This window comes from Agelaius tricolor, unplaced genomic scaffold (genome assembly GCF_023055355.1).
Source record: "Agelaius tricolor isolate 1412-34295 unplaced genomic scaffold, bAgeTri1.0.p SCAF_3, whole genome shotgun sequence".
Lineage (NCBI taxonomy): Eukaryota > Metazoa > Chordata > Aves > Passeriformes > Icteridae > Agelaius > Agelaius tricolor.
In genome coordinates, this window is record NW_027269263.1 from 20,047,191 (window position 1) to 20,116,401 (window position 69,211).

The 69,211-nt window shown below is 50.7% G+C and overlaps 4 protein-coding genes across 5 annotated transcripts in view; 3 read left to right on the forward strand and 1 right to left on the reverse strand.

Annotated features, from left to right (window-relative positions):
- The window catches only part of RPL3 (ribosomal protein L3), a 7,089-nt gene extending 7,042 nt beyond the window's left edge, over positions 1–47 (reverse strand). The window contains exon 1 of the mRNA XM_071422906.1: positions 1–47. This exon is cut by the window's left edge and continues 38 nt beyond it. The gene's annotated coding sequence lies outside the window, so the exon portion shown is untranslated.
- A 2,273-nt stretch (positions 48–2,320) lies between these two features.
- SYNGR1 (synaptogyrin 1) lies at positions 2,321–21,332 on the forward strand. 2 transcript variants are annotated; one of them, XM_071422909.1, is made up of 4 exons: positions 2,321–2,582; positions 13,196–13,433; positions 14,287–14,432; positions 15,756–16,972. In XM_071422909.1, exons 1-4 carry the CDS (start codon positions 2,484–2,486, stop codon positions 15,852–15,854), a joined length of 582 nt encoding a protein of 193 aa, XP_071279010.1. In that variant the 5' UTR covers positions 2,321–2,483; the 3' UTR covers positions 15,855–16,972. The 2 variants fall into 2 exon arrangements, with proteins under 2 accessions (XP_071279010.1, XP_071279009.1); XM_071422908.1 differs by lacking the exon at positions 15,756–16,972 and adding an exon at positions 16,979–21,332 and having other exon boundaries at positions 2,327–2,582.
- A 5,282-nt stretch (positions 21,333–26,614) lies between these two features.
- TAB1 (TGF-beta activated kinase 1 (MAP3K7) binding protein 1) lies at positions 26,615–35,524 on the forward strand. Its single transcript, XM_071422907.1, has 11 exons — positions 26,615–26,720; positions 27,502–27,638; positions 27,830–27,983; positions 28,610–28,696; positions 29,251–29,389; positions 29,857–29,970; positions 32,392–32,503; positions 32,601–32,745; positions 33,142–33,364; positions 33,653–33,809; positions 34,833–35,524. Exons 1-11 carry the CDS (start codon positions 26,688–26,690, stop codon positions 35,038–35,040), a joined length of 1,509 nt encoding a protein of 502 aa, XP_071279008.1. The 5' UTR covers positions 26,615–26,687; the 3' UTR covers positions 35,041–35,524.
- Positions 35,525–56,981: 21,457 nt separating this feature from the next.
- Positions 56,982–69,211, forward strand: part of MGAT3 (beta-1,4-mannosyl-glycoprotein 4-beta-N-acetylglucosaminyltransferase) — a 23,680-nt gene continuing 11,450 nt past the window's right edge. Inside the window, exon 1 of the mRNA XM_071422910.1 lies at positions 56,982–57,298. The gene's annotated coding sequence lies outside the window, so the exon portion shown is untranslated. The remainder of the gene's footprint in view (positions 57,299–69,211) is intronic.

The window sequence follows — 69,211 nt, forward strand, 5'->3', positions numbered from 1 at the left end:
CCGCGCGCAGCCTTTATAAGCGCACCGCCCTCGGTCTCGCGAGAGGGTGCGCGGCGCTACGGGTGGCGAGCGCATCCAAAAAGGTGCGCGGGCACCGATGCGCAGAAAAACAACACCGCATAAACCATCTAGTGGGGCTTGTGGGGAACTTCGGTCATAACAGATAATGTTTATTTCACTTCATCCCATTTCATTCAACTACATTTCATTTAATGTCATGAAAACTTGACGTGTCGTTTCGTTTCATTTCATCAAACTTCATTTCATTTTTCTATTTCATTTCATTTAATTAAATTTTATTTCATAATGTTAATTTCATTTCATGAAATTTCAAAATGTCACTCAGTTTCATGAAATTTTGAAATTTCATTCCATGAATTTTCATTTTTTTTTTTTTCTTGAAATGGAGTTTCAAAATTTAATTTATTTTAATTTTGTGAAATTTCATCTGTGTTATTATAATGAACACGGGCCTTAATCCACTATTGCTCGTGGTACAGAAGAGGATGCAAACCCAAGACAATGGTATCAGTGGAAGCCAGAGCTGGGTGGTTTGGAGCCTCCCACACATGGGGCACCCTCAGGACCTCCTGGGGCTGACAAATAAGGATGTGTTTGACACAACACAGAGGGGAGATTCCTGCACCCGGAATGAACTGGAGAGCTAAGGATCCAGCTGTGCTGGCACTGCAGCTCATCTTCCTAAAACAGAGATGGCCCATCTCTGGAAAGATCCAAATTCAGGTGGGACAGAGCTCTGAGCAGACTGATCTAGTTGAAGATGTCCCTGCTCCTTGCAGGGAGTTTTGGACCAGATAACCTTTAAGGCCCCTTCCAGCCCAAACCATTCTAGAATTCTGTAGCTGGATGTGATGGAGGAATGTCCATCTTCTACCACCAACCCGCCCCTCAAAAGGAGCCCCACAAAAGGTGAGGAATGGCTGCTCACTCTTTGGAACTCCCAATGGGAGCTCATGGCTTGGCTATAAATGCTCCTCCATCTCCCTTGTACATTCGTCTTTCACTCTTGTACATTTTTGGCTTCCACTGCTGAGCTTAGGGAACCATGTCACAACCCAAGGGCTTGCTTTCCATTTCAGATTATTAGGGACTCTGCAGCAGCCAGCAGACCACTGGTGTGCAGCTACTCTGCCCAACAGGCACAGGTCAAGGAGCTGGAATTGCCCCTAAGGCTGGAGGGCTTCTCCCCACACATCCCTTTCGGGCTGTGCCAGTGGCCGCGGTGGTAATGTGAGAAATGGAGAAGTCCAAGTTACTGTCAAGGCTGCAGCCTCTGGAGTGCAAGGTGTGTATCTTGCAGTCTCTGTCTCCTAGAGTCAGTGAGTCTCCCCAAAATCTGGACACCCCATGTTCACAGAGGGCCTTTTCCCACCCTCTCCTAGGACGCAGTGTGGGTGGGGTGGTGGATGCTGGAAATGAGAGCCCCAGGCTTTGCTGCAGAGTGATCCTGAGGCTCACCGAGCATCTTTGTCCAGGGCAGGCACCTGGTGAGGGATAATGGGTTGTGCCCAAGGGCCCAGCCTTATCCCTCTGTGGGGCAGCATCCCAGAATGACAGGACTAACTGCTAAAAAGTCCCTTTTAGAAGTCCCTAAAGAGGTCCCTTTTCTCCAGGGACCTCTGGAGATCACCTCGTCCTGAGGCAGGGACACCTAGGGCAGGTGACATGGGAAGAAGGCACGAGGTGTCTCCAGAGAGGGAGGCTCCATGACCTCCCTGGGCAGCCTGTTCCAGTTGCCTCTGCCACCTCGAACGTAAAGAAGTTCTTCCTCCTGTTGAAGTGAAATTTGTCGTGTTTTAGCTTATTGCTCTGCTGGGCACCACTGAAAAGTGTCTGGCACATCCACCCACCTTTGAGATATTTATATGCATTAATGAGATCCCTCTCAGTGTTCTGTTCTCCAGAATAAAAAGGCCCAGCTCCTGCAGTCTCTCCTCCTAAGAGACGCTCCAGACCCCAAATCATCTTTGCGGCCTCTGCGGGACCCCCTCCGGCGGCTCCCTGTCCCCTACTTGGGAGTCCAGAACTGGGCACAGCTCCCTGAGGCCGAGCAGAGGCTGTGGGCGGGCGGGGGGCTGGCCCTGCTGGGCCCCACAGCAGAACCCAGGGGTGGCATCGCCCCCATCCCTGCCCCGGGGTCTGGGTGTCCTGCCCTGGTACCGGAGGTGTTCCCCGCCCCGCAGTGCCCGCACCCCGGGCACTCGGCACCCTGCGGCCCCAGGACCCCGCGTTTGTTCCCGCAATGTGCCGCGGGCGGCCGCGGCGGCGGCGGGGCGGGGGAAGGGGAGGCTGCGCGCTCCCGGCGCGGCGCGTCCCCGTGGGCGGGCGCGCGCGGCTCGTCGCCGCCGGGCTGCCAGGCACGGCTCGGCTCGGCGCGGCTCGGCGCAGCCCGGCTCGGCTCGGCGCAGCCCGGCACCGCCCGCCGAGCCCCCCGCCTGCCTCCCGCCCACCCCCGCGCCGCCATGGACGGGGGCGCCTTCGGAGCGGGGAAAGCCGGCGGCGCCTTCGACCCGCAGGCCTTCATCCGGCAGCCGCAGACCATCCTGCGGTTCGTCTCCTGGGTAAGGCCCCGCCGCCCCCACGGGCAGCACCGACACCGGCACCGGGGCGGGGGGCGGCCCGCCGGGCTGCGGGGGTCGCGGGGCTCCCTCACGGGCGGGCGGCCGCCACCGACCCTGACCTTCCCGCACACCTGCATACACACTCACACACTCACATACTCACACACATAAAATCATTACGCTGTATGTTATATAGCATTATATGTTATTATATGGTATCATCATATGCTGTTATGTATTACATATTTATTGTTATGTGCTTTATATATGCATGTGTATGCGCATGTATCCACATATATATATAATATGCATGTGTCCATCAATATGTCTCCACACAGCCTAGGTCTGTACACAGAGATATGTACATACATGCTTCCATAGCATTTATGGCTATGCCTCTGTTATAGATATGTTTGTAGGGATCTGTCTCTGGGTTTATATATATATATATATCTGTATGTATAAATGTCCAGGCATATCCACACGTATGCATGCACACAGATGTACAGCTGTATGCACATGTATCTGTGTGTGTGAGTACAGGCCCATATAGGGTGAGAGCAGGCGGGTTTGGGGTTTCTCCCGTGGGGAGGGACAGGGTGAGTCAGGTTGGACCATGACCCTGTCTCCGTCTCTGGTGCTTTCCAGGGTGGGCTGTCTTCTCACTCTTGTATGCCTATCTGTTTATGGTAGACGCAGGGAGAAGGCAGGATGTGGGGTGACAGGGGGAGCCTGGGAGGGGGATGCTGCAGTCCTGGAATTGCTTCCCTGTGGGTCAGAGGGTGCTGGGCTCAGGCCGTGCTGGGGGAGTTGAAGGGGCTGTGGGGGCTGGATGTTGCTCTGCCTTTTACCCCTATCCTCTCAGCCCCCCAGCCTGCTTCCCTGTAGCGTTTTCCTCTTGGTAATTCGCGGGGAAGGGGGCAGGGGGAAAGAGGAGCCTAACGGGGGTGTCACGGGAAGGTTTCTCTCTCTTCCCGTGACGCTGATCCATGGCTGCCCATGGGGCTGGCGCGTTTGTTCAAGAAGGTCATTGGGATTAAGGGAGCAGAGCTGCAGCAGCGAGCTGGCGGGGGAGAGATTGAGGTCTGAGCCGGGAGAGGAGAAGGGAGGGCAGGCAGAGCGCCGGGGAGACACATGCGCACGGGAGCTGGGAGGCAAAGCGGCAGGCTGGCTTTGGGAAAATAAAATAAAATAAAAGCAGTGCCAGGTGCAATCAAGGAGGGAAAGGGAAGGTGGCCTGGCTTGCTGGTGGTGGTGGAGAGGCAGCCCTTGCCTTCCCAACCGGGTGGGTGTGTGATATCTCCTCCGGGCGACTTGGAGGGTGGCTGGAGAGTGCCAGGACAGCTGAGGACTTGATTAATGCGGGCATTCTGTCTGTCTGTCCATCTGCCTGAGCTTGTTTACAGTACAGCACATCACACTGGCAGGGGAGAGCTGCTGCTGGGCGCCAGGCAAGGGGGTACACGTGCCCCCCGCCCCTGGGAGGCTGGACTGGAGCCAGCCTGTGTGCCCAGGGATGATGGACGTGATGTGACCTACAAAGGCTCTCCCGTTGCTAATCTCTGTGGCAGAATTTTATGTTTTCTCTATCTGCCTCTCAGTCTGGTGGGTTTTTTTCATCCAAGCACTGCAGGATTTTGGCTTCCCAGAGGCGCCAGGTGAGGGAGAGAGAACAAGAAATACATTTGTTTTTTAATTAGGCACCTAATCTGCTTCAGAGTATCTCAGACACTGTTGGCTTGATTGCCGAGCTCATTTCTGTGCCCTGCAAGGTCTCCCCTGGCAAGAGGCACTTTCTACAGAGCAGCATCTCCTTGGGACCTCATGCTATTTCTCCCTGCCCATCTGACCTTGACAGAGGACAGGATGGGATTTACCCCAGGCACTTCACTTGGCCCTGGAAATTGAGGTTCTTTTGCAGAAGCTGGAGGTCCAGGTCAGCAGTTCAGCAAGGGAGGATGGCATGGCCATCATGGTGCAAGGCTATGCCTTCCTTCTCCTGCTTTTCCACTGGCTTGGTCTTGTGTGTTGTCCTGAGCATCTCTCCTTTAACAAAGCAGGGAAACCGAAAGCTCACCCCAAATATTTAGTTGTAGTTTTGGTCTTTTCTTTAAACTTGAGACCAAGAGAGTTCCCTGTGGGCAGTGAAACCCTCTCTCAGGCTGTCGCAAGCATCAGACCCTTTATGGCCCCTTCCATAAATTGCATGAGCTTTTCTGAAAAAAGACTAGTTTGTGGTTTTCTTCCCTTCTCACTTCCTCTGAGAGAGGCTTCCATGGCTCCAGTGGTCAGAGGTTTTCCATTGTAAATCTGTTTGGTATCTGTTTACTTTTGTGATCTTTTGCCCTTCACTTTAAATGGTGCTTTTCCGTCCCTGGTGTTTTCCCCTGGGTATTTATAAACTGATTGCATCCATACTTAGACTTTGCAGTGCCAGGCTCTATGAACCAAACTCTTCTGGTGGCCAAGGGCTCTCCCTCCTCGTGGTCTCCCTGAGAATCCTTCCTCTCACATGCTTTTGCATGCACTGAAAGTATTTTGCCTGCCATCTCCGAGATCTCATTTGCCTTTATCCTGCTCACGGTATGAATGGTGCATTGTCCCTCCAGGGCAAGCTGGAGGCTCCTTTTGCCCTGTTTCACGTGATGAGCTTTCACTGAGCAGAAATTCTCATGATTGCTTCCTTAGGCAGTGACCTTGTGCTTGGGTCAGGCTGCCTTTTAGGACACTTCATGATGGCACAGAGGTGCACATGACTTTTTACTAAGAGATAGCAAAACTGGCTCCTACCCACGGAGTTTGCAGCCCAATTGAGGCAGCAGCAAATCTCCAGGGAGAACTTCAGGATCAGGAACAGATGGGATGACCAAAGATTATTTCTGTTGCTCCTTGCTGCAGAGGAGATAGGATAAATTTGACAAGGGGAATGCTAAACTGTGGAAAGAGTTTAGCAATTCTGGAACATCTGTCCACCACGACAGTGTTGTGAGACAGCTCAGGTTTCATGGGTGCTTTGGAGAGGTCAGCAGGCACAGCAGAGTGAGTGTCTCCTTCCAGAAAGGTTGCCTGGTGTGTGTGCTGGTGATAGTGGTGGCTCTGTGGGGTTCCTGTGTCAGGTTTGGATGTTTAGGTGACCCAGAAGCTGCAGCTATTGGTGCTACAGCTGGAGCCAGTGGCGTTGGGTGACCCACACCGAGCTGGGGCTGCACAGCTCCAGGATTCTTCTTGAAATAAAGCAGGCAAGTGTGAGCACATCCCTACATATTCCCACTGTGTCCTGACCCACAGGGCAGTGCAGCAGTGCTCTCCACAGCTGGTGCAGGGGAGCTGGTGGCTCTTCTGCAACCCACAGGCGTTGGATATAGCGCTGGCGCCATAAATAAGTAAAATGCTAATTGAAACAGGTTGTTCCAGGTGCTCCTGTCTGCTTGGAAACCTGCTTGCTGGAGAAACTGAAGTGCTGCTTGATGTAAAAGCCTAACAAGGCAAAAGTAACTCAGTTTTTGGAAGCAGGCCCAGCTTGTTTTGACGTGGGCTTGAGTAAGAGTATTTCTAACCAGAGCTGCACAGACAAAGCAGCCCGTTAAAACTTGTCACATAGGTTGAGGTGCCAAGTCCCCCTCTGACACCAAGGACACTGCCTCTCTGAAGGGAGGTTCAGTGAGGAGAGGCACTCAGTCTCCTTTTCCATCACTTGCTGCTGTTGCCACCATGTCCTTTGGCTGATAGGAGCATCCAGAACATTTGAACTGGTACAGGAAGGGCTGTCCCCTGTGTCTACAGGCACAGCACATCCCAAGCAGCTCCAGCTGAGCAGACAAGGCAGGTGAAGGACAGGAACCACATTCCTGGCTTCTCCCTGAGAGGCTGGCACCTGAAAGCTGGAGGATGGGAGCTAGTCACAGCATGGCAGAGAGCCCCATCTCCTGCCTCGCCAGCAGGTCCCTGGCTTGCCACACTCATGCTTGGCTTACAACACCACTAGTCTCTTCCCAAGGACATATAGGATGGGCTTGCAATGGCAGTTAAACTGAGCCTTAGAGCCTGGAGGCCTTGTTAGTCTAAAACCAGCTGCAGCTGGGCTCCCACCTTCCTTCTGTCCCCAGCTAATTTAGCTGAGACCTTGCTCATGTTCCTGACCCATGGCTCATGCTTTCTGCCTCTGCTCCTCCACTCCATTTTGCTGCAGCCCCCATGCTCGCTGGCTGCGTGCTTGTGAGATAAATTGGTGCAGATGAAAGGAACATGGAGGTTCAAAGCATGTGCTCTCAGTCAAGCCCTAGGGACAGTTCTTCATGGGATGCCCTTGCCTAGGTCAGCTTCAAAAGGATTTTTGGGGTTTTGCTGTCATTAAGATTGGGTGAAAGGCTGTGTCACAAGATGAACAACAGATATGCACAGTTGCTCAGTGATTCAGGTTTAATATAGCAGGTTGTGTTGTTTCCAGCACAGCATTTCCAGGAAGGATCTTGGAGCAGAAACAAATCTCTCATTAATGATATTTCCAGATAAAAATCTGAGAAGTAGCAATAGGGACCAAAGACAGTCAGAAACATGAGCAAAAAATAACCATATGTAGTCTGCTGTTTGAAAACATGAGAGGCATACAGGGGAGAAGCAGAGGAGCTGCGTGGTGATGGGACATGGCTAATGCAAATATTTGTGTGAAACAAGGCAGCAGAGAGGACCTGTGTGGCTGCAAGAGGAGCAGGCACTGCAGGTGGCACGGCATGCCGTTCTCTGCCTATGCTGGCACAGCCAAGCCAAGGAGGGGGAGATGTGCCAGAAAGAAAACTGAGCTTTTCATCAGGGAAAAAAAAGCAACTTTTGGGCAGCCACTTTGCTGACCAGTGGCACAGCAATGTAGGGACCATCTAGAAAGTACAGAAGAACTTGGATACCACCATGGATATGGAATTGTGGAGGGCTGTCACCAGCAGTGGTGGGACAGAAGATGCTGTTTAACCATGGGAAGTGCATGAGACATGAGCACAGATCTGGTGGGAGGCAGAAGGGTTAATGGCCAGGCAGTCAGCTGCCAAACCATGTGTAAAAAAAAGGCTGGCTGGCCAGGAAAGTGTGTCCCAGATCCCATGGCAGGAATTAGGGATGCGGAGCCTTTCTGCCTTTAGTCACCTGCTCCGGCTCAGCCCTGGCTGGGGAGCTGGTGCCACATGGCTGATGGCCAGGGAGGGTGAGCTGGGAGGGAAGTACTGGCACACCCGTGCTTTTCCCCTGTGCCATGTTCAGGGAAATGGGGTCCAGGGAGACTGGCCTCCTTCAGTAGCTGCACAAGGCTCAGACTGTCGAGACTGTGGGCAGGAGTTGTTTGCTGCCTGCGTGGTGCTGGCTGGGGGGAATAAATGGAGGCCGCCTGTTTCCAAGCTGCCAGCCCCATGCATCTCAAAAGCTGCATGTGTTTTCTTCAAAATGAACTAAATACCAGTAGATTTAATGACAATAATAATAATAATAATTATATTCCATGTCTGTGCAGGGCACTCCAAAGCTTTCCAGAGACTCCATTTGCAAGTGGCTGAATGAAAATGAAAGCCAGATCATCTCTGGCAGTTTATCATTTGCACCGTCTCCTGCTCTTGCTTTCTTTTTAAACAGAAAAATTTCATTCCTGGTCATTACCAGATCAAACTCAGAAGAGGTTATGGCTTCGTTCTGCCGGAGGGGGATTTGATTTAAAGTCCCACGAGGAATATTATGTCATTAAACTATTTCCTCTCTATAACAGAATAAAAAAGGGGGTATGTGAGAGGGAGAGGCAGCACGCAGTGCGACAGAGGCTCTGACTGGAGGGCATTGCAGCCAGCCCAAGCAGGCAGCTCGGCAGAAACCCTCTTCAGCCTCATCCCAACCACAGCCACCATGGGGATCTTGGGGATGAAGTCAGGAAGGCAGCCTGACAAAGTGCTGGGATGAGGTACAGGAAAATCCTAATGCACTGCCAGAGGCTGGCCGTGCTTTGCATCCATCACATGATGCTCAGGAGCGTCTGATGCACGGCTGGGGATGGGCAGCATGGTGGAAAGCACCTCACATGATGCTCAGGAGGTTTTGCCTGGCTTTCTGCAGGGTTGAGCCTGCAGTGGGGAGGGACTGGAGAGCCTCTCTTCTCATGTCTCACCTTTGCCTTTGGCAAAACCAGATCACCTAGTTTACCAAGGGGGAAAAAAAAAAGGTGTTTTATGACAAGAGGCAGAATTTTGCCTGGTTGGCACTTTTCTCACTGTAATGAGCCTTTACATGCTTGTAATGGCCAGCATGAGCCCCTTGAGAAACAAGGAAAGGAAAACTCTCAGCTTCTCTGTCTCCTCCCTGCAGTGCTAAGCATTAAGTTCATTTTGCTGCGTCTCTTGGCACAGTGCTCTGCCTGTGTCAGCTTTGCAATGCACCTGGCTCTGGCTGCACTTGGTGTCCTCAAAACTCTTGGATGGAAACAGGAATCGAGGAAAATGATTGCAACAACCTATATGGACATGGTGTGTAAGGAGCAGTGAAGTGGAGCAAAGCCCAGTCCCAGTAGCAGGGCTGAGTTGGTCAGATCTTTTCCACGTGCTCTTTTCTGTCCCTTTTTTGAGTGTAGCCAAATATATTACTGCTTATTAAATGAGTACCTCCAGACAGGCCACACATCTGCCCAATTGATGTTGTTCTTGGAGGCTTAAAGAAACCCTCTCAACCTAAAAATCTAGTTAGTTCAAGTCTGTTAACTGACTTAAGTAGCCTTGCTGAAGAAATGAGGCCGCTTAAGAGCACAAAGCTGGAGATGGTTGGCTGGTTTTCATTACCAAGCATAGGAAAGTGGCCAGTGATCTCCCTCTGCAGAGTGGAAGTATGGGCTGCATTCGGGAGCCTCAGGAGACCTCCTGTTGGCTTGCAGACAAGCCACTTGTCTGCATCTCACTTCTCAGTCAGGAGAAGACTTCTGCCATCTTCTCCTTGCCTCCTCTTTGCAGTTGGATGTGTATTTTGGGCCACTTTATCAATGGCTGTAGGCAAGGCTTTGTGCAGCAAGTGTCAAATGGGGCGAGAAGACACAAGCAGCAGTAACACAGAGCAGTAAGAGGCTTGTGCCAGTGCTGTTGGTCACTGGTGTTTCCTTACAAGTCCTGCAGATGTGCCAGGAACAGGAACGTAAACACTTCATCCTTGAAACTTGGTGCTTTGTTTATAATCTAAGCAGTCATTCATTCTGCATCTGCTGCTTAGATCATCTTTCAGGGCATGGATTGTGAAATCAAGGAAATAAAATATATTTGCTCTTTCTAAGATGACTTGCCACATCAGTGAGCTTCCACCCAGCTGCTCCCTTACCAACAAGGAATAGCTGCCATGGATGAAGTGTGCAACTGCTTCTCCTAAAGGCTGCAAGATCTAAGCTCATAACTATGATTTTTTTTAGAAAATTGTTTGTCACAACAGTTTCCAGGGATGGACATCATGGCAATGAAAGAGGTGATGTTGCCTGGCAGCAGCAGCAGCAGCAGCAGTTGGTTCTTTTGCTGTCCAGGTCTGCCTGGAATCTCTGGTTTGAGCCTGCCCATTCTTGCCCAGTCAGTGTAACCCAGCCCAGCTCAAGGCTTCTGTGCACAGTGGGCATTTTGCTGTGCCACCAGGGTGGTGACAGGCTGGCAAAGGGAGCACACCCTCTCTTTGCCCTCTCTGCAGTGCCAGGGAGTGGAGCATGGATCAGAGCTGATGCCAATGGTGTGGAAAACACAGAGAGAAGGAGACATCTTGTAAGCTAGTGTGCTTTGGTCCATAGAAAGCTTTCCTAAGGACAAAGAGTACTTTGGGATGGCTGTTTCAGGACAGAGGGGATAAGCATCCACAGTGTCTTATTCTGCTCACAAGTGAGAACATGCTTAGTGAAGAAGAATCTCCCTAGAAAACTCCTAAGATCATCTGAACCCAGATGCTTGCCTGTAAATATCCCTTGGGCATCTCCAGGCTAGGAAACAGGTTTCTCTTCATAGGAGAGAAGTCTGGCATCTTGGCTGACTGCAGGTGGAGAAAGGAAGTTAGAAATGCCACCTCTGCTTGAAAATTAGGGAGAGGGAGATGTTCCTCTAGTCTTGTGACTCTAAGCTGTGCCTTTATGATGTGCCAGCATAAAAAGATATGAAAGAGCAAATGCAAAAAGAAATTATTCTGTCCAGCCCAGCAGCAAACCCAAAGGTAGGAGCAGAGAGGAGATGTGTATCAGGATGTATCTCCACAAATGTGTCTCTGGGGAGAGACCATTGCAAAGGTTCATTCATCCCAAATGATTAAGCAGAGACTCGCAATAAATCTCATTGCAAAGGTTTGTCTGACTCAGGGAGTCAACATTTTACTAGTTTTGAGTCCTAAACCAAAACTGAACAGCAGACTATGCTACTTTAGAGGCTGTTCCTCATCTTCCAAAGAGAAGATAGGCCTTCTGTGTGATGCTGCAGAAAACAGGGCACCCACTTTGTAAGCTCAATATATGGAGATTGGTACTTCAGGTGTCAGCATCAGTGCTGGTCACAGCCTCACATTGGGATGTCACTTCAGGAGTCTGTCAGCTCTCCCTTGGGTCAGAAGAGCAGGGTGTTATATTCAATGACCCTAGCAGACCTGCCAGCCCAGCCTGTTGTGAAGGTGTGTGAGACATCCTACTGAAAGAGCCTAGCTGTAATTTTCTGCAATTTTGCTGCTTTCCAAACCATTCTGGCTGAAATTTTGAGGACTAAATCTTTGCTTCTAACAGAATAGATTCTTATTTAATTTTCACAGGCAAGTTCTGCAAAATATGATCAATCTTGATTTGCAAGAAGAAGGAGGAGGAGGAGGAGGAGGAGAAATCAGTTATTTTACTTCTAAACTTAAAAAGCTCTTATGATTTTCAGAGAACCCATATAGCTCCTACGCTTAGGAACACCAGCTTCCAGCTTTTTTTAGTTTGCTCTAGTGTGATACACCCAGTTTCAACAACCCAAGTGTGACCCAATTACAAGACTTGAGGTGAAAAACTAATATTGGTTGTCAGTGGATATTTGTTGGAGTTTTGCAGGTGAAACGTGGTTGATGTTGAGTGTCTGCCCAAGGGCTGTAGAGGGACTCTGAGTAAGGCTTTTCCTCTGGATCTTGATGGCACAGGCCAAGCAGCAGAGGTCTGTGCTTTGGATCTCAGGTATCTGACCTCACTGATAATAGGTGGTGTATTGGGTTGGCATTAATCAGCCATTTTCCCTGCAGTCACAAAGCTGCTTCTCTGCTTTCTGGGTTGTCTTCTGGTGCTTGGTTGGGTTAAGTGGAACTGGGGTCCTGACCAGGCAAACACTCAGACCAAGCTCCACTTCTTACAGGAGACTTGACCTCCTCATCTTCTTGTGTGCTGCTTTTCCTTGGGGATGGGAGGGTGGTTTCAAAGGTGCCAAGTCTTGTTGTGCAGACATCTCCCAGGCTGGCAGAGTACCCTGGTGATGCCCTAGTGCACTTCATATGTAATTTCATCCCATGCTTGAGGTCCCATTCCCATTTCCCTGAGGCTCTTCTTGCAGGCAGCATCCAGTCAGCTGTTCCTAGTGAGGGTCTCCAGATGACTCGCAAGGAAAAATCTGTACATGCTGCCTTAATATTCCCCTCTTTCTTCTGTGGGGAAGGGGAAGCTGTTTATTTGAGATGCAAGGTGCAGGACTGGGGCTGCTGTAAATAGCTCTGTGCTTTGGTGAACCCGCTGTGTCAAAGAGGGACAGCCTTGTGGCAGGCGGTGAAGGCTAAGCCCATGAGCAAAGATTAGACCAGCAACTGCGGATTAGGGCATTTCTACCTGGACTCATCCTTAATTCTGCCTGATTTAAAATAACATGCAGTGGCAGTGGTGGTGACAGGTAGGGAGGACTCAAAGTGGCCCCTTACAAGTGGACCTGGAGTGGGGATGTTTGGCCCCTGAAATCTATGGGGAGGGTTGGAGGGTGTTGGCATATGGGTGAGTGGACAGGATAGGTGGTGTCATGGAGTGGGCTGATGGAAAACTGGTGGAGAGAGGTGTGTAGTGTGGGGAAATGGGGAGAACAGAAGCCCAGCAGAATGGAGCTGCAGAGCAAGCAGGGCTGTGGATTGTGGGAAGGTGGATGGGGTAAAGAGCGTAGTAGCTTGATAGATAAAATCAGTGAACAGATGCCTGGTAGAAACAATTAATCTCTTGAAGAGAAAGGAGTGAGTGGGAGAGTAAGTGCAAACTAAGAGGATTTCCACTACTAGAAGCCATTGTATGCAGGCACCCACACCAAAACCATATCCCAATTTACATTCCATGTCACCTCCCTGTGTGTCTGTGGGAAGCCACCCTTATTCCAGATTGCAACTGCTTTGCATCGCTTTAGGTCAGATGGATAAAAAGGTTCAATCTAAAAATGTCCTATTATAAGTTAATCCTCAGAAATAAAATGAGACCATGTTCCCAGTAAATTCCCTGTGGCTACAACCCAAGCAAGTCAGCCGGGCAGGAGCTCAGCAGAGCAGAAAGGTGCTGGTGAAGGGTGTCTGTCCCCTGCAGAGCTCTGCTCCTTTCTGCTGGTGCAGAGAGATGGGGCTTGCCCTGATGTGTCTCTGGCCTCCCTCCCCTCCAGGTGTTCTCCATTGTGGTGTTCGGCTCCATTGTCAATGAAGGGTACGTGAACCGTGTGGATGAGGTGGAAGAGCACTGCATCTTCAACCGCAATCACAATGCCTGCAACTATGGCATTACCGTGGGTGTCCTCGCCTTCCTCAGCTGCCTTCTTTACCTGGCCCTGGATGCCTACTTCCCGCAGATCAGCAGCGTCAAGGACCGCAAGAAGGCAGTGCTCTCGGACATCGGCGTCTCAGGTGAGCTTCCCAGCCCTTTGGCCCTGCTGGCTTATTGCAGCCCTCAGGCAAACTGCTCAGTGTCAGGCTCCCCATGGAGTATGTCAGAGGGACCAGGAATGGAGTGAGGGCAGGAGCAGGTGAAGCACCTGGATTTGCTAAGGACTTTGGGCTTGCAAGTTCTTTCACAGTTAGTCCCTTGCCTAGCGATCCTATGTACAGCTGACAAGAGAAGGGGAGGGATTGTGCCCTGCTTTTCTGTTGCTTTGGACTGCCCATTTCCCTCACTGCCAGGTGTCTGCCTGTGCTTGGCAGAGGGTGAGTACCTTCTACCTTCACCCTTTCCTGGGGGCACAGGTGTTAGTGATCTTTCAGCACCTTTCCTTGATGTGAGTTCCTGAGCTGTTCTGTCCTGAGCACAAGCTGGTCTCCGTGTAACTGCAGACCAGCTGCTTCCCACTCTTTTGCAGCTCCCGTGGAAGGAATTGCTCTTTGCTTGTCCTTGCAGGACAGGATTGTGAAGCAGTGGCTGTTTCATAGAGCCCAGGTGATTGCTCTAGTACTGGAAGCCCTTCAGGCTCCCTCCCAAGGCCAAATGCAAGTCCTATGATCAATCCAAACACAAGCAAATACACTCTCCTGAGGTGCTCTCTGCAGACACCTCTTGGTCACCTTGACAGTTTGCTGTCAGGGAGCCTGCCAGCTCACTTGGGCTCAGACTGGCTGAGCAGTCAGTTTGGCCCAGTCTGCAACACAGTGGTGAGTCTCAGAGTTGAAATTTCCAGAGAAATGTAATATGTATATGTTATGCTCATGCATATCTTCTTGTTGTCTTTGTCCTTCCCTTTGGCACACCGGTGGTGGTCCATCCCAGCCTTTTGGGCATTCCTCTGGTTCGTTGGCTTCTGCTTTCTGACCAACCAGTGGCAAGCTTCGAAACCAGAGGACAACCCCCTGAATGAGGGAGGAGATGCAGCCCGAGCAGCCATCACATTCTCGTTCTTCTCCATCTTTACCTGGGTGAGTAGAGTAGCCATGACATGGGATCAAATGTCCTCTGTGCTGTATTATCTTGTGAGGAAGGAAAGGAGACTGGCTAAGAGTGGGGCCCCTGGGATCTCAGTTCACATGGCTTCTGAGAAGGAAATGCAGGAGAGGAAGCGGTTGAGAAGTAAACTTGGGACTCAAAAACTTGCATGGAAAAAAGTTTTAGAGCACTAATAAGTACAGTGAGCAAGAGAGTTTCATATCCCTGTAAGGAGCATTCTCAACAGACCTTTAATAAGACCTTGGACAAGCCAGCTCCCCAGCCACCATTGTCATAGAATCATACAAAAATTTGGGTTGGAAGGGACTTTTAAAAGGCCATCTAGTCCAACCCCCTGCAAAGACCAGGGACATGGTCAACGAGATCAGATGGCTCAGAGCCCAGTTCAATCTGACTTTGAATGTTTGCAGGGATGGGGCATCCACTACCTCTCTGGACAACCTGTTACTGTTTTCTCTGTGTGTCAGAGGACTTCAACATCATGTTCACCTTACAGACACTAAACAGAGAAGGGAGCTGCAGGCCAGGGGTTGCACCCATCTCCCTCCCACCTTTGCTCCCATCATGCAAGATGTCATCATTGTTCTTCTGGATTCTGCACCCACCACTGGAGTGCCACCTCACTGGGTTGCCTTTAGGAAGGTGATAGTCCTGTCTTAAGACTGCCCTTTCCTCAGAAGTTCTTTATTGCCAGTTTCCTGGAAAAACTGTTGGGTGAAAGATAAATATCTCTGATGACTTCCTCCTGCCTCTGACTGCACCAAGCACAAGTGATTTTTTTCTGAAGTGACAGGATAGTGCCAAGCAGGAAAGCATTTTACCCTTGTCTCCATGCATAAGCCCTTGTGGCTTTATCTTCTCCTCTTCCTACAGGCCCTGATGTTGGGCAGGGGCCAGATAGGAAAGGTGCCATAAAACCAAGGAGCTGTCAAAGAGGAAGGGGGGCTGCAAAGGGTTGTGCTGTCAGCACCCTCACCACGGTGACACCAGGCAGGATTGAGGGACAGCAGTGTGTGTTCCCTTCATGAGCTGTGTCCTGCACTCGAGAGCTGCCAAAAGCTCCTTGTGAGCTCCAGCAGAAAGTGAGACAAGCAGCAGGGTTTTTGCAAGGGGTCCCTCAGGACACTTTTGGAGGTGCCATCACCTGCAGTGATCCTCTCCCATGCACAGGCTTGCAAGTGGCCAAAACGGCATCCTCTTCCCTTAATTCCTCAGTTTTTTTTTATTTCAGTCAAACACTCTGGTTTGCTCTACCTTACTGATTCTCCTTCCCACAACCCTCTCTCTCCTCACAGGGCTGCCTCGCATTTCTGGCTTTCCGGAGACTCGGAGACATTAATTTTCAGGAGGAATACAATACCCTGTTCCCTAACTCCCCATCCTTGCTGCCTTAGTGCCCCTTGCTGATGGGAGAATTTGGGGGAAGGGGTGGAGGGATGCAGCTGGAGGAGGTCACTGAGCAGAGCTGGTTCCAATGCCCTGACTATGAATGTGTGCTCACTGCAGGGCATGGGATGGGAAGATATGGGCCATTGAATTGGAGTGGGGTTGTCCATTAAATGGGGAATCTCCCTCTGGAGAGTTGGAACTGGCAATTTCTTCTCCTCTTCTGCTCCCTTCTCTCCCTCACCCATACCTTAACTAATGCTGTGTAACACCACTGTGCCTTTTTTTGATGACTGCTCAGACCTAATACTTCAGCCAGGAGATGCCCTCTGCCCCGACTATTTTATCTCTTCCATTTCTTCCCAGACCTCATTCCCCAAAAACCTCTCCCCTGTCACTTGCTAGACTCCTCACCTCTCTCAGGGATGCTCTGGGACAATTAGCCATGCCTGCTGAACCCCGTGCCCAGGCTCCTGCAGTCCTCCAAAAGGTGCTTGAGGCAGGAGACAGCAGTTTGCTTGCTAACTGTCCCCTGGTCTGGGAAGCAGCTGCCTTGCTTCCTGCTGCTCCTTCCCAAGGTCTGTGCTACACCTTGCAGATGTTGACTGGTGAAGGTGTTTCAGGGGGTGACCTCTACCTCAGTACATTGTGTCAAATCCTGCTCTCATTACTGGCCTTTTCAAGTCAAATGGCCTCATGGATGCAGCCCAGCAGCCAAGCCCTCTGGTGTTGCCAAGGCAGATTGCCTTCCCACAGCCAGGAGGGGCTGACTGGGATAACTAGTGCCAACTGAGCCTCTGCCACCTGTGCAATGTTGGTGAAACCCCACTGGCGGACAGGAGGTGCCCTGAACATCCCAGAGAAAGCAGGGAGCCTTGGCAGGCTGCACACAGCCAGCTGGTCTTGCAGCCATCCCTGCTCTCTCTCCTTGTGGGCTCATGTTTTCTGTGGGAGAGTGTGGACTTCCACGCTCGTGGGGCGTTTCACCGGCAATCTGCCAGGCGGGCCTCGCACACTAATCCGTAACCACTACTAACCCACTTTTGTTTGTTTCTCTTTTTCGGTACGTTCCTCCTCTTTTTCCTCTTCCCTCTCTGCTTCCCATGTCTTCCCTCCACCTCCTCCCTTAAAGGTGGGCCAGGCGTTCCTGGCGTATCAGCGTTTCCAGTTGGGTGCCGATTCGGCCCTCTTCTCCCAGGACTACATGGACCCAAGCCAGGACTCCGGCATGCCTTATGCTCCCTACACGAACGAGGAGGATGCTCCAGATGCGGTGGGGACGTACCAGCAGCCCCCTCCAGCAGATGCTTTCGACACCGAGACACAGGGGTACCAAACGCAGAACTACTGAGCCACCGATGCCCCTTGCCCTTCCCCTTTCCCTTCTGCCCCCGTTCCCACTGCCGGCAGAAAGCCGAGGCACAAACAAGACACGTGCATAGTGGTACAAGAGGTGGCTCTCAGCTATGCTCCAGCCTTCTGGGTCATCTGTTTTTATTTATTGTTTTTAAAAAAGGCAAAAAAAAAAAGGAAAAAAAGGTTTCCCCATCACCTATTCCTTCTCCTCTCCCACCAAGCTACCTGCCAGAACCAAATTCTTCCAAAATCTGCACTTCGATAGGAAAGTCCCTCCTTTCTTCCTCTCCCTCTGCCTTGTTACAGAGGGCAGAGTCTGTCTTGTGGACAGGAGAGGAGCTATGGCACTGGCAGGGCAGGGGAAAGGGTGTTGGAGGCAGAACAGAAGAAATGAGAGGGACCGGGGACCTTCCTAGAAGTGAGGGTATTGCTAAAGGCTGGAGTAGATGTGGGAGCATCCACATTGGTTTGGAGCACCTGGTGGTTCAGGGAGGAGAATGGTGTTGGAGTCAGCATTCAAGAGTGTGAGGAGGGGCCTAGAGGACAGAAGGAATAGCATTCTCCATGTAAAGACAAGGGACCTTTTCCCTGCAACATGCTAGTGAGGGAGAGGGCCTTTATTTTTAGAGGGCTTGGGAGAAGTGTTATTGGAGAGGAGGAGAGTACAAGAAGAAAAAATGGGAAGGGAAAACGGAAGATTTGCAGGTACAATCAGAAATCGCAGGCATGTCTGTAGGGTACAGCAAGAGACTGAGCAGAGCAGAGGGGTGGTGCCCTGAGATTCAGTCCTTCCTCAGCCCCCTTGGATTGAGGTGGGATGATTCCCCTCGGCTGTACATCCTGCTAGTCACTGCTCTTCCCAGTCCAGTGTTTGATGAAGCAGGAGGGGAGCCATGCCCAGCCTCTGGGCCCAGACACAGTGCCTGTGGGAGGAAGGATGGAGGAGATGGGCTTTCTTGAAGAGAGCCTTCAATCCCAGCTGGGCTGGTTCGAGGGGGAGAGGGGAGCTTTGTCATTTCACCCAGACCAGGAGGAAAAGAAAGACAGTTTTGCTCCTCAGGTCCTGTTGAACCTTCCTCTGTTTCTCTGTTCCTTTACAACAGTGCAAAGCCTCTTGCTGACACCATCTTTGTAGCACACAGGAATGGAGGAGGACCCCACTTAGGAAGAAATACTGCTGCTGGGATAGCCAGCATGTGTCTGGCTCTTGCACAGAGTGCAGCCAAGCAGGAGGGGTCCTGCCCTCTACAGCTGCGCTTTGCCTCCCACTCAGATAGGGAAGAGGTCTTGGTGTGCAGAGAATTGGTTGGGGCCAGACCGAGCTGTCTGAAAACTGGTCTTTCTGTACTTGCCATAGACCATACCTCAGTGCTCTTCTGCAGCGTCTCAGATCCTGGCTGACTTTAAAGCCTCGCCTAGGTGGCAGCAGTGACTGTTAGATAGAGCTCTTATGGGTGTCATTCCACACTCCTCATGACTTTGCTCCAAGTAAAGACACAACTGTGGAAGCCCACTCTTTGTCCCAAGTTAAAAGTTAGGTCTGTGCATGAAGACAGATTCCAGGTTTCCTCTAAATGGAAATAATTCAGCAATAGCTACCTAGACAATTCTCCTGGGCACAGACATCTCTCAGAGCACAAGAAGCAGGCTTGCAGAAGTGAGGAGCTCCATCCCCCAGACAGCCACCCTGCTTGATGCAACACTGGTCCCAGTAGCAGAGATCAGCAGCAGATCCAAAATCTGTCAGTGCCTGCACTGCACATCCAGCCTATTCCTCATAGCCCCCTTAGGAGTGGGGAGAATGGGACACAGGTCTGGGCTGTGGTTGTGTGACTATCTCATCTGGAGGACACCAAGGTTACCAGTACTTCCCTCCTCCCAGTGCCCCACAAAGATAAGGAAGGGGTAGAAACTGTAGAGCAGCAGGGGGAAGTGGAGCAGTGTTCTCCCCTGTATATACAGGCACCATTTCTCCCTGTTCTTCCAGCACATTTGTGCTGCTGCTGGTGGCTGTCCCCATGGCTTGTCCTCCCCAGGCTTGGCCCATCTCACTGGTTGTTACCCACTGGTGAGGACAGGAGAGGGGATCAGGTAGCCCTAAGGACACAGCAGGAATGACTGGGCACAGGCACACATCCCTTGCTCTGTGCCTATGAGTGAATGCAATACTGTAAATAAGAGGGGTGCCTTTTGGAAGGAAGCCCCTTGAGCTTCATTTTCTGTGGGTTCAGCCTAATATTTAGGCTTGGGACGGGTTTACTTTATTGAGAGAGGTTTGTTGTGACTGGATGTGGGGGAGCACCCTCCTGTTTGTCTCCCACCAGGGAAGAAGAATGAATGATGAGGTGGAGCAGGAGAGAAGTGAGTTGTACTCACCTAGATTCATCTGTGTCATCCTTCATGCTTTCCTTTGGGGTGTGGGGAGGGAACCGAGAGGAGGTGGAGGCTATAAGGAACCATCCCTCAGCACAAAAATATGTTGTACCTTTTGGGATGTCCCTCCTCTGTGAGTGACTGGGCACATAAGGAGAGGTACAGGCAGTATGTAGGGGATCTACCTGGGGCTCTGTTTTGGGGTGTGGTGCAGGAGCATCTTGCATGCCCCTTCTCCCATCAGAGTTACGTAGGTGGCTAAACACCATTTGGGGCTGACTAATGAGCAAGCTTTTCTTTATCCTCTTGGGCTTGCTTCCCTCATGTAACCAGCTGATGGCTCAGGTGGGCTTGAGGCGGAATGAGCCACCCGCTCAGAACCAGCACTTCAGTGGGACTTGAGCCAAGTGACTTCATCTTGGGTGACTTCCCATCTCTCAGTTGTTCTCCTTGCTTTGTGTCATAAGAAAAGAATTGATGTGACACTACAGCAGTAGATACTCAGACAGCTTCTTGCTTTTGCTCATGGGAGAAGACATACTCTGCTTGGGTTTGTGTGCTTTCAGCCTTTGCAGTGGAGGGTTGGTGGTGGCAGACCTGGGAGTGGTCTGCCACTCTGGGGACTCTACTTGTTTGCATGTAGCCCTTTAAAATGCAGAATGCAGTTTCTAGTGGCATTTGGCTGGTTCTGTAGCTGATGAGACATACAGACCTACCAAAAGGGCTGGTTATCTTATCTTAGGTGCTTCTGATAAGGTGCTGCCTATTTCTGGTGATCATAGGCGAGACCTGAGCAGCTGACTGGAACATGTCCCTTTTACATTCTAAGTGTGGGTGAGATCAGCCCTGCTCTAGAGATTAGGAGATCAGAGGGAAGGCTGTATAAGCAAAATGATAAGGCAGCTTTCTTCCCCCTCTGCCATTTGTTCCGATAACAGGGATTACACATCCCTTGTTGGAAGCAATGGCCCCTTAATGTCTTCTTATTTTATGAAGCCCCCAAGTAAGGGACTGTTTTGTGGAAGCAGAGGCTGTGAAGGGCAAAGAGATGATGAAATGTTGCCCCAGTTCTGTCTGTGCATTCAGCCTCCTGATGTGTCCCCATCCCTGGATCACCCATGTCCCCACCACCCCGTTCATCACCTCATCACATGCCCTTCCTCTCTGCGTTATTCCTGGCAGTTCCCACAGGGGAGGAGGTGTCTTTGTCCCTGTACCCTTGCAAGCACTTGGGAGGACCCAGGAAGGCAGCATTGCAGGGTGATTCCCACAGGAGTCTCAGCTCCCATCCCCAGAGCAGGTACAAGGTAAGGAACCCAGTGAGGCCACCTCATGCAGCAAGTTCAAACCATCCATCCAGACAACTCCCTGCTGCCTGTGTGGCATTTGTAACATCACCTGGGCTGCCCTGCCCCTTCCCCTGCCACATTACTGCCTGTGTATAGTATATATATTATATATATATATTTAAAGAGATGTATAATATAAAGCTATACATATATACGTATACCCGATGACTCATGGATGGCCTGCCGCATACAGGATCCTCTGAGTGGTCTTGTCTAAGCCCGAGTGTCCCTTCAGCCCTCCTCCTCCTCCTCCTCCTCCCCCTGCCCCCGTCCCTTCCAAAATTCAACTACAGCAAACCCCGCCACCTCGGCACCTGTGTTTACAATGTCCTATATATTTGTGGTTAACAAAGTGAAGGTGGTAACTACTGGTGTCTCAATAAAGTTATGACGTTCAAAATAACCATACTATATGGAAAAAAGAAATGGTCTGGATTTTCTTCTTTGGGGAGGGACGGCTTTTTTAGCTTGGTTGACTGCAAGAGCGTTGGCTCCTGTGCTCCTGCATGGCCAAGCTGGCAAGTTTAGTGACAATCAGTGGCTTGGATGGAGGAAGGAAACCTAAAGAGCTGCCCTTACTAAGATGTTTCGGTGGAAACTAATGGTTGTATGTTTTACTTGGCCTAAGTTTCAAATCACACACACCATCAAGTGTCTCTCACCTAATCAGTAGGAAAACTTGAGGAATCTGACATGCCATGTTAGAAGTGGACTCTCACTGTGAAAAGGATGTGGCAATAGGAGGTGTGGATGGGGGACTTACAGGAATATAGGATACAAATCCATATGGAAAGAAACACCTGTATTTCCACACCCAGGAAAGCAGAAGTGTTTAGTCCTTTGATGTGTCTTTATCTTTAGTCATCTATGTGTTACCATTGCTCAGGTGTCTGGTGTACTGCAGGTGTTCAAAACATAATCAAATCCTGGGAAATGAGCTCTCAGGACCATTGTCCACAGTGAGTGTCAGTGATTGGCAGCCCATCACTAAAAAGATCTTGTTCCAACAGGCTTTGCAATAAAAATGAAATTCAAAATCCCATCCTGTGCTGATGCTTAGCTAAAGCTTCCCTCTCGTCCCCTTTTAATGAGTCTGTCACCCGAGTACCTGAGTATCACATCTCCCAACCTTTGTAGGTTTGAGGACAGTAAACAGAGGCACATGATGGTAAACAGGCTCCAGCCAGTCCTCCAAACTGTCTCCTCTCTTTGAACCACTACTGAGCACACGCTGCAGCTGCACATCAGATTATGTGCAAAAGTGTTGGTGGACCGACCCATCTGTTTCATGATTAATCTTTGTTTGGACAAAGACCCTTCCTACGGTCACAGCTTTTGGGGTGGATATTTTGTGGAGATACCAAGCCCACAGAAAGGCAAATATCTGTGTTGGCAGCAGGCGGTGTTAAGAACTGGTGAGACAAGATGTTGCCAAAAGCAAGCATTTCAGATGAGTAGGACTCCAACATTACTAGTTTGTTTGTGTTTTCTAATCACTTGAAATCTCTTTAGTTTTGCTCTCTGGTATTTCACATGCTTATGAGTCATGTTTTGAAGCTTCTCCCTGCAGCCATGACATCTAGAAACAATTCTGTTATAAAGTTGTTTTCTTTTTTTTTTTTTCAAGTTCATATAATCCCAGGACTCAGGGAGATAAAACTCTGGTTAGTGTATCAAGGAGATCAATAAAATTATATGAAACAACCCATTTCCCTCCCTCATAAATCCATCTGCCCTAAACCAGTACAAACTCTGTTTTGCAGAGGTGTTTGACTCTCTCTTGGGGGGATCAGCACACTCTCATCATTCCCCCCTTCTCTGGCAGTAGCTCTCCACATTGGCTCTCCAACTCTCATAGAGGGTGCTGGGGGAAGGAATCTGTTGTTTCCAACTTTCCTTCCTTAACACTTGTTCTTTTTATTGCCCCATCTTATTTCTCTGCCCTTCCAGCATGCCTGGAAACAGTGGCCTGAGAAGAAATGAGGAGCATTGTGGGAAGCATCAGGCTGAAGCTGGTGAAGGCAGATGAGGTGACCTCGGGGTGGAGCTGTGAGGCCTCACAACGCCACCCCCCACCATCCCTGTCTGTCTGAGCAGAAGCGAGCACAGCGAGTATGGCAAGCTGGCTCTGTCAGAGAGACCCTTCCTTCTTTCCATGTCACCTCCTGCAAGCTTTGCCAAAAATCATGGCTTTCCTTTCCAGCCCCAGCCTCTGTTAGCATCAAAACAGAAAAAAAATCTCCCTACAAATATCTCACACATCATCAGTAGAGAGAAACGATGTGATGGCTTCTGCCAGCAATCTGGTAAATGCTTCCCAGTTCCTGAGCACCTACAAGAGCATTGTGCAGGGGCTGCCCCCAGCTCCCTGCTCCCCGTGGCACATTCCTCAGTCATGCTATTCATCTTTCATCCAGCAGAGTAGTGACCGTGTTTCTTCCTTTCCTGCAGAGAAAGCTTCCATAAAACCAAGAAGGCAGCAGTATAGCTTGGAACCAGGAATACTGTGTGTATAATCCCTAGCACTGGGGACAGAGAAAATGGGAGAGTAATTACAAAAAGAGAGAGAGAGGGAGGAATGAGAAATGTGGGAATTCAACATGAGAGGGGGAGCTGTATATCTGGTAACCACTGAATCATATAATTCATTTATTTGTGCATGGATGGTGAGGCTCAGTGACCAACATCCTGCATTCCTGAGGAGCTCTTGGCTGCATGGGAATACAGCACAGCAATTTCTGAGAGGATTTGCAGAAAGTAAGAAGCATAAACAGAGGTTAAAATAAGTTTGATCAATACAGCCAACAGAAACTCGGTGCACTATTTCATCTTCTAAGTGCTGCATAAAGCTTTCAATGAACAGACATTAATGGAGCAGCTCACCAGCTTCTGTAGCACTTTCCTTTGGAGGACTGTGAAATGCTGGACAAACATGCATTTAATGCTGCAAATGGCCTCATTTGCTAAATCCTACTATCCACTTTTTTCCAGGTCAAGTAGTTAATTGACTGACTCAAGGTTAGGGCAGAAGCTCAATGACAGAACCACAGGAGTATCCAGGCAGAATCTGGCACAAGTATTTTCACCAAGAAAAAAATGCTTTGCACCAGGTCTGCATTCCAGCACAAACTGGCAGAAAAAAGATAAACCCAAATGACAAAGATTAATGACTACGAGCTGAAGCCAGATATTTAAATTAGGAATAGGGCACATTTTGAACTGCAAGAGGTGACAAGCCATTGTACAAACAAGGAAAGTGGCAGATTTTCTATCTTGTATCTTTAGGAAAGTTGTTTTGCTCTCTCATTGACTTCACATTCTGCCTTATCACACTCTCACACAGACTCTGCTCTTGTTAGTTTCAAAAGGACTCACTTATGGATAGAAGAAGACAGAAATGACTCCTAAATTCCCAGCCCTGCAATGCAATACGTGCTGACAGTCTCTAGACACACCCAAAGCCTTGCTGATTTCAGTGTCGCTCTGAGCAAGGATGGAGTCTGACTGTGCTCATCAAGGTGCATGACTGCAACCTTCAGTGGCATTAAATAACCATAAGCTGCTGCTGCAATGCTGAAAAAGTGTCACCCTGTTTTAAAGCAAAGGCACTTGCCTGTAGCTTTTTAATGACACGGACAATGCTGTGCTATGCGTTTTTCTGCAGGACTGGGAATTCTTTTGATATTGGCAAGAAAACAAATCTTTGTCAGTACTAAACCTGTCCATCCTACTTCTAATGCAGACTTCAGACCTATTCCTATAATTTATTTGTACCTATTCACAGCTTTACCCACAGGAATACTCTGAATGACATCACTGAGACCAAGCTCATACAGAAGCCTAAACCTGAGGAAACTTGTTTGTAGACCCAGGTTCTAAATCTAGCATTTTCTTCTATCTTTGTGTAATATAAAAATAAATACTTTTTAAAAAGTATTTCTGCCTATCTAATTCTAGTTGAATGTTTGTAATTGTCTACCTAATTCTAGTTGAATGTTTGTAAGCCTTGCATGAAGGGGAAAGATCTCTAATTTTGGTACATTTTGAAGAAAGAAATGTAACAAAACAATAGACAGAGGATTTACAGGAAAGGAAGCTGGAATCCTCTGGCAGAAAAACCCTGCAGCAAAAGCTATCATTCCATAGAATGAGGTTAATTAACTGGCAATTATTTCTGAAGTGCATCTGAATCGAATACATCTGCCACAAAGATGTCATTATGAGTGTATCAAGCCACTGCTGGAAGTCAAGACTATTTAACACGCCCACCCTCACCACAACTGTGCTGCTGCCCATGACTGAAACTGCATGTCTCTCATGTTGGAGCCCCTGCAGCCACAATACACACAGGGAAACACACAGGGCTCTTCCTGAAGCCTTGCTGCCACAGCCTGACTGCTGGCCATCACACACATTAAGATATGCCATTCACGCTCCTGGAGGGCTCTTCTGCTGACTTATAATATTGAGAAAGCAGTGAGATTGAATCTTGTGTCTTCCCTCCTCCCCAGCTGAGCTGATTCAATGGAAACAGCCTATGTCTGCCAATAAAGGATCTTAAATAAGAGCAAAATCAGTGCTCTCTGATTTTGTCTGCATTGCTCAAGCAGGCACGCAAGTGATTTTACTGTTGTCCCTGACTTGAGACTAGCAAGAACTGCTCCAAACAGCGGTGAGGATTAAGAACCACTTGTCATTTGTCCTAGACACCTTCCTACTGCTTCTCTGATGACGTGGTCCAACTGCATCCTTGTTATGGCCTGCAAAAGAGAGAGGGACAGGGCAGGACACAGACTGCAAGTTGAGATACATGGATGCCATGCATGTGGTGCCTATGGAGCAGGGTGCAGCTGAGAGCTGGTACCTGGGCTGAGTCTTCCCTCGAGGTTGCTTGGAACATGATGCACTACTAAGAAAACTACTTCAACACCAGGCTACCTCAGGGCTCTCTGGCACTCAGGGTGACCCCATTTCACAGGATCCAGGATTCACAGTACCAACGGCACTCAAGGACTGTGTTCTGTTTTAGGCCCCTCACTTTAAAAAGCACATTGAGATGCTGGAGCAGGTCCAGTGAAAACACATCCTATGTGGAACAGCTAAGGGAGCTGGGTTTTTTTAGTCTAAGGAGGCTAAAAAGAGACCTCATTGCTCTCTACAACATATGAAAAGAGGTTATAGTGAGGTCGGGGCTGGTCTCTTCTACTGTGCCTGCATTGAGAGAACTAGAGGAAATGGCCTTAAGCTGAGACAGGAGATTTTTTCCCCCACTGTTATGGTGGTCGGGCATTGAAATAAGCTGCCCGCAGAGGTGATGGGGGTGTTCCCATCCCTGGGGGTGTTCAAGCAGCATCTACATCTGGCGCTGCGTGATGTGTCTTAGGACTTACAGTGGCAATGCTGGGCGGACAAGTGGACTGGACGATCTCACACGTCCCTTCCAACCCTGATGATCCCATGATTATATGATCCTCACAACCCTGCTCCTCTTTCCTCCTCCTCCTCCACACACACACACGCTGGCAGTGGCGGTCAACAGGCGCTTCTTTCTCTCACACCTGAAGGCCACAGGTAGGAAACGGAGACACCTGCACTCCGCAGAAGGAAGGTGTAAGGCCAGGCGCACTTCCAGGCGTTCCGGTTCCGTGGCTTTGGCCCGGGCCCTGCCCGGCGCCGCCTGGCGCGGGGGCGGGGCCTGAGCGGGCCGAGCTGTGGCGGCGGAGGGCGGGCGTGAGGGAGGGAGGCGGCCGCTCCCGCTGCAAGATGGCGGCGCAGAGGAGGAGTCTGCTGCAGAGTGTGAGTGGCATCTTCCCCCCCTCCGAGCACACGCACCCCCCAGGTGGGTGCGAGGGAGTCCCCGGGCCTCCTCCTCACCCGCCCTCCGCGCTGCCGTGTGGGAAGGGGGAGGTTCCCCCGCCGCGGGCGGTGGGTTGCTGCTCTCCCGCCCCCTGTGCCGCCTCAGGGCAGGGGCCCGGACGGCGGGGGTCCCGCCGTGGTCAGCGGCCCGCACGCTGCCGGACCGGCCGCTCTGCAGCGCGCGGTGGGCCACAGGTGGCTGGGGGGCCGTGCCGGTGCTGCGGGCTTCGGGGTGCCCGCTGTGTGAGGGGGCAGCTGGCGCCTGCAGGCCTGGCTGGAGATGGCGGCCCCAGGGATGTCTCTCTCATTGCTGGCTGCAGCATCAGGCCCCAGTGCCTTGTCCTGGTTGAGTAGTCCTGGGAGAATCCAGAGCTTTCCCTGCACTCCCGTGGCAGGGGTGCATGAGGATCTGATTCACCATAGGAATAGCTAAGCTAGTGCTGTGCTGTGCTGTATGGAGTGCAAAACTTGTGTGCAAATTTCGCATCTGGCTTCTTGTTAACAAGAGCCAGGGTACAGCCAGAGCTCAGCTTCAGAGGGAAGGGACGTGGTAAGTGATGTTGTTCTGCAGAAAGAAATGTGGAGTTATTGGCTGTGCTATTAGTTAGCAAAGGGAGAAGGGTTGAGAAGAGGGTAGGGGTGGAGTGGTGACCTGTACTGCACCACGATCTTCACTTCAGCTTGCTTGGGGTTTACATGGTCTCTTTCCTCTTCTTGCCAGGAACAGCAGCCCAGTTGGACAGATGACTTACCATCCTGCCATCTCTCTGGGGTGGGCTCAGCTCCAAACCGTTCCTACAGTGCAGATGGCAAAGGGACAGAGGGTCACCCCTTGGAAGATAACTGGTTAAAATTCAGGTAAGTGGGTTGCACCTGGGACACTGACTCCTGCTGGCACAAGTGCACGTGGAAGAGGTATTTAGTTTGTCACACAGGATGTGGAAGAAGAGGGTGGGGCCTGAGCATGCAAAAGGTGTCTATGGGAACTTGCTACTTATATCTATGTCTTACAGAGATCTGTGACCTCTTTGCTTCTGCCCTCTTGGCAGGAGTGAGAACAACTGCTACCTCTATGGTGTCTTCAATGGCTATGATGGCAACCGAGTCACCAACTTTGTGGGTCAGAGGCTCTCTGCAGAACTGCTGCTGGGCCAGCTCCACGCAGATCACAGCGATGCTGACGTGCGTCGAGTTCTGCTGCAGGTAAAGAAGCTTTGAGTGGGAGCTGCTCCTCAGTACTGTAATGCTTCTTGCATTACCCACCTCCTCTTTGCCATCAGGGGAACAGCATCTGGTTTCTGTGGGGGTTGGAAACATCTGGTGGTTGCAGTTGCACTCATCCTGAGCATCTGTAGTGCTTTGTTTCACTCCTGCCTCATCCCATCTGTCCCCTGGCTCCGTCAGCACAGTGCTGAGAGCTCTCCAGGAAGCGGCAGCCAGCCTTCCCTGGACGTGTAGGAACAAGTCAGCCTGTGAAGGAGATGACAGTGAGTGAAGGAGAGAAGTTAACGTGTGGGGAGATGGATTTGTGAGTGTGCTTTCTTGAATGACAGGATCAACAGACAAGATCAGATAGGTCTCTGACATTGCTGTGAATGTAATTTTTATGGTGTTGTCTTCTGTTTTGAGTTGTTGCAGATTGTTTTTACAAGCTGTTAACTGGTTGTGCTGAAACAATTGTTTCAATGTGCTGTAGTGGTCCTTGAAAGTCTGTATGTACAGTGATCATCCACTCTTATGAGCTGGTCTTATTAGAGAGGTGAGGATGAGTACCCCAAAGTCTGTAGGCATCAAATAAGTGCTTTGTTTCTCTTTATGGCCTTTTTTAGGCTTTTGATGTGGTGGAAAGAAGTTTCCTGGAGTCCATTGATGATGCCTTAGCAGAGAAGGCCAGCCTTCAGTCTCAGCTACCAGAGGTAATGTGACCTTAAGAGCAGAGCTTGCTGGAGGTCCCACCTTCCAGCTTGCTGGGTGAGGTTCGGGCACATTAGTCAGTTTGATCCAAGGGAGGCTGTAAGTGAAAGTTACTTCTCCATGGTTCTCTTCTGGAAGCTTGCATGAAGAACAGCAAGTGCCTTGGTCCATTTCCCAGAGTTCCCACTGTTTGTACTGGCACTGCTTAGACCTGACATTGGTCATCTGAGTAAGGAGCTGGGTGTATCACAGAGAGGAGTTCAGCCTCTACATGTGGCTCTTCCAGGACAAAGCCATGCAGATGAGAGGAAAGGCCTCACATCTGCATGGCATCTGGACAAGTATGGGCTTCAAGTGCACTGGACTGTCCTCTCCAGAATTATATCAAAGCTGTGTCATTCAATAGGATTGAACAGAAAATTTTATGTCTTGTACAGGCATCACACAAGGCCAAGGCATGTCAAGATGAATCCCCTCCCTGCAGAATTTTTATTCCAGCTGTGATTTCTGTGTTGTGGATTGTGTATTTAAGCTTCCCCCTCATTTTGGCTTCCAGGGTGTCCCTCACCACCAGCTCCCTCCTCAGTACCAGAAGATTGTGGAGAGATTGAAGGTTGTAGAGCAGGAGATCTCTGGAGGAGCCATGGCTATTGTGGCTGTCGTTCTCAACAACAAACTCTACATCGCCAATGTGGGTGAGTTGGTTTTTGTCAGTGGCTCAGTCTCAGCATTCCTGAGGATGGCAGGGGCTCTAGGGAGACATTTGAATGTGGGGGGCAGTTTCCTTGGTGTGTGGCCAAGCAGCAGTATGCTTGCTGCTTGCACAAGCACTTGAAATCAGCCTGACTCTTCATCCCTGCAGATGTTGGTGCGTGTGGCCAAAGAACAGAGGGAAAGTGGGTTGGGAGGAGGAGTGCAGGTTCACTGTGAAATAGAGAACCTTCTTGGGAGGTAGCAGCTCAGGTCTGGATGGAGAGCTGCCTAGCAGGCCCTTTACTATGCTGCTAGCAAGGCTGCTTTTTGGAGATCATGATGAGACAGTACATGAGCCTTTCTCTTCTTTTCTGTCTTTATTCCCGTCTCTGCTCCTTTTCCCTTTGGATATGTTGTCCCTGTTAACAGCAGAGCTATCTGGTGCCTCATCTCGCTGCTCCCACTGCAGGTACCAATCGGGCACTGCTGTGCAAGTCCACGGTGGATGGGCTGCAGGTGACTCAGCTCAACGTGGACCACACGACGGAGAATGAAGATGAACTCTTTCGCTTCTCTCAGCTGGGTGAGTGTTTGGGTTTCATGTTCTTAGCTGAGAACATCGCATGGCTGTTTATCTGGGGCACCAAGAATGACTCAAGCCACAGGAACAATAAATAACCACCAAAAGAAGCTTACTATGTTTTCAGGTGACAAGTTCAGTGCCTTCTTTTTGTGCCTTTCTAGCCATTCTGGGGCCACAGGGTGAGCAAGCTCATCTCACTGACCCAGCAGAAAACTACGCTTTTGTTTCAAGTTTTGAGCGTTAGTTTTGTGTCCAGCTGCCAGAGTGGCATTGATTTGCCGTCCAGCTGTTGCTGCAGTCGATAGGAAGGCAGGAGAGGAAGCACAGAGCCAGAGGGTAGGAGTGAAGCAGACAATGTATGACGGCTCCTGTGGAGGCAAACTGTAGTTTATGCTGCTTTAAGTTCTGTGTTATGCCTCACCCTCAGGATGGTACATTTCAATTTGCCTTTGTACAAGCTGCTGCTGAAAAAAAGCAGCTTCACTTCAGACAGAGCCAGGCCAAGCACTGGCATTTACTTCTCTCACATCAATAACTACGGAACTCTTAATGCTGACATTTTGCTTTAGGCAATTTCTCTTTTCCTTTACAGTGTTTGACATGTTTGCTTTCTTGGTCTAGAGCTAACCCAGACCACTTGTGTGATTGCTAGTACCAAATTCTTCTTACTGAGATACTTGAGTCCTCTACTTTTATTTAGGTAGATCTAAGGTGGCATTCTTCATTAGATTCACCTGGCAGATATGTTCTTATCAGGTGAGGCTCCTGATGTGGTAATTTCTGCTACTAGGTCTTTTATTCTATTTCTCTTTCATCCCCATTCTACTCCTGCACTAGGGATATGTGCTGTGAAATGGAACACTGAATACAAGAATCCAGGGAAAGAGACTTTTTGAGTGTTTTTAGTACCAAAAATGCAGAATTTATCTGCAGTCCATAGGAGAACAGGGATCTGTTAGATGTACCAACCTTAACATGGTGCATCACTGGTGCTCCTGCCTACAGTCCCAGCAGAAGGAAGATCCTGTGGAACAAGACAGTGTGCACAGGCTGTTTAGAGGCCCAAGGGAGATTGTTTTTGGGCTAGGTTGAAGCACAGTGATAAGAGGTAGTGGGGATAGCATTTGTCATGATGGTGCCTGTGCCACCCCTGTCTTGGGGGAGGGGTGGGAGAGGTCTTGTGATGTTGTGATTCTTCAGCTGGCACATCACAGCTTGTTCAGTACCCTGGGAGAGTTGCTGTGATTTAGACATGACTTCTCTTGGCGTCCTGTGAGCCTGCCTGTGTTTGTGTCTGTCAGTGGCATGTACCTCCCTGCCAGGAGCTGGCAAATGAGCCAGGCCATGTTGATGAGTCAGCTGTGGTCTGCAGCAGATGGAGGACTTGTGTCTTACTGCTGGGGTAGGTGTGGAGCCATCTGTGCAGCAAGGCTTGGTTTGACTCAAAGGGGGAGTTTCAGCTGGACCCCTGCCTTCACCTTGTACTCAGGACAGTCATCCCTAGATTAAATCTCAGTGTTTGCTGGCTGATAGCTCTAGGTATGAGGAAAGGGGGGTTGCTAGAACAGACCAGGTAAGTGGATCATCTGCTCCAAGTCCTGCCTCAAACAGCAGCAGCACTCAGATGGTCCCTGTTAGAACTTTTTTCAAGGTGGTATTACTTCCTAGGCCCTGTATTACCATAAGTTTATTTAAATAAATACTTGCTTGATCATTGTTATTTTAGGAGTAGCCACATCAGTTTGAGCACTTGAGCAAATTCAGTGCCTCTTGTAGACAGCTCTCCTTTTCTGGGAATCACAGCATGGGTAAGGTTGGAAGGGACCACAGTGGATCATCTGGTCCAAGCTCCTGCTCAAGGAGGGTCATCCCTTAGCACGTTGTACAGGTTCTTCAATATCTCCAGTGAGGGAGACTCCACAGCCTCTCTCTGCAGTCTCCTCATGTGTTAGTGAAGTTGCCATGTGGAGCTTAGGAGCAGGGGTCAGTTACAGCTGGAAGAAAAAGCAGGATCCTTCACGTATGTTGTCCTTGTTCCTGCCTTCTCCTCCCATCACACAGTTCAGAGCTGGAAGGTGCAGGTGTTCCCCTGCCTTTTCAGCAAATGCCCATGCAGCCAGGCCAGCTGCTGCTGGTGCCTTTGGACCAGGATGTGGACTTTGTCTCAGGGCCAGCTGTTGCATTCAGATTATGCCTGTTTTGCTTGTGTGTCTCCCTCCTTCTCTCTTCTTCCCAGCTTGGAACTAAGGAGAAGGTGTCCCTTCAAACAGAGTTACTTCTTTTCTCCATTTAGCTCCTGATGATTCTTCAGTGTCTCGTTTTGTCTTACAGTTCTGTGTAACTGTGGATATTTCTTTTCTCAGAGGAAGTTCTGTAAGTTTCACAAAGTTAATGAAGCATTTTTGGTTTTCAATCTGACAGGCTTGGATGCAGGGAAAATAAAACAAGTGGGAACTATTCGTGGGCAGGAAAGCACTCGGCGCATTGGCGATTACAAAGTCAAGTACGGCTATACCGATATTGAACTGCTCAGGTCAGAAAAACTCAACTGTGGGGTTTCAAGCCCTCCTTTTCTTCATGATCGCTCCATTAATGTCACCATTAAATGCCAAATTACTGTCTCCTTCCAGTGCTGCTAAATCTAAGCCAATCATAGCAGAGCCTGAAATCCACGGAGGGCACTCACTGGATGGGGTGACGGGCTTCTTGGTGCTCATGTCCGAAGGGCTCTACAAAGCACTGGAGGCAGCTCATGGGCCTGGGCAGGCCAACCAGGTGAGCCTGCTCACAAGGGAAGCATTCCCGTGGATATTGACTCACTCCCGTGAGTCACACCACACCAGTGGTGTCAGCTGCTCTCATACAGGCTGTCCTCCTCATCTGTGCTGTCACTGCTGGCGAGGGTGAATGCCTGTGCCACCCCATTCCAGTCTAATAATATGGGAGTTGCTTTGGCAAGCTCATTCTTCTTGGCAGCTGCCTGTACCTTAGGCGTAGATCATTAAAGGGAGTGGGATGACTCAAGGCACAAAGGGACATTAGCAGCAGGTAAGCATCACAGTCAGATGAGTTGCCATAAAAACTCTTAGATCAGATGGCAGGAAAAGGTTTCCTCCAAAATCTCCTAGAAATCTTTCCTTTGGTGATTTTTTTTCCCCCTTCTCTGCTCAGGAAATTGCAGCCATGATAGCCACAGAGTTTGCCAAGCAGACGTCACTGGATGCTGTGGCACAAGCAGTGGTGGACCGGGTTAAGCGCATTCACTGTGACACTTTTGCCAGTGGTGGGGAGAGGTCCAAGTTCTGTCCCCGTCACGAAGACATGACGCTGCTTGTGAGGAATTTTGGGTACCCCCTGGGTGAGATGAGCCAGCCCACGCTGACACCAACGCAAGGTGTGTTGGGGGAGAGAATGAAACAAAATGGGGTGAGGAAGATAAGATCTCTTGATTGATCCAGCACTCACCTCACACTGGGAGAGGAGCTAGTTGGTGTAGAAGGAGTTTTCTTATTAAACAAGGTTATTGGCTTTTGAGTTGTGGAATCTGTGACAATTTGACAGGATACGGTACAGCATCAAGGGCACTTGGATACAAATTCTTGGGGTTTTTTGCTGCTGTGCTGCACCTGCAGTTGCTCATGTCTGAACTGCATTTTATAACTTCTGCTTTTTCCCTTCTTAGGAGGCCGTGTCTACCCAGTCTCTGTGCCATATTCCAGCTCCCAAAGCACAAGCAAGACAAGTGTCACGCTGTCTCTTGTCATGCCTTCTCAAGGCCAGATGGTCAATGGTGCTCACAGCAGCTCAACTCTGGACGAAGCCACTCCCACCCTCACTAAGTAAAGTCCTGCTCTCTCGCTACCCAGGGTTTTCCCTGCACCTCACATTCCAAAAGTGGTTGAAAAGCAGAGACAGCTGTCAGTTACCTGTCAGTCAGTCAGTCCCTTATCTGGAGTGTGCTCCCCCCCACTACAGCACTGACAGCCAGCATAACGTGTTAGCTGGAAAGGGATTGCGCGAGGAGTGGGAATGAGTGAAGCAACAGCTCTGAAGCCAGCTCTGGCAACATGCCTTGGGAGCAGCATCTGCTGCTGTTCGTGGAGGGCATTCTGGCAGTGAGCAGCCCTTCTCTTTGGACCTTGTGTGCCAAGTGTGTTGGGTGCTGTGCACAGAGGGAGTGTGGGTGCCCTTCATTGCTGCAAGGAAGAGGGATTATGCAGGTCACCTGTAAGGCTCCTGGAGAGGCTGCGCTGCTGAAGCTGATTTGCTTACAGGCACTGCCCAGGGAAAAAAAAAAAAAAACATGGATAAAGGTTAGAATTGGGTCCCCTTTGGATCCAGTTTGCAGGGTCATACTAGTTAGTGGCTGTGGTTTAGGCTGAGCCCTTGGCACAGCATGGTGTGTACATGCTGCTCAGTGAAGAAGCGCTGTGGTATTGTGCTCTGTAGCTCCAGAAACAATGAGGCTGACGTACTGGAGCTGCCTTGGCTGCAGCACAGGTCGTGCAAGAATAGCTTTCCTTGCTGCCAGACTCTTCCCGTAAAGCTCGTTCTGTTCTGGGTATGGGGAGGCCAGCAGAGTGCATGCCTGTTTTTTTCTGCTTCCTCTCTGTTCCTCAGATGCCTGGTTGTACTTAAGGCCTTCCATTTAATGTGAATCAGATTCCTTTGATGTTTGTCAATTCCAATCAGTTCTTAACACTTTGAGTGCTCTCATAGAGCAAGTGACTGCAACTTTTTACCTGTCTGCTAGGACAGCTCGATCTGTGGAGAAACTGGTGCTTGTTCTGGTGCTTTTCTTGTCCAGTGCATCAGGTGGAGTAGAATAAAGATGTTTATGTTCTCTCTTTCTCCCCCCTTAGCCAAAGCCCAACTGTGACGCTGCAGTCGACCAACACTCACACGCAGAGCAGCAGCTCGAGTTCGGATGGAGGTCTGTTCCGCTCCCGACCCACCCACTCGCTGCAGCCCGATGAGGACGGCCGTGTGGAGCCCTACGTGGATTTCGCAGAGTTTTACCGGCTTTGGAACATGGACCATGGCGAGCAGGGAGCACTGACTGTGTCCTAACTTGTGTCTGCCTCCTGCAGACACCTCGTGCTCGTCTGTGTGAGCAGAGACTGAGGCAAGGGTGAGAGTGTTCACTGAGGGCTGCGTTCTGCCCACAGCTAACTCCTGTCCAGGATGTGCTGCACACTGAGCAGGGGATCTTGTGCACTACACATGTGTTGCCTGTGCCCTGCTCCCAATCCTGCCCAGCCCTGGGAAGCCCTGTGAATAGGAGAAGGGGTTTTGAATGCAGCCCTCACTACAGGTTTTAAGGTTTTAGCAAATAAAGGTGTGGAGAGGGCTCCTTGTGGATGCTGCAGGAGCCGGGCCCGTGCCAAGGCTGTGTGTGTGCGCGTGTGTAGGTGTACACGTGTGTGCCTGTGTGTGTGTGTGTGTGCTGTCATAATGTTTCCACAACTCAATTCATAATGCTGTGATTCCAGTGTTCAACTCCATAGAAGATACCTCTATTTTGCAGAATAAATAACTTATAGCTACAGTCATTGGCACCCGTGCGGCTTGCTCTCTTCCTTATAATGTCATGTGTGGGTGTGACAGCTCCTCCTGGTGAAACCTTCTGTTCCTCCTGAACTGAGGTTTGCACCTTGCAGGAGGAAAGCTTCTGCTGAATAAGTGGCCTGAAGCCTTGCAAGTGATTTAAAGGCATAAGCTCTTTGTTTACTTACTTGCTGAGCTTTGGCACTGAATTATGGCTTAGAGTCAAACCATAAATACAGGTTATTGTTTTTTGTAGGTAAAATGCGTGCTTTTTCCCTTAATGTAGGCCATGTGGAAAGGTGTAGAGGGCAGGTGGAGTTTGTAATGAAGTTTCCCTGTACAGGCAGCTGGTGGTGCACAGCTGGAAGTCACAACTCTCGTGGTGCCTGGAAGACGCAGATGGGCAGCCTCGTGTCAGAGCGGGGAGCTGTGCAGCGACAGGAGGGGTCCTGCTGCCTGCACACCGCCGTGAGCCCGGGCACGGGCGTCGGGATCACGGCAATCCTCCTCTTCAGTTCAGATTTCTGACGGCAGGCGGCAAGCGAGGCTCTTCCCTCCCGCCTCCAGCCGTCCCCTCAAGCCTCCCCCGCTCCCTGCAAACCCGGAGGCCTGGGGGGTGACCCGCAGCACCTGGTACCTCTGGGGCATTGCGGTGAGGCACCAGGCAAAGCCAGGAGAGGCCTAGAGGGCATTAGAGGAGAAGGGGCAAGGGGCAGAACTGGCCGGGGTTCCTTCCTGCGTTTCTATTTGCATCCAGGCTTGTCTCTTTAGGAAGAAGGGGAATGAGAGGGGATTAGGATGATGCAGCACGGGCTGCTGTCATTAAGGCCAGTGTGTAGCCAAGCCCTGACGTGTGGTGTGCAGGTCTGAGGCACTTGTGGCATTCCAGCCTCGAAAGTAGGAGAGAAGGATTTATCCCTTTGGATAAATTAAGTAGCCCTGAGTGCCCAGAGGCAAGACCTGGGCTCACTGAGAAATATGTGGGCGGGATCAGAGTGGTGGGAAATGCCCGTTTCCTGGGAAGGCACCGCAGGGATCCCTTGTGTGTGTGGGTGGGTGGGTGGGTGTTCCTGGCTCTCTGCCTGTGCCCCTCCGGGTGCCGCTGGCACGGCTGTGCCCCGCGGGGTTCCCTGCGCTGCCCGACTGCCTGCAGACGCTTGCGTTTCCCTGCCCTCCTGTCGTTCCCAGGAGGAATGGGTGTGCTGAACGTGCCAGCACAGGCACCTCCTGTCGAGACCCTCCCAGCCCTGCCAGGGAGGTGACGTTCAGTGGCGTGCAGGCAAAGGCAGCAGAGTTGCGGGAGGTTTGGTGCCTTGTCCCCAAGGCTGAACATCACAGGGGCTGGCAGTCCCTCAACCCTGTCCCCTGCCCTTGCCTCTGCCCTGCAAGGAGCAGAGAGTTCAGGTATCTGAGCCCAGCCTGGCCTTGCTGTCCAGGGCTGCTCCAAAATGTCATTTGACCTGGGGGCCCAATCCTCCAGATGGTTGTGTGGCTATTTAACAGGACAGTGTGATCCTAGTATGGATTAAAATGGAGTTGAAAAGGTTTTGTCCTATTCTGTGTTCCCTAACCTGGCACAGATCTCAATAGCTGTATAAACAAGTTTTTCTTGCTTATTCCCCCATCCCATTATCTCTGGTATTTGTGAACTTATACTGAGAACTGTTCCAATGGGAAATATTCCAGCAAGTGGATGCTCCAGATAAAAGTTTAAGAATTGCCAACACACTTATATAAAGCAGATCACGCAAAACAAACTGATCCTTAGGCATCATTACCAGTTTAGGAAGTACAAAAAAATAAAGTGGGTAGGAGAGGGTGGATCACACTAAGCTGTGCCTGTACAGCCTCTGGGAACAAGATGAGGAAGGCAGGTTTTCTGTGCATGCTCTGTGAGCCATGGCTTAGGAGTCCAGGTCAAAGAAACAGACTGAACATTGTGTACAGGGGCAAGAGGCTCCTGAGCCAATATCAGTATTTCATATTGTCCCCAGGGAGCCAGGGGAAGATGCAGGTTGTAACAACAGTGGAAAACCCCCCTCTCCCCTGCCCCTTTAAAATGAAGGAGGGGCTGGAAGAGGACAGACCCAGAGCGATCTCTAGAAACAAGAGCAGGGGCCTTTTTGCATTGCAGTGAAATTCAAAACCACTAGAAATGTAAAGACCTAGACAGAGAAAAACAGTGCAGCTATGCTTCACAGGACTGCTGGAGAGAAGCTAGCAAATTAAGATCTGAATAAGCAGGGTAAGTTTGTCTTGCAGGCAGATAATATTATTTTTAAGAGCTATCCCCCTACAAGACAAAGGTCAAAATGAGAAGTTCTATCCCTAGAACGGGAGTAGCAGGAATGCTTTGCATGTCCCTGAGCTGTGGTCACTGTCTGAGGGTCATTGGAGGTGTTCAGGCCAGTCATACAAGCCTTTGGATGCCACCTAAAACTGAGGTTCTCAGCATCTCTGTGGCTAAAGGATCACCAGGGACTTCTTTATTTTAAGCTCTCCATTAGCTGAACAGCACACCCATTTGTAACAAAATCTTTAAATAGCAGAGAATAGCTGGGAAGGGTCATGGCCACCAGTTAGTGCTCAGCTCCATTACATGGCCTGTGGGTAAGTCACACAGGGTTTGGGTTTTCTTCAGCAGCCAAGGTGTCAGTTGAAGCTTAGGTTATTTTTTCCCCATTCACTTTGTTGCTTTTGTCACACCTGAACTTTCCAATAGGGAAGAGGCATATGGTGAACAAGTGCCACTTGATGCCACCAATGCTCCCTGGATCACACAAGGGTAATGCAGCATCCTCAGCCAGAGTCCCTGCTCCCTCAGCCACTATGCTCGGAAGAGGAAGGAATGTGTTCCTCTTCCCTCTCCTCCTTTTTTCCCCCCACCACATTAAGGCTTTTAGTGTTAGGAGACCTAAGAGTTTCTGGCACCACTGAAAAAATGCCACAATTGGCCTGGTGTCTTCTCAGGGTGGACATAGCCATAGCTGAAAGGTGAATCTGCCTCAAAGACATAAATATAGTTTAATTTGACAGATAATAGATAGTTATTCATACACAAAATAATCTGATTTTTCCTTCTTCAAAATGTCTGAGGAAGGGCTTTAGAGTAATCCTGTGCAGTTCATTACTCAGGTGACTCACCTTTCTCCAGAGAAGAGCATCACTGGCACCCTAAAACGTCCATGCCCTTAAAGTGAGTTGTAAATAAACCACCAGGGAAGGGTTAGGTATTTTAAATCCTATAGCTCTTTCTGTAAGCACAGGAATTCTATTCAGAGCATTCTGGCAAAAATTCAGCATGAGTACTTATATTCTGCCAACTCCAATCCCCTCCTGGAGTTTCAAATGGATACGGTATTTATCTTCACTTTCCGTCTTAACTATTGTGTGTTGTCACTGTAGGTTGCTAAACAACTGCTGCCTCATCGGTGGCTGCATTTTGCTGGCGAATGAAGTGAGCCCCATGTGCCTATGAACCATAAAGCTATTTGGAGCCCTTGCATAAGAACCCCAAGATACGTGTAAGCTGTTAATATTTATTATGTGGAGCTGAGAACATCACTGAAGATGGAGGGATTACAGTAACTGAGTTCAGGCTGTTGAACAGCCAGACAGAATGAAAGAGAAAACAGATGCCCTGAAGGAATAAGAGCAAAATGCATGAGGAATTTTCTGCATGCAGGATTAGACTCCAGTGGAGCATGGAAAGAAAAAGGCTGGAAATGCTCCAGGGAGCCAGGGCAGATAGGACAGAGGCAGCACTACAGCTTCTTGCTTGAGGTGAATCTTCCCCTCTATGCTTCCCCCCAAGCAGGCATCAGTTCACCCATGGGCTCGCTGGGGTGCAAACAGCAGGAGCCTGTGAGAAGGTTCAAGGTGTTTCCAAGGCATGGGAAAGAGGATTCAATCTTCTGGGATGTGCAGTGCTTGGCCATTGGCCCTCTCACTGCTAGGTGTTTCAAGAGTCTTCTAAGCAGCTTTTTCTTTCTGTCTCATCTCTCAAAAACAGCACGACCCAGAAACCCTGCATTTCTTCTGCTAGTTTTTGCCTGAGCTGGCCAAAGAGTGTCTCTCTTCCTACAAAAAACAATTGATGGTGGAGAACAACACCAGGCCCTTTCTGCAGCACAAGGTCCTCAGTGAACCAGCTGCTTTAATGTCCAAAGGACTGGTAACAAGGAAAGCCAAGACTCAGAGAGCGAGAGGTTCAGGAAGGGCAGACAACCCCGCACCTCCCACTTCAGAAGTTACAGAAATGCTTCTGCACAAAACCCTTGTGGTTACTACAGCACTAAGGTGGCCATCACCCACCAAAATATCTTGGGAAGCCACTGTGGCTTGTTCCAAAAGCAGCCACAAGCCCAGCCATCCAAAACTGAGGTTCCTTGAAGTAATTGGGCATTTCCAGACAAACAACTCAGAGTGTTCCCAACCAAAGTGAAAATGGGCAAAGGCGGCAGCCTCCAAACTCATGAGAGTTGGTTGCTTTGGAAAATTCAGGGCTTCTTTCAAAGTAGTGTGATCAAAACAGAGCTATTAGTGGTTTCATGCCTCAGAGATTGGGAAAGTCCCTGACTGCAGCAGGTAGCTGCTCTAGTTCGCCTATGCACTCGGGGCTCCTCCTGCCCGTGTTGGTGCCAGAGCCCCTCGACGCCTGTCTTGGCTGCCAACCTGCTCAGCACAATGGCCAAACCCAGTGCATCCATGCCCTCTGAGGCAGCCAGGCAGGGTCCTGCTCAGACAGCCAGGGAGAGGGATATCCCACGCACAGGGGGAGGGGAGAGCCCCAGGGCCTTGTCTCCATCCCATCTCCAGACCTGCTGTGCGAGGGCCACCATCCCAGGAAAGGGACACCTCTGTGCCCTAGTTTTAGGCAAAGTGGAGCAAACTGTCTGGTTCACCCCGTGTAGCCGTGGCTAAAGGTGTGGTTGGGTGCTGCTGCACGGTGGGTGTGGGGGCAGAAACAGAAACTCATCTCTGAATGGACTTGCCAGGCGCTGCTTGTTGGTTCAGCGTGGAGGATGGCCCCAGTCCTGCAGACACGTCTTATGTAAGGAGAGAAGTGGCTCATCCCTCTCTTTGAAGCAAGAAGCATACAGAGAAGCAGCTTCAGAGCTTATCCCTAAAACACTTACAGCTCTTAAATGCAAATGAGAGTCAGGCACTAAGGCAAAATAGGTTTTGATATGAATTCTTCATCCAGGTAGTTCAATAATTTACTGAACTCCCCACCCCTTAATCCCAATGCATTCTGGAGCCAACTCTGCTTTTTGTTATTGTTCCTGTCATTAGCTCTTCCAGGATTTTTCAGCTGCTGCATTGAGGAATAACCAAAATAGCTCCACAAGGGACTTCTTGGAGATCTGAGGGCTTGAAACAACAACAGCAAAATAACAAAAAAAAAAGGAAAAGCAAAGAGGGAAAAAAAAAAAAGGCTAGATGGGAACTGGAAAGGTGAGGAGACAAAACCAACATGCAGTCAATAAAAGCTTTCAGAGAAGAGATAAGAGCAACAAAACATAGAATGGCTTACTGCTTGCTAAAGGTGTGATGGGAATATGAAACGCACTTTTGCAAATGTCTGGAGGGGAGAAGAAATTAGAGAAGTGTAACCATTAGTAAATGAGTATGTGAGTGCATTATTCATGGCTGCAAATATCTGAACTGCAAAAGTGCGACATTTTTGTTTCTGTCTGCCTTTAGTGGCAAACTTAAGAATTCTGGATAGCAAGGATGTAATTAAGACCTAGCAAAGCAGCTTGTGCCTGCTGCAGCAAGCAAGGAACGTGGCAGCCTCCCTCCCAAACTCCAGAGGGCTGTTCACCTGCATGAAGTGACTCTGCGCTTGTAGAACTGCAGCTCGATTCAGCGTGAAAAAAACCCAAAGAGATACAGCACTTAGGCAGAAATAAGGTACAATATTCAATGATTTAGCTGAGGCACATATTAGCTGGTCCTCTTCACCACGGGACTTCATTTTTGATGAGTCACAGAGGTCCTGCACCTGCTTGGCACCGAGGGGCCCTTGCTGTGATCTCCTTGGCCCCCGGCAGTGTCTCTTGGAGGGCTGCAGGAGGACCACGCCATGCCTGGAAGCAAGGTGGGCGGCCGAATGTGCCTCAGTTTGCAGCTGCCCTTGCCAGCCCCACCACGGGGCCGCTGTTCATTGTTATGCTTGGCACCTGCAGACAGCCTGGCCACAGCTGCTGGGCCGCCTGCCGAGCGCCAGCCACTGCCTCCTTCGGGGAGACACTGCTAATGGTCTTATGTGGAGCTTTAAGTGGGCTGGGGACCTGAGGCTCTCCAAGCAGGAGAAGCATTTCACTCTTCTCTAATTAGACCGATTTCTCGAGCTGGAGCATTGGAGCAGGGCTGTGGTTCCTGGAGAAACAGATGGCCCCGTGGGCTGTTGGCCAAACCGGCTGCGGACCTCGCAGGATCCTCCATGCAGGGAAGCTGGGAGTCACTCTGCTGCACTGAGCCTTTTGCTACAGCCTCTCCCACACTTCGCTGCCAGATGGACACACACTGGTTCTCTTGTCCTCAGGGCAGTCAAACTCCATGACACAAATCAAAACATGTGGCCAACATGGCAGTGCTGGGTTGATGGTTGGACTTGATCTTGGAGGTATTTTCCAGCATAAACAATTCTATGACTCTGTGACAGGGGGGAGGTGTGAGGTCCAAGGGTTAGTAAGGTTCTGCATCCACTGGGAAAGCCAATTTGGTGCCCAGTAGCACAGAAATGAGGGTGGTTTCCAGAAGAAGAGCAGCCACAGCTAGTGGAGATCAAGGGATGAGAGAAGATTATGTTGTGACAAACTTTGCTTGAGAGGTGTTTATTGAACCACAGGTGGGTGGCAGCTTCGACAGGAAATTTCAGCAGAGGATATCAGTACTTCTGTTTCTGAAAAAGAGAATGAAAATTGACAAGGCTATAAATACAGCTATGTGAAAGCACGCTGCCTGGAGGACCTGGGCTGCGATGATAAATGACTGCTGAGTGCTATTTAGGGCACAGAGGCCTAAGGAAGTGCCAGCAAACTAAATATCCAGTCAAGCCTTGGCATCTTCACTAATGAGTTCAAAGGAGGATGGCAAAGGGCTCCAGGCTCCCAACTTATCCAGTGCTGATGAAGTCCCTGTGGTGGAAAATAGCTCTGAGAGGCATGAACTGCAGCAGTGTCGCTGCAGAAACACTCCCAGGCAGCAGTGCTGGGGTTGTGAGGGCCTCATTAGGAGGCATGTTCACCGAACCGTGTCAAGCAGATCATCTGGCGTGGGCACATGGCAGGGAGGGAGCACAAAAGGGGCTCTGGCACGCGGACTCGGTGGGGACAACATTTGGGAAATATGATTGGCATCAAAACCAAAAGGGGTTGGTGCGACACCACGTTGAACAACCTCTGGAGACAAAGCCCTGTGGAGCTGGGATGGCCAAGCATCCTGATCTGCTGATTTCTCCATGCCCACTTCAGTGCCTCCATTTATTTTTGCTAGCATGATCAAAAAAACCAAGTCACAAGAGGATTTTCAAATCAGAATAATTCCCTGGCCAAGTACCAATAAAATTCTGACTTTTTATTCCTGCCTGGTATGTAAACACATTTCAAAGGGCTTCAGCAGCAGAGGAGAAGGAATCTCTAATCTGAGCCAGCTCCTGTGAGCTGGGAGCAGTGGCCGTGCTCCCTGGGCACTGGCTATTCTGTGGGAAGGCATCACTCCTGTGGGGGAGAAGGGAAGGCAGTGGCTCCAGAATTTGGTGTTTGAACTTGCCTTGGACTGCTGACATTGCAGCTCTGTCGCTGGTGGGCTGAACTCAGCTGTGTCCCCATCCTCCAGCCTACCCCCAGGCTGCCCTTTGGCTCTTTTGGAGGAGCCAGAGGAAACCAGGTCGAGGAGCTCATCTGGATTAAAAAATAACCCAGGGGAAAAAAGAAATTTAAAAGGATTTTTTCAGCCAGATCAGTTCCCCAGCTGGGCTCGGCGAATGGACTCACATGCAGCAGAGCTGCTAGCAGCACTGGGTTTGGAGCCATTCCCACCGTGGGGAGCGTGCTGGGGACGGCAACTGCACAAGTGCAGGGGGCCTGGGAAACACCAGCAAGGTGCAGCAAACCCTGCTCGGCCTTGCTGAGCCAGTACTCACAGGGACCATGCACATGGGGGGCAGAGTGAGATACACATCTCTGAGCACTGGGGAAACTGGAGAGGAGCCAGCACAGGTAGTGGCAGGGTGATGATGATGTGGGTTTTGCTCCCTTAGGGTAGGAAAGGGCTGAAGAGTGGAGGGTAGAGAGGGATAGTGCTGGCACAGAAAGCTGAGGAGGGACTGAGTGACTGTGCTGTGCTGCTTGTCCTGGTCCTGGACACTTGTGGTGTTGGCCAAGGTGCCCTGAGCTTCCTCCCATCAAACAGATCCCAGGGCTGGCTCTTGCCAACACACAGGGAGGGTTGCAACGTGCTAACACAGACTTAGGGAGGCTGAGGAATATGAAATTGATTTAGTCCCCCTCTAATGGCTGAGATCTGAGAAAAGATTTGCAAACCACCCCATCAGAAGCCCCTGTTTTCACAGGACTAAGAACAGGGCTCCCCAGTCTTCTGAACTCAGCTCCCATGTGCTGGTGCTGTCTGTTTGCAGAGATGTACAGCAATGCCTTGCTCATCCCCATCTCCCTCGCTCTCCTCTGGAATCCCCAAATACCTCCAGTTTGTCACTCCAGCAGCATGGCATTCCCTCAGGGGAGCAGGTGCCACTGTTGGCTAACCAAGGCATGTCAGAGAGACACTCCTGCTCCCCTTGTTCTGGGTACACTGAGCACACAGGCTGGCTGGAAATGAGAGAGACCAGGGGAGATCAGCCCCCTGAGGAGTGTATTCTCCCCACAGCTCCCAGGGAGGATCCACAACAGGGACAGAGTCAATTCTCCATTATCTGCAGCACAGGGAAGGCAGCTGGGCTCATGAAGAGCTGCAGGAAGATGAAGGAGCTGAGGGGATACAGCAGAGTTTGCACTGTGTTTACACAATGTGTCTAAAACGTGAGGCCAAACCATTTCATTGGGACCTGGCAGCACTTTGCCCATGGTGACTGCTGCTAGAGGGAGAGCAGACACCCTCAGAAAGGCACCAGGACAAACCCCTGCAGTTCCTCCTACACCAGTGCAAAGGCCAGCATAGCCCTGCAGGAGCAGCAGTGCTGCACACAAAGTGCGGTGCAAAAGCTCGAGGATGCAGTGTCAGCTAGAGGAAACCGTGCCTGGAGCCTGAGCCTTCGTGCCTGTCCTGCCCTGGAACTCCATAGCTTGTTCCTAAATACCTGTGATGGGCCATGCCTGGCCACTGCACCGAGCAGATGCCCTGAAGGCAGGAGAGGGTGGTCAGCCTGAGGGACGTGTGGATGGCATGGAGTAGTCAGAAAACACCACCATGGCCAACAAGAGTAACACAGATCTTGCTTATTTAACTAAGCCCCTACACTAATTCATTGATCCATCATGCCTTGATTAGAGATTGGCTAGAAGGTGTTTGTTTTAGATTACACACAGAAACTCCTGTGCTTCTGAGGAAACTCTGCTGTGTATCACGCCCAGGTGTTCAAACACATGAATTACATTGCTTAATATTCTTGTGTTTGGAGAAAATAATGCCAGCTTCTTTCCATTTGTGCTCTGTTCTCCCAGCCTCTGAGGTGCCTCAGGTAGCCTGTCCAAGTGGTTTTTTGCAACCCCCAGGGCCCAGAGCTCCCAGAAAAGCAAAAGGGGCTCAGCAGGGGGGATGCAGCCAACAGCATCATCTCCTCACCCTTCTCCCCATCTCATCAATTTCCCTCATCCCACTGACACTAAAGGCAACTTCACCAGGCCTGAGCTTGTTCTGTCCTCAAGGCATCTGTGGTATTTCAGACACATACATGTTCTCCCCACCCTCCAGCTTCCAAGACCCATCTAAAGGGCTGAGGAGGGGGCTGCAGCCACCACCAGCAGCTCCCATAGCTGCTACTTGGACCTGGGTGGGCAAAAGCTTCCCCTCAGCACCAGCACATCTACTCAGCCTTGGCTGTGAGCAACGAGCTTTTTGCAAGCAATCTGGCAGCCCTGGGGAACTCAGACTAAAACTGAACCACAGAACATCACTCTGCCTCCCCACCAGCTGCAAGGGCTGGGGAAGACCTTTTTAAATAGAGTCCGCTGATCCCTGTTCAGTCTGGAGGAAAGCTCCAGCAACATCTAAAAGCTGCCTGCTTTCACGTGCAAGGATTGTTCACTACAGGAAAAACAGGTTTAAATAAGTAAAAAGAAAAATAAAAGAGCACTTGAAAGGGAAATAGTTCTGCAAATTGAGACCCAAAGAATCCCGGAGGTATTTGATGCTTGAACAGCTGAATGAGATGCCATTCTGCAAGGCGAAGCATTCAGACTCATTTATTTATTTAAATTGGCATGGAGATGCTGTTCAAATTTGCTGCCTGCAGCCATGCATCAGCCAGGATCCAGCAGGCTGACAAAAGCACCTCAGGCACAGGGGGGTGCAGAGCCCCCCTCACTCACTGCCTTCCTCAGGAGGGATTTCTTCCCTGAGGTGGGCACGGCAGCGAGGGTGGGCGAAGCAGGGGCAGCTTATCCTCCAGACCCCAGGAATGCACTGCCCTCCACTCCAGCCATGGTTTCCCAGGCCAGGTGCAATGGCATGGGTGGTTCTTGGGAGACCCACGGCATGGGGCCATCCTTTGCTCCCCCCGGGCTGTGACACTGCTGGTATCACATCAGATGCTGCAGAAACAGCCCAGCAGGAAGGAAAGCAATAATTCTCAGAGCAGTTTGGCCCTCGGCCAACAGTGTGTAAGCACAGCAGGGAAACCCAGCTCTGGGGCACCTGTGAGATGGGGCAGCCTGTGGCAAGTTTCCCCAAATTAATTTGGGAGTGGGAGTTAGCAAAAGGCAGGAGCAGCCTGTCAGACCAGTCCTTGGAGGTGTTACAGTGCCGGTAACACCTGAACCTGCCCGGGCAGGTCAGCAGGCTGCGGGTGGGATGCAGACCCCGTGCAGTGATCTGAAACTCTGGCTGATGGTCCAAACACACTGTGGTCTGCTTAGAGGGAGTGCCCACAACTTGTATTACTGCTTTCTCCACCCTGTGGTAAGCAGGGACAGAGAAGTTTTGGCCCTGGCATGGGAGAAGAGCCAAGGGAAGAAGTCATCAACTCTGCTGAGCATTCTGGTTGCCCAAGCACGAGGCCCCTCGCAGGGCAGGAGGGCTCCCAACACCAACCCACAGATGGAAAAGGTGCTGGTTCTGAGGGGTGGGTCCTCCAAATGCAGGACCCACTTTGGAGGTTCCTTCTAGTACCTCTCCTGCTGCATGGCCCAAACAGAACTGCTGCAGTTGGTGAGGACAAATGGCTGTCAGGGCAGGAAGCAGCAGGAAATGGGAATTCACTGCATGAGGTTTGACGAGTCCACATAGCACTAGACCAACTCATTTTTGGCCACCAGCCTCTTCCTGGCCCCCCATGGCTCAGGATGTATAAAACACCTCAAGGGTTACTGCAGCCTGTCAGGAATGACCCTCAAAAAATCGGGCAGCTAGGAAAAGGGGAATTTTGTTTCCATTACCAGCAGGGCCTGAGCTCAGCTGCAGTCAGAGAAGAGGTTTGTTGGTTGAACCTGGAAATAAAGATGAGCTAAACCAAATCCAGGCTTTGTTTAACTGCATTATATTCCTGCATTATATTCCTCTCTTTAGGGCTCTGCTGACATTATACGTTGTTTTCCAGACTAGCACCAGACATTTTCTGTGGACACGTTCCCAATGGTTTTCCAGATGAAGAGCTGTGATAAAAACCTGACCTATTATGTTGTAGGGCATTTCCTCTTCACCCTCACATATTCCAGGAATGGGATTTATTTGGGATATTTACAGCTGTGAAGGAATGGCACCTGGGAAAAACATCTCACAAATCACAAAAGGAGCCCTCCACAATTAAAATGCAGCTAAAGAAAACACGTGAAACCCGAGATATAGAACAAATCCCAGCTTGAATCGTCTGGTTCCAAGGCCTGCGAGGAGCCCATTGAGCTCGAGCTAATATCTATTCACAACATGCAAGGAGCAAAGACAAACAGGGGTGGCCTGGAGCTAAAGTTACCCAGGCATGCGGAGACGACACCAGCCCCCTGCCCTGCCCTGACAGCAGCCAGGGCACCCACCCTGCTCCCCCTGTACCCTGTGCCTCTCTGGTGCTGGCACCATGCTGTCCTCACACCTCAGAGCCCTTCTCTAGGCAGGGCAGGAACACCACAAATGGGAGCACACAGCCCTCTGCAAACTCAGGAGCTTTTTGGTGACAAGACCTTGGGCTTGGAAGACACCTCGGTGCACTCCGGGCCCTGTGGCAGTCCGGCAGTGCCAGTTGGGATGCACCCAGAGGGCAAGAGTGAAGCATCCTCTATCCTCCTGACCCCCAGCTCATGTCTGGTGACATGACAGCCCCTGGCCAGGTATTTCTCCCCCAGGAGCCTGTCTGAGGGGTACATGCAGCAGCCTCCTTTGTGTTCCTCCATGGAGGTGCCCCAAACACAGCAGTTAATTGTGACACCACACCCAGGAGGCGAGACAAAGGCAGCCCTGTGTAGGAGCATGCAAACCTACCAAAGCCCCCATGGCAGCCCTAAGTGACCCACAGGGATCAGCTGGCAGCTACCCTGACATAAAGCCACTATAAAGCCACTGCTCCCTCCCTGTCCCTGGCCAGGACAGCGCTGATGCTGCCAACCAGCCCACGTGAAGCTCTGCTTGCACTGGCACAGGCAGCAAGAACTGGGCAAGCAAGGGCTGGCCATGAAACAGTTGTGGTTAACCTGAGCCACTTTGGCAAAGCAGGTCACTGGCTGATCCAGCAATTTTAAAAGTGCCCAGGAGGAGACCAAGCCTGCTTGTGAGGAGGCTGATGGTGACAGCAAGTCGGGCTCAGTTACCTTTTAACCCTGCTCAGCTGCAGGCAGCTCAGATGCAATCAGATCTTTCAGTGTCATTTCCTTTCCAGGTCTCATTTTGCTTTCTGAATTTTGTGTTTCTGGGCAGTTGGGAATCTGCCCTGGCTTGGAAGATGAGCAAGTCTCCTTTGAGGGCCCTGTGGGGTCACGAGTCCCCGTGCAGGCAGGGACTGTGGGTCTGAGAGCCTGCCAGGCCAGGCAGAGTGTGCAGCTCATGGCAGCACAGCCACATTAGCCCTGCAATAAACCATCACCCTGAGCAGGGCTTAATGGTTCAGGCAGGTTAATGAGCCTGGGAGAGCTGGTCTGGTTCACGCCTCACACGTGTGGCTCACTCAGTGCAGCCAGGAGGGCACCACCATTATGCCAATGCAGCCAAAATTTGCCAGCTAAGAGACTGCAGGGTGAGAGTAGTCCTGCTGAAGGTGTCTCCGTTGGCTCTCCTGCCTGTGCCTGTCACCACTCCCAAGACAGTTTAAACAGTTTTCTCTTGGATGCTTTGATAAACTTCTGTATCTCACAAGTAATTCAGGAAAGAGCAATAAAATGAGATGTAGATAGGACAGGCACACAAGGGAGGAGCAAATGGCACACGTGTTGTAGTTGCCAGCTCCAGACACAGACAACAGTCCCCTCCTTGGGGGTCCCCTTTGAAGGGAAAGGCAGCTATTGGATTTCCAGGATGTCACTCTGCTCTGTGTCCCCCTCCTCACCAAGGGCGGAGGAGCTGTGGGTCAATACGAGCGAGGTGCAAGCAGGGGTGAGGCAAGCAGCCTGCCAGAACAGTGTGGGCAGGCTGAGGTCTCCCTCATGTCCTGAGGGGCTGCCCTGGCTGCTCTCTACTTGTGAGGGATGAATTATGGGTCCTAAGGGATGTCTTATGGGTGCTGTAAGCACCTTCTGGTACCTGCGTCCCTGTCCCCTCTGCCCGTGGAGAAGGAGCAGTGCCTTTGAGACAACCCCACCCAACACTGATAATTCCTCTCCACAATGTTATCAAAGGCCTTATCAATGCATGCAGCTGGCACCTGGTTGCAATAAAATTGGTTTCAAGCCTGTTTTCTTTAGTTACCCATCTGGACACGCTTGCATCAGCCATGGGGGCTGGGAAAATCAATCCCCCCATTTAGTCAGCAGCAGTTTAACCCATCAGGCTGCAGGTCCCATGGTGCCTTTGCCTGTGCTGGAGGTTGGATGGAGGAAGGTGAGGGGAGCTGTGGTGCTCCCAGGAGAGGTCAGCTGCAGTGTGAGCCAGACTCACCTGGCACGGGGCTGTGCTTATCAGGGGCTGCAGGACTGTCATGCAGGACCCCTGCCATGTCTCTGCGTGTCTGGGTGCCTTGAAGTCCAGCCTGGGACTTTTTGATAGATGTGATCACAACAAGACAAGAAAAGATGCTGGAAAAGATGCCAAATCAAGGAAGCCTCAGAACAACATCAAGGCCTAAGAGGGGAGGGCAGGAAAAGCAGAAGGGGTGGCTGGACTGGGGCCTTGCCTGAGCCCTTCAAGGCAAAGATGTGCTTTCAGGGAGGCTGTGGTGGAAACCACACCATGGGAAATGCTTCAAAACTAGCTCCAGAAAACATTGTCCCAGGAGCAATTCTGCAAGTGTATGGAGATGGCTATGGTTTCATGTGTTTCTCCTGTCTCTGATTTATGGGAGGAAAAGTCACAATTCAGAGGTGTTGGGGCCATCCCCAAGCAAAAGGCAGCCAGAGAAAATCCACAGGTTGAGGTGAGCCCATCTGGTCCTGGCTAACTCCCACAGAAAAGGCCCAGCAAGCATCCCTTCCTGGGTGCCCCAGGATAAATCTCTCCCACTGCTGGTGAACACTTTAGGCCCGCACAGCATGCATGGAAGAATTAACTGCTGCTTCACCATGCTGCTTCACAGGGAGCTTCCTGTGGTTTTCCTCACTGTTTTCCATCCATGTCTTCATGACTATCTCCCTCATGTGCTGCCCAGGCAGCTCTTGGCATCCCTCTGGCTGCAAGCTGAGCACAGCTGCTGGCTCAGCCAGGGGCTGTGCAGCCAAAAGCTGAGCTGCAGGGACAGCTCAGAGCTCTGCTGTGGCTCAGCCTTCACACCATGGAGAGGATGTGGGTTCTGGGATGTGGCCATGTCCAGTCTGACAGCACCTTTCCCCCTTTTCCCAAGTTTCCTCCCTCAGCCCCAGAAGGTACTGACTGCATTAATCACTGAGATCAGACCAGGCTCTGGGTCAGAGGCAATGCCACTACAGTGCTGTGGCACTGGAGCTTTTCCACCTTTGTGAGCACTGGATATGGGCAGCATCAGATACACTGGGGAGCACCCCAGAAGCTGATGGAGGTGAAGATTCATCTGGAATGAATGCAAACAGCAAAGTCAACCTCCTCTAGATTACAGCCACCAGACAAAAACCAGCCCAGCATGCCATTTTCCTTCCTGCCCATGCTGGTGAAGAGACACTGACACACATCTCAGTACGCCCAAGGACATGGCCAGTGCTGCACTGGGTGGGCCTTTGAAAGAAAGCATTTCTTGACAAATCCCTGCCTTGGCTGTGGCTGCTGCCTGGGACAATGCTGGGAGGGAACGTGCCTAGAGATACCATGACTGGTGAGTAACTTGACATGCAGGTGCTGGAATTCAGGTCTGGAAGAGGCTCTGCAGTGAGGATTAAGGACAGCAAGGCTGGAGAGAGCATGTGATGGTCTTGTCTTCCCCCTCAGCACCTCCATGGGACCAGGACTTCCTTTTCTGATGGCACAGCTCCATTTTAGAGGATTTGGAAACTATACCCAAGTGGCAAATGAGAAAACTCCCTTTGCCTCTGCCCTCCCCATGGTACTTTTCAGCTCTCCTCTGGGAGCTCCCAGCAGGCCAGACCTGCAGCAAGGGGGGATAAGAGGAGCACGTGAGATGGGGAGGCTGCAGGCCCAGGGAAGCACCAAGGTGGGTCAGTTTAACCCGAGCCTGGTTTAGTGAGGAAGAACACAGAGTGAGTGCCTGCAAAATTGCAAACCAGGGGCTAGAGGGGGTGACAGGTGATAGTTGTGGGTGCTGGCTGTGGAGAGAGAAGTGCAGTTCACTTTTCTCCAGTTTTTTTCCTTTTTTGGTTTTTTTTTCCCTTATGTTGTGATAATTGTGTTTGTAAAAGCAAATTAACATTCAAGTGTGAAGAGCAAAACTCAGCCTTGGGAAGGAGGGAAGGAGCAAACTGCCCCCCTCCAAGAGGGCATCTGCCTCTCCTTGACTGCAGCGACAGCTCCATGTATCTCCAAGGCTCCCAGACACTCCTTTGGGGTACGCATGGCTTCCAACATGTTCCCAGAATCCTTCCAACCCCTGCTGTTGCATCATTCACAGAGATGTGTTCCTTTTGACTTCACCTTCACCTTTGCTTCAGCCAGTTCTGCACACTGGGGGGAAAAAAACAATCCTCAGGCTTATCTGGTTTCCCGAGCCAAACAGTGAATACCTGCTGGTTCACGTGTCCATCACTGGGAGAGCTGGCAGGTACTGGCCCCCTGCACTCCAGAGGGTGCAGGCCAACCCAAGCTCAGGCAGAGAAATGAAGGCAGACAATATTCTCCTTTTCTGTTTGCTGTTGCTCCTGAGGGGAAGACATCAGAAAACACCCAGCCAGGCAGCATTTCTTCCACAAGAAGGGTTTGCTGTCATACTCAGAGCAGGTGATTCAGAACAGGAGCATGCAGTGACATCAGGATTCTCAGTGCCCTGAGCTGCTTATATTCGATTGCTGTTAAAAACCTCCTCTGCCTTGCTGCAGAGATGCCTCTGAAGCCACTTCTTCTGGTTTTTACGGTGGAGCTTTTTATCAAACTTATGCTGAAATACATTCAGTGGCTGCAAACCGAGGTTTTGCTTCACCTTTCCCACAAGCCACCACTGACCTGGTATTACTCACCCTTCCGTGGTTCTTAGAGGCAGTGGTGGGAGCTCTCATACATCAAGTGCTCTGAAACTCAACCACAAAACATAGCTCCATGCTAACGAGTTTGCAGGCTGGAGAGGCATTAGCAGGTACACGTAGTGTGAACTGGGCCTGTCAGGATGCCAGTGGCAGCAAACACTCTTTGTCTCCATGCCACTGCCCTCCTTTGCCCTCCCAGCTGCAGAAAGACTGGATTTTTCATGCTGCACAGAATTACTCTGTAGTAGGAGATGAGGATGAAATGCAATCTCTTTGCCTTTAAGATTGCAAACTGAAAAATAGCCAAATGCTATTTGCATTTCAGCAAATAATCCAAGGAGCAGGGCTGCCAGAAACCCCTAAATGAGAGCAAACAGTCCTTATCTGGCAAAGTTTTATGTTACCTAACAGCAGTGCAAGTTTAAGGGCATTTGTTTGTTTCTGTTGCACACAAGGCATCTTTTCTGGGCGGATTCTCCTATTAGGGTTTGTCCCTGAGTATTTGTACCAGCACTTGTTCAACTTCCCTCTTGCTCAACTACAGCCTGATTGCAGGAAATGGTGGTTGCCAGTGACTGTAATTTTCTTCGGATACAAGGCCTCAGAGCACTCAAGGAGGAGATAAATATCATTGTCTCAGGCCGTTTGCATCGTGGCTGATAGAAATGTCACTTTGTTGTTTCCCTCCCTGCCACCAGCAGCGCAAAGTGAACAAGGGCATCAGATTTCAAGACTGGTTGGCTCAAAGGAGAACTTTGTTTGCAGAGTCTAGCTCCAAAGGGCATTAAAAGGACTCTAATTCCAAAGGGGAGGGGGGGAAAGACGTGACCTTTTGGTGCTCTTCTGGAGAAAGGGCGACAGTGAAAGTTTGGCTCTGCCACCATTAACTCTGCTCTGTAACTCAGTGTGAAGGAGTTAACAAAATGTCAGTGACTTGAACACAGAGAGACCAAGAATCACTTACCGGCGTTAACCACAAGGTGAAGAGAAGTTGCCTAATAGCAACTGAGCACATGCCCTTGGGTGCAAACCAGGTTCACCCAGAAGTGATGGAGAAGGGCCTTTCCATCCCCTGCCTCTGGCTGGCAGGTTGGAGCTACCAGCTCTGCCGGGTTTGTAACACTCAGCATATGCCTGACACCCTGCCTGGAGGTCTTGCCCACACCAGCCACTTTTGGCACTGCCCAAGAGGAAGAAAATAGGGCATGTCACAGATCACAGCCACCAAAATATAAGAGAGAAACCCATATAGAACAATATTTTGCTTCAAAACCTTGTACCTGGCAAGGCAGAAGCATGGAGTGGGGAGGCGCAAATCGTCACAGGAGTGAGAGCACCACCTTGGCTTCAGCTGCACACACAAAGTGTCTCAGTTAGTAAACAGGCTCAGCTGTGGCTGGCTGCTGTTTTATCTTGCTGCTTCCATCAGAATTCATTTGCATGCAGCCGTTTGGATTTTTAGACCTTTTAAGGTTAACTCATTGCAATATGTTAATCGGCTGTTTTTCCCGGAGGAGCAGCCGCCGGGGCTTAGGGAGCGTGGAGAGCAGAAGTTGCTCTGCCAGCGGCAGGATGATCATCTCTGCTACATTCGTGCCTGGGGTTGCTGCATGCCCAGGACATCTCTGCAGTGTGCTCAGCTACTTCCTGGCCTTACCAGCCTCACACATCGACCTGAGCTCAATTCCTCTCTCTTGCCCCTCTCTCTTGGAAGCATCACAAGCCACGCCAGAGGGGGTGTTTGGATGCCACGCAGCCCATAGGCACACATGAGCATTCCCTTCCTCCCTCCCCTCTTTTGGCTCATCATGGAGCTCATCTGAATTGTTTTGCTATAAAATCCCTTCCTTGCTGCTGGTGCTGGGTTGGGTTGAAATTGGCCAGTGGATTCAAACCGTATGGTGGGCGGCTGATAGACAGGCAGATAGACAACATGATTGTGTGAGCTTCATTTCTGTAAGGAATCGGGCTAAAAATGACTCCTCATCCCAAGGGAGCTTGTCCAGCATGTCTCAAACCAAAGTACGCAAAACAGGGAGAAAACACTCCACAGACAGCAACGGTTACAGTGCTAATTCAAGATTAGCACAGTCAGTTTTCTACCCTACCACAACCTCTCTGTCTGGCCTCCAGCAAATCACATAACTTTTCTAATCCTCTGTTTCTTTTATGTAAAACAGTGCCAAAGGTTTGGGGTTTTACCTTTAGGAGAAGGGATGACAACTGAGTAAATTAGAAATCATGAGGTGCTTGGATACTACATCTAAGACTACAGCTTCACCCTGGTGCCATCAAAGCAGATAATACCATATAACATATAACATATAAAACCCCCAACTTCTGTGTCTGGACCCGCAAACCCAGAACCACATGGCTTTGGAAACCAGGTCCCCCTTTAGAGGAGGTACTGATGCAGTTGCACTGGTGTGGAGGAGATGGTGTGGAGGAGATACCAGCGTGCTGCTGCATCTGGCAATGTACTAGCACATGCTGAAACAACAGCCTTCTGCATCATTCTGCTCTGATGCTCAATCCCTCTCTGAGCTCAGGAAAAAGAGCAAAATCTTGTCTTTCCTCACACAAAGATTTAGAGGCAAAGCTAAAATCCCACATTCTCTTCACATTGTTGCATGGTGTAGCAGAGGGGCAGACACCTCAGGGAGGCTGCAGGAGCCTGTCTCTCGTTAGGAGTACTGAGCGTGGCAAACACAGTCACAAGACCGAGGAGCTGTGGTATTGCAGGTGCCTCTCTGTGCACAGGATGTTATTCTACTCTAGGTTTGTGGTCTGAAGCTCTTGAACATTTGCAATCTCTGGGTGAGCCTGTAAGCCTTCAGTTTTATCACATTAACATGGAAAAGTGTTAGCTGTCTTCACATCACCCCAGGGGTAATATTTGCAGCAAAGGGATAATGTTTTATGAGGAAAGGAGGTCTGAAATAGTGATGTTTTCTTCCCTTTAGTGCCAACCATCCCTTCTTGATGGGTGTTCACTGGCTGGGGGAAATGAATTGGTGATGGCTGCCCATCCCTAATAGGATTTATACTCCCAGAGCTGAAATCACCCACACATGCAAGGCTAATGCTGTCACTTGCCAGCCATCTCAAAAAAAAAAAAAAAAAAAAAAACAAAACCCCAAAAAAACCAAACAAACCAAAGAAAAAGCAGTCATGGACTCAATGCAAGTGGAATCATGGCTGTCAAATTCTTCATAGGGATGTAGAAGCTGGGGACTCCCTCCAAGCCCAGTTCTCTGCTAGGGACCCATGACTGTCTTGAAGAACATAGTCCTATCAGAGAGCAACTTCATCCTGGACCCACAGAGATGGGGATGCTGTTGTCTTCCCAATGTGTTCCCACCAATATGATGTTGCTTTCCGTGTCCTCAAGGACTTGTGCTGGTGTGGTGTTGTGTCTGCCACAAAATGACCCCTCTCATGTCGTGAGAGCTTCCCTTGCTGTATCGTTGTCTTCCTCCTATGTCCTCATTCCTTTCCCTCAATACTTCTACAATACTCTAGAGGCACTTCTGAATCCAGCTGACCTCTGGCTGTCTTTACTCATCTTTCTAGCTGAGTTTGCATCAGGGAAAATTCCCCTTCAGTTATGCTGTCTCTTTGCCTGAGCTCTGACACGTTCTCTATCTTAGCCTTAAAACTCAAAATTAGGGTGACCCCTTCCCATGGAAACCCTCTCTGGTGCTGGCCAGGCAGCAGATCAGAGTGTAGGGCAGACTCTTGTGCCACAAGTGCTCAGAAGAGCTGGTGGCAATTTGACAGAGCCACTTCTCACCTTCTCCCCAGCGAGCTGCCGTGTGCCCATACGATAAATGGCAAGTTGGAGAGGTGTTGGCACCGAGGCTTGTTTGTAATGTGCTGCTTTTCCAAATTCCCACGAAATGTCGAGGAAGGGTGTACTCTAATTCTGCTTCCTTTGACCTTTTGCTTGCTCCTGGCTGCAAGGAGTGAGGTCCCATGGTTGTGTTTCAGCATGTTTGTAGCGGTGCCGCTCCGTCAGGGGGGAGGGGGTGGTGGTATTTGGTATTATGGTTTGGCTTGGCTTTGTTTTCTTTTCCAAAGATGGGCCCAACGTGGAAGAAGGCAGGGAAAAGTTGAATTGAGAAAAGATAGCTTCTGCGGTTAGGGTGCACGACCGGGAGTCAGCAGACGCAGGTTCTATTTCTGGCACCGCAGCAAAACTTCCTGATGTCGCCGGGCAAGGCAGCTCACGCATCCCCATCTCGCCTCCCTCCCGCCAAGCATCGGGAGCTCCCGCCCTCGCCGGCCCCCCGGGCCGCGGGAGCGATGCGGAGGGGGCGGCTCTGCCGCGGGGCTGCGGGCGGCACGGCGGCTCTGCCTCGGCCCGCGGCATCCTCGGGGGGCACCGCCTGGCCCGGCGCTCGCTACCGCAGCCCGCTCGATAGCCACCCCCGGCCCCATCCGCGGGGCTCCTTTGTGTGGGGGGCGGGGGGCGGCCGGGCCGTGCCCCGGGGGGCGGGCGGCCCGCGGCGGCGGCCCGGGGGGGCGGGCGGGCGCGCCGGGGGAGGAGACAGGCGGTGAGGGCGGCACAAAAGGGGCTGCTGCAGCCCTGCCCGCTGCCGCCGGCGGGGCTCGGCTCGCCGCGGCTCCGCAGCGCAGCGCATCCTTTCCCGCGGCCGGGAGGAGCTGCCGGGCCGCTCCGCGGCGGAGAAAGAAGAAGGCGGAGGAAGGCGGCGGGGGGCTGCGGGCTGCGGGCTCCGGGCTCGCCTCTCGCCGCGGCCGGCGCCGAGCCATGCCGGGGGGCGGCGGGCGGGCTGGGGGCGAGCGGCAGCCTCGCCCCGCCGGGGGCCCGGCGGGCACCGACTCTGCGCCGGCCGGGGGTGAGTGAGCGAGCGGCTCTGCCGCGGGGCTGGGGCGGCGGGCAGAGCGCGCCCCGGGGGAGCCGCCCCGGGGCTGCGGGCAGCGGCGGTGGCGGCGGGACCCCCATCGGTCCGTCCCCCCCGCCGCTGTCGCCACCTGCAAGTTGTGCCTCGGCCCGGGGGTGCGGCGTCATCCCCTGCGAACGCTGCCGGAGAGGTTTCCCCCACCGAGCCCCCACCTTCGCGCTCCTTATTTATTTATATTAGTGCTATTTTTTTATTCTCTCCCCCCCCCCCTCCTCCCCACCCCCCCCATAATCCCGGCATCCCCTGCTAGGGAGCATCGGCTGTGGGGAGGAGGGCGGTGATGCTGCCAGCCCCCTGCCCGCAGCGGAGGGCTCGCCGGGGATGGAGGCAGCCTCCCTCCGGCCGGGGCACTGCAGCGAAGGCCCATCTGCTGCCCGGGCTCGGCTTGCGAGGAGGGCACGGGCTGGGGATGCGTGCCAAGCCTGCAGCAAGCGAGAAGGAGTAACAGGAGTGCGTGCGTGGGAGGGAAAACATCCATACAAATAAATGTGTATCGTCAAACGTCCCCTGTGCCCTGCTCTGTCTCCATGTCAGATGGCTGCAGGTCCCCTGGTCGGGGCTGGCCGCAGAGGGACGCGGGCACCCAAGTTCTCCCCGCTCATGCGGGGCTCTCGGGTTGTTTGTGGGCTGGAATAGCTGTGTGTCCTACTGGAGTGACACAGGCTGGTGTACCTCAGTCCTTGCAGAGTTTTGCTCACTGGGCGAGCGTGACAAGGTTGGTGGGGAGCACGGCATCTGCTGCAGCTCTGGAGTTCCTCAGGCAGCTCAGTGAGGGAGGGAGCGTGGCGCGGGATGGAGAGAGGCTTCTCTCAGTGCCTCAGCTTGTGGTTTTCCTTCGGGGATTTCCACACGCTGTGTTTCCTCCAGCCGCGCCTGGGTCGCATGGGAACCCCGCCTATTTCCCAGAAATGATGCTGGGGTCTTGGATTTTTCCTCTGCACCCTAGGACAGAACATCGGGTCAGGAGCATGCCTGCCCGGTCTCCAGAGCATAGTGTGGGTGCTGAGCACCTCTCCTCCAGTTAATTCCACATCTCTCTTCTTGAGTGGGTAGTTCAAGCCTGTGAAAACACTCGGTGGCACCCCTGCTAACAAATATGACTTGAGTCACCAGGAACCCCCAAGCCTGTGCAAACTGAATTTCAAATTCCTGCATACTCTTGCCCCTGTGTCCCTCACCTTGGCAGGGTGTGAGTCAGCAGGAACTTTTCAAGTTCCTTCCCCAAAGGGTGTCTCTTGTGCTCTGTGGGTCCCTCCTGCAGCAGTGATGTTTAGGTCCAGCTGGCAACTGATTTAGGAAGCACTTGCAAGTTCCTGTTGCTGCAGCCTGGCTGCTGCCAACTTCTCAGAGAAGGACAGAAATCAAGCAGGATCTACCATTCATTGCTTGACCCTCAGGCAATTGAGAGACATCTCTGAGGGGAGGAAGGACTATGCATGTCCCTATGCTCCAGCAAACCTCCAGTTTCTAAAGCCCCTCTAAACACAGCTCTAGCACCTGTGCTTGTTTCAGCCCCAGTACAAGTGCTGGGAACGTGTCCTCCAAGCTAGAGCGGGAGAAGAGCGGTCCTTTGAGCTATTCCTGGGGAGGGAGTCTCCAGCCTGCCTGTAGCACTATAACACAAGCAGTGAATGAAAGCCATTGCAAACTGCAGAAGAGCAGTGAAGCTGTGGCTCCTCTACTGCATGTAGTAAAAGTCCCTCAAAGATTTACAGCTCCTCTACACTCTCAGGTGATTTTGCAGTAGGGGTAAGAAATCCACTGCAAGGTATAGCCTCTCTTGAGGATTCAGTTATACCTGCATTGTTTATTAATGCCCTGGATATGCCAATTATGTCCTTAGGAGAGGGGATGGATTCAGGCTAGCTGCAGGTGTATTTTTTTGCCTAGTTCCTCATTTGGTGGCCCAACTGCTGCTTTTTGTCTAGTATACTTTTGGTCCTAGGTGCTGCTGTGGCTTACCTCCATTGGAAGTGCTCTCCACACTCTTGTTTCCAAAGTGGTTTTGGTGGCTGAGTTGCCTGCCTGCTTTCCTCCCTCCCTGAAAATGCTGCTAAGATTGGAAAAAAAGTGGCCTGCGTGGCATGCAGGGATTGTCTTAGCAAGGAGGTCAAGAAGAGCAGGTGGGAAATAGTGTACTTGCAGGAATGTTAGCTTCAGTAGATGCTCACAGCTGTGAGCTTACCTTGAGCACTTGTGCCCAACATGACACAGGGGTAGCTGGTCTGGAGGCTTGCTGGGGCTCATGGTGAGCACAGAGCCTGTTGAACCTTGGCCAGGCACATGGCAGGCGCAGACACTCAGTGTGTTTGCCTGAGGAGCGTACCTGTGAGGTTTGTGTACTTGTGGGCTTCCTGTGTGCCTTGTGTTTACCTTTCTCCTCCTTTTCCCACGCATATCTGGCTAAGTGGAGTGTGACACTGGGGCCTGCCAGATTGATGTAACATGCTTACTGCATGCCTTTGAGGGAGGCTTGTGTGGCAAATGTGGGTGGCTGTTTGCTGGGTGTGTGTAGCAATGCACATGGGTCCTGCTGGATGCACTTAGCATGGGACTTTTGCTGATTTTTATGGCTGCAATAAAGGTAGAGCATGTAAGCAGTCATGGGTATGGCAGTTGTTCAGGGCAGTGCACATAGATGTTGTCTATGTTCAGTAGGTGAAGGGCACCTTAGGCTAGACAAATTCCTCTCTGTCCCTCCCTTGCTTTGACCTGTCAGCAAGCAGAGATAAACTCTGTCTCGTGGAAGGGTTTATAGCTGAGATTTCAGCTTGTTGTGTCTGAGCTTCCTCCTCTCTTGAGAACAGCATCTTTAGGGTGCACCTGCTATCACAAATTGACACTCCTACAGCCCCCAGCCTCTGTGCTGGATCATAAAGGCGGAGGAAGGAGGTGGGGGAGTTTGCTGATGGACAGATGGGGCAAGCTGGGCCAGCATTCATTCCTAACGGCCGATTAGGCTTTAGGTGGGGTTAGTTGCTCTAAAATGAGCCCTTTGTACATTGTTGGAGTCTGTGACCCAATCAGTGGGATGTAGCTGGAGGAGGTGGTGCTAACGAAGACTGGTACAGCTGTCAGTAACTCTGGCAGAGAGGAGGGCGAACTGACTGGCACAAGAGATGTCTTCATGACTTTAGGTCAAGTGGAGGTGCCTCAAAGGGCTGGTTCATGTTACCAGCCCTGGCTACAGAAGCAGAAAAGTGTGGGTAGTTGTGCCCACGTGTTTTCTGCTGCTGTCACCCATCAGTTCTGCACAAAAGGTCAGGCTGCACTTCACTAGTACAAAATGCCATCAGGACACTACAATGAAACATTACAGTGGGATCTGAAATCTGGGGAGGGTAGGCACGTGGGGCAGTGCAATCTAGGGGGATGTGGGCAGTCTTAGGAATGCCTGCTGTTCCCAACTGTGGATGTTCTTGGAAAGGTGGTGACATATCTGCAGTGCACATGTGAACCGTGCTGTCGAGTCAGTGATTCAGGCGGGCCTTGAGGAGGCATGACAGAGCTGCGTGGAGGGGCCAAGACTGGCACTGTGGGCAGGTTTGGGTCGGGTTTTGGGTGCTGTGATAGCATTAGGTGAGTTTCTGGCAGGGACTGGGCTGTGCCACAGCAGCAGTGCTGGGTGGGGTGCCAGGACCAGCTGCTTGTGCCAGGGACCAGGGCAGAGGTGCTGTCACAAAGCTGGTGAGTTTCCCCTTCTCCAGGGGGAAATGCTGGAGAGAAATGCTGTGTGCTGGAGTAGTGGAGTAGGATTTACAAAAGCACTCTATGCCTGCATCCCTGTGGAATAAACTCTGGCTGCATATCTGAGGAAGGCAGAAACACGATTTGTTTACCTTTTTTTGAACTTCTTTGTGTTCCTTGGCATGCAGACCCTTTACTTCCCGAAGCTGTTCCTGAAGTACAACAGGTACCTCCTGCTCTTCAGACCTCTGAACACCTGTAGCAGGGTGGGTGTATTTTTGTGCTCAGAAACTTGCTCAGGAGAGCTGATAGGTGACCGGGAGTGCAGCACTGCATTTTGATGTTTCATCAGGCTGGCTGCCTTAAAAATAGCAAGGGCTTGTTGTGGAGTGGTGGTTTTGGAAGTGATTATTACCTGTTTTAGGACAGCAGGACTTATGTGAGCTGCTTGCTGTTGAGGCCTTGGCCTTTTGTACCAAGATAACCCCCCTAGCTGAACAGGCAGCTTGATGACCTCAGCTAAGGTTCCTTGTTTCCCCACCAAGGGGAGTACCCGGGTCTATATCTAAATAGGCTTTTTCCAAAACATCAGCCATGGCTGTGGGTTATGACCACACTGAGCATTGACAGAATTCTTTTTCAGCCTGTAATGCTCAAATTGCAAGCAAGAGGAGAGGTGAGGAGAGGTGGATGTGGCTGACCGGAAGAGAGAAAAGCAGAGGGGGCTTCTCTTCTTTCTGAGGATCATCTCTGTCTTGTGTTTTGACAGAATTTCTCTCCAAGGACCTTGAACCAATCTATTAAGCTTCTTTTAATTAGGTAAGCCCTTACCTAGAGTAGAAAAGTCTCTTGTATTTCCCACACAGGGAGACTGAGGCATGGAGCAAGGCTGTGCTGTGCCCAGTGGCAAACGCAGGGGTTGGTCAGAAGAGCAGCAACCAAAGTGCCAAGCTCCCTGTACTTGCTTTGCTGCTGGCTGTCTTGGAAATCCTGGAGGACAGCTGGGTGGGGTGCTGAGCCAGAGGTTATCCAAAACTTTCTAGTCATCACTTGGGTTCTACAGCCCTTTTCATCACAGATATCGCCTCCTTCTTGATCTGCTGCCTAATCTATAATCCCAGCTCCCTGCTGCCTTTCCCTCAGAGAATCCTTCTCCCCTCGGTGTGTAAATCTATACAGGTTGGGCTAGGGTTAGCAGGCAGACTCAAACTCCATGCTCTCTTCAAGACTTTGGGGTAATTTTTATCTTGGGATATTGCTGCATGTCTCCTGCATGAGGCAGGTTTGGAGCACAGCTGAGAGAAACACGGATGCAAATCAGCCCCGCCGCACAGCGGCTCGCAGCTGTGAGCTAAGCACAGGTATCTCCTGGCTTGGCGTGCGGATACAGAGCTGGACAGACAGCCAGGCAGACAGCATGGCAAAGAGTCCTGACAGGGAGTCTCTCTCCTAGATGCTGAGCCCTTTAAGAAGGGGAAGGTAGGCTAGAGCCCTGAGATTTTAAGCTGGTTGTGCTGAGGCTGAAGAAAGGGCTACGGTAGTGCTTTTAGTTCTTCCTCTAACCCAGACCCTTCTAGCTGGGCAGCAGGGAAAAGGAGGAGGCTGGAGGCCTGTGCAGGCTGAGCATGGACAGACCTTGGAGGCTGCAGCAGCTAGGAAAGGTAGGCTTTTGGAAGGAGGATTTGTCTGCAGGGGCTGAGGGTGCATGGTGCTCACTGTGTGTGAGGAAGTTGTGTTTTTGTGGAGCTTGTGATGTCAGGGCTGGCTCTGAGGTAGAGCAAAGGGCAGGGTAAATGAGGAGAGCAGTGCCCTGGAGTGATCAGCGTGAGCTACACTCTGTTGCTTAATGACCCCATTTCCAAGGGAAACTTTGGAAGCCCTGATATTCAGGGAAGCAGGATCTCCTGAAGGCAGAAGATTGGGGCAGCAGAACTGACTGTATTTCTCTCTGCTTTCAGCTCAGCCTTCCTTGTATGTTTTTTGTGTTAGCAAAGCTCTTCTTTCTTTACCACTCCAGAGGGTTTTTTTGTTCCCTTTTCTCCTTCCCACCTGCCCCAGCAGTCCTTTCTTCCCTGCCTCACCGTGCCAATGCTGTCCAGCTGCAGCTTTTGCCAGCTAATCCGATCCATGGAGGCAAGACCTACTGAGCAGCCTTGCTCGAAGGGGACACAATTTTCTACACTTGCTCCTGGGGCCATGTGAGGTCTCTGGAGAAGAGGTGGATTAAAGGAGCTGCTGTTTGCCCATCAGCCAGCCCTGTGTCCCCAAATCCCTCCTCTCGTGTCGTTGCTTGGTGCAGGCCTGGCTGTGAGCAAGTGGCCAGCGTGCTCTCAGATATGTGCTACTGGCACAAAGCCTCTTGGCCTCAGAATCCCTATCGAGCAGCAACTTCTGGAGGAAGGGTTGACCACACCTGCATTCAGCTTGGCCGGGGGTACGATGGGATTGCTTCTGCATAATTTAGCAGTCTCTTGAATTATTTATAGTGCAGTTGTGCTCTGGAACAGAGTCTTCTCGCTTCCCGTGAGCACTGGGGGGGAGGGAAGGGGAGTTTGTCAGGCATCCAGAGTCTATCACTTAGTGATGAGGAAGTGCTGTGGGCTTCCTTTTTGCCTGTGTTTGTTTGCATATGGCTCTGTGCAGCACTGAAAATGCAATTCTGGTTTCTGTATTGCTCAGGTGTGTGATCCTGCTGAGCATCTCTGTGGCTTGGGATTGTGTGAGAGGTTCCTGAGTTCATAGCCTTGTCTTTGCAGTAGAGACTGTGTCAAGCTGGAGACAGTCAATCTGGTGCTTGGATTTGGTCCCTCACTCAATTACAGTGCTGGAATCTTCTGGACTGTTCTCTAAAATATTTAGATGCTTGAAAGCATTTTTCTTCTTTCAAAGGCCCATCTTGTCTTGCCAAAATGTTTTTTAGATTTGTCATGACACGGTCCATTGGACTTTGCACACGATCATCAGGACCTGAGCACTGGGTAGACCAGGTGGTTGAGTAGCAAACTGTGCAGCTGAAATTGCCATCACTTCTCAGTGATTAAACCTTGAAGAGAAGCTGACTGGGGCAGTTTGTTACAGGCTCTTGCAGCAGTGGAACATCATAGAGATGAGCTGGCTAGCCCAGCTATGTACAAGTTTAATGCCCTTTGTCCCTCTGCCCCACTGTGGCAGGTTGCTGCACCATTCAGGTGGGCTGTCCTGCTTCTGCCCTGCTTGTCCTGTTGGCTTCAGCATGACCACAGCTCTCCTCCTGCACTGCACATCCTTCTTGTTCATGACCGATTTTCATAATGAGCTTACACATAAATTCTGTCTTTCTCCTTTCCTTCCTTTTTGACCTGTTTGTGGCAGCTGACTTCTCGGAAACACAGTTCAATATAAATGTTTGTGTTACTGAAGACCTTAAAGAGGAGGAGGAGGGCTGAGGGTGGTGAAAGAAAGAAGCTGTAATCAAGTGATTGTGGTACTAAACTGCTCTGTCTGTTGTGCAGTTGAGCAGAAATGCTCAGCTTCCCTGTTTTTATTTGCACGGTGTTCACTTGTGGCTTTTGTGTTTGGGGCAAAGTTGGACAGGTAATCACTGTATGTTCCCTGGACAAGCAGTGCTGTCCCATCTTGCCCTGGCCTGGTTCTTGGTCTCATCAGCCTGAAAAGAACCCATTCTTTCATCAGATGGTTTACCTCTTGTCAGGAGCATTACCCTCTGGCTAAACACAAAATTCTTCCTCATCCTTCTCAAGAAATAAGGCAACCTAAAGGAAGAATGTGAAGACAGGTGATCCCCAAAACTGTGTGATGTCCAGGATGGCATTTGATTTTGCTGATGAAGACAAACTTTCTCCTTTTCCTGTAGACATGCTCCTAGTTCTTTCTGCTTGGATTAATCTGGAGATCAGGGTACTGCTTTGCTTAGTGAAAGGGAATGTTTGTGCAGAAGCAGTAAACATATTGTTGAGACCCAGGCCTGCTGCAATGCCTGTAAACAAGGTCCAGTTGTCTGTGGGAGGCAGAAGAGAGATTTATGTGACCCTGAGTTAAGTGCATTAGGAAGCTTTTGATTTCATTCTGGGAAACTGCCCCTTTTCGTGGTACCATATGCCTGTTACCGGCATAGAGCTGTGACTGCAGAATTGATTCGTGGGGATTAAATCCAAGGGGCTGCAATGCTGCAGTCAGAAGGATAACATAAGCAGGAGGTTGTCTCTGCAAGCCAGAGCCCCTGAGCTCATGCCCTTCGTCCACCCCAGAGGTGGGAGTCTGGGCTGACTTATTCCTGCCTCGGGGCAAGGCACTGAAGAGCTCTCTGCCTATCGGCCCTTTCTGTCTGAAAATAATAACAAAGTGAAGTGGCAGCGGGGGATGCAGGCAGCCCTGTGTCGAGGTCTTGCCTAAGTCTTGAAAGAGGAAATGAAGAACAAAGGCAGAAGAGACAAATAAATAAGGGTCTGTTCGTGGTCCAAGAAAAATTCCCATGGGTTTGTGTAACATTCTCGGGAAGATGTGACACTCCCTGGGCTGGAGTTAGTTTTTGAGAAAGGAAGGGAAAGGGGGGGAAAAGGCGAGAGAGTGAGCAGCGGGGGTTGGGGAAGGGGAGGAGAGAAGGAGGGAGATACATCCTAGAGAAACCTCTGTGCGTGGAGTCAGGTTTCTGCGTTTGTTCCTGCTGGAGAGGGGTTAATGCTCTTTGCATGGGATTGGCTGGTCACCAGACATGCAGAATGGAGGGGGATCCGGGGGCTGCCAAGCAGGACCCCTGTGGCCTGAAAAGGAGGGGAGGAGGGGAAGGAAGAGGCTCTTCCAAACAGTAATAGATCGGCTACTGTGGGAAAGTGAGCACACTGCCAAACCCCAAGTAGTTGGTGATGGATGGGGGAGGAAGGAGGGTGGGGATGGAGGGCCAGCTCTTCTCCTGGCCACTAGGATCTTGCTGCTATTCCATGGCTTCTCTTTATTTATTGTCTTCCTGGGGTTCAATTATTCTGCTTCTTGATCCCCTTTATCCTGGGGATGCACAAACAACTGCCACCCGCTTCAAAAATAGCTGGAGTTAACGTGGTTTCTCCTGCCTGCGTGGGTCTGTGTGCTTCACCCATCACCATGGCATCAAGTGTTTCTTGCCTCTTTCCTCTTTTAAGTGCCTTGCTCTGGGCTCACAGGGCACACTTCACCTTCCTCTGGGCTCTTCAACCTGCATCTCCCTGTTGCTTGGGCTGTCACACAGTCCCTGCTTTCCTTTGCACAGGGTGTGTGTGCCTGATCTGGCCTGTCTGCCACGTGCTCGTCCTCTTCACCCATGGACCTGCAGGTCTGAGGTAACCTGTTCATCTTGCAGCTGTTCTCAGGATTTGTGGCTTGTACTCCACTTGCTTGACCTGCCTGGAATGCCTGCCAGGATCTGCATTGAAAGCAGTTGCCTCCTGCTGCTGGTTCTTCCATTTCCTTCCTTGAGATTTGCTCCTTCTCTGATGCTGCTGGGAAGAATTAGTGAGCTCATGGTGGTTGAATGGGGGCCTTGTTGGAGATTTGGTTAGATGAACAGTGGCTACAGTTCTGTAATTTTGAGTTTCTGAGGATGTATCTACATCTATGTGTTTTGATCAGAAGTGAACTGGTAAAATAATTTAGAAAGTTTCTGCTGGTCATCTGCTTGTTCCCATGCCTAGGCGTTTTCTTCAAGTTTATTTTTAACCCAGCTAGATCTGCTGCTGATATGGCTGTAAAAGCAGACTTTCATGTGATTGACAGCTTGAATTCATGCAACTGACAACTGAGGGATGGGTAAGCGGTGATGGTGGTGAGTGAGGGGGGAGAACCTCTGACACAACAGCCTGTGTTGTCACGTGCCTCGCTTGAAGTCTCTGCAAGCTTTATTTGGTTTTGACCTGTCCCTCTTTGCAAGGCACCAAGGGAGATCTTGCATGCTTGTTTAATTACCCCATGGTCTGTCTGAAGACATAAATTGCTTTTTTGTGTAGTGTTGTCCCTTTTCTCTGTCCTGTTCCTCATGATGGAGTATCCCTTCCCTGTAAGACCCCAGAAGACCTAACCAGCTGTGTTTTGCAGTGACTGACTGCTGTGCAGCTGGAGCAGTGAGCAGCAGCAGTTCTGTGTTTCTCTGTGAGAAGGGCCTGGCATCCTGGGTGATGCAATGGGCAATGCCTCAGCTCGCCCTTGGATGTGCAGAGGCCCAGCCTGGGAGCCAGGTGGTGGCATGAGCTCCAGGGCCATCCCAGCAGACCTCATGGAAGCAGATATTTTGAGGAGGCAATAAGCAGGGCTGGGGAAGGGTTCTTCCAGGATATCAGGCACGTCCAGGCAGAAGTGAGGGAGAGAGGTGCCGCTTCTCCTACAGCAGAAAGAGCACTCAGACTAGTGACGCTAGGAAGTTGAAGGTGCAGCTTCTGAGAACCTCTGAAGGATTAGGGTGTGCAGAAGCATCTCTGAAGCAGTGGAAATTCCTATGGTGAGACTGGATTTAGCTGGAGAGAGAAGATTAGCTACAAGGGAGCCCAGCATATCTGAAGGATGCTGAGAAGAATATTTGATTGATTCCAGTGGAGTTGGAAATCCAGCTTAGTTTCCTTTAGCATGCAGTACTGCACTCTTGTGACGTCCAAGTACTTCTTGGATAAAATTAAATTGGTGTCTTGCAGGCCATTACTGGATTTCACTAGAGTTTTCTAGACTTTTCTGAGATCTTCTTTTAAATTGAGGGTTGGAGAATTAGATAATTATGCTGCTATTAGTAATATGGTAGCTACAGTAAGAACAGTCTGTTTGAGTGGAGGGTTTTATAATGGACTCTGAAGGTGTTCAGATGTTGGTCTGTTCTGCTGACTTCTGGAAGATCAGTCTTGAGACAAAATCCTGTCAACAAAGACCACTTTATCTCCAGGTCCTATGTGTTCTGTGTGGAGGGTTAAGAGCTGCTTTGTCCCACAGTGTGCAGCTGTCTTGTTGCAACTGGAGGTGTAGCATCTGAAATAACCAAGGCTTAGTCCACTGAAAGGCAGGACAAGACACTTGAGAGAACAGTTGAAGGTCCATGGGAAGTGTGGATTCTGAACATACTGTGCTTGCAGAGGTAAGGAGGTGAGCAGATACAGCACATAAAAAGCTGGAGGCTTTGTGTTGCATCCATCTTAGTTTCTGTGTGCAGCAGATAGCAGCTGCTGGTGTGGAGCACTTGGGTCTCCTAGAGGAATGCATTAAAGAGATACTTAGTTTGTTTGTTTTTTGACTGTGGATGCTGCAGGTGCGTTGAGACTTAGCAAGGTCTTGCACATAGTTTGAAGACTTGTGGTTGATATGCACATCATGTACCTGTCCTCCCTGGGAAGGGGAAGGCAATGCCTTTCTTTGTGCTGTGCTGTCACCCTTCCCTGGCCAACCTCAAACCTTAGTTTTGTGTAGATTCACCCTTTAGCTATCTTTTTTCCTCAATCTGGTTTTCTTTTTGACTTGATAAGACCTATACTAAGAGTGGGTGGATGGCAGCTCCAGGGGGCAAATGACAGTCATGGTGGCATACTTTTGAGTGGTTACCTTACCACTCTTCTTACCTGTCTGCAGAAATGGAGGGAAGGTGCTTAGGACAGAGCCTTGCTGTCCCTCAGCCTGACCTTGCTTGGGGAGTGCCCCTGCTGGATGGCTCCATCCAGCTGTTTGGGCTGGCACCAAGTCAGTGGCACCTTGTGGTCAGTTGCCTTGGGGCTGCAAAGAAACGCGGAGTGTGAGGTATTGCTGTTTTGCATTTGTGCTGTGGGCAGCAGCTCTTGATGAAGGACACAGAAGAATGTTTTATTCTGTCCTTGGAACTTGCAGGGAAGCTGATACGGACCTGCTTACATTGAAACCACCTTGTGCTGTGGCTGCCAGAGCTTCTTGCTGACGACCTTGTAGCTTGCAGTCCCTGAAAGCACCGTGGCATCCTTCATGTGAGAGATGCTGAGCCCTAGCTAACTTCTGGTACATCCTGCTTCTCTCAGATTTTCCTGAAATGTAGGATAATCTTCTTTTCCTACCCTTAAGCAAAGTGCAGTCCTGCTGTGCCTGAACTTGCGTGAGTTGTTGACAAATACTAAGTTTTATGGTTTCTCCTTCTGTGGATGTTTGCAGGACAAAAGTAACTTGAGATTTTTAGAGTGTTTAGAGGTACTC

Excerpts from the sequence above, each read along its gene's own strand:
- SYNGR1 (XM_071422908.1), top strand. The coding sequence starts at position 2,484 with ATGGACGGGGGCGCCTTCGGAGCGGGGAAAGCCGGCGGCGCCTTCGAC. Across the intron at positions 2,583-13,195 it reads TCCTGCGGTTCGTCTCCTGG|GTGTTCTCCATTGTGGTGTT; the intron begins GTAAGGCCCCGC and ends CCTCCCCTCCAG. Across the intron at positions 14,433-16,978 it reads TCTTCTCCATCTTTACCTGG|GTGGGCCAGGCGTTCCTGGC; the intron begins GTGAGTAGAGTA and ends CCTCCCTTAAAG.
- TAB1 (XM_071422907.1), top strand. The coding sequence starts at position 26,688 with ATGGCGGCGCAGAGGAGGAGTCTGCTGCAGAGT. Across the intron at positions 32,504-32,600 it reads ACCGATATTGAACTGCTCAG|TGCTGCTAAATCTAAGCCAA; the intron begins GTCAGAAAAACT and ends GTCTCCTTCCAG. Across the intron at positions 33,365-33,652 it reads CACGCTGACACCAACGCAAG|GAGGCCGTGTCTACCCAGTC; the intron begins GTGTGTTGGGGG and ends TTCCCTTCTTAG.